The 60,948-nt window shown below is 38.0% G+C and overlaps 4 protein-coding genes across 9 annotated transcripts; 2 read left to right on the top strand and 2 right to left on the bottom strand.

Annotated features, from left to right (window-relative positions):
- The first annotated feature begins 233 nt into the window (after window positions 1-233).
- impdh1b (IMP (inosine 5'-monophosphate) dehydrogenase 1b) lies at window positions 234-12,621 on the top strand. Of its 6 annotated transcripts, none has more exons than XM_028043643.1 (17): window positions 234-386; window positions 2,226-2,324; window positions 2,513-2,590; window positions 5,699-5,747; window positions 7,085-7,186; window positions 7,276-7,350; window positions 7,563-7,568; window positions 7,769-7,975; window positions 8,055-8,142; window positions 8,214-8,413; window positions 9,008-9,098; window positions 9,246-9,341; window positions 9,489-9,632; window positions 9,718-9,862; window positions 9,945-10,088; window positions 10,172-10,255; window positions 10,752-12,621. In XM_028043643.1, exons 2-17 carry the CDS (start codon window positions 2,227-2,229, stop codon window positions 10,771-10,773), a joined length of 1,629 nt encoding a protein of 542 aa, XP_027899444.1. In that variant the 5' UTR covers window positions 234-386; window position 2,226; the 3' UTR covers window positions 10,774-12,621. The 6 variants fall into 6 exon arrangements, with proteins under 6 accessions (XP_027899444.1, XP_027899442.1, XP_027899446.1 ...); XM_028043641.1 differs by having other exon boundaries at window positions 2,510-2,590; XM_028043642.1 differs by lacking the exon at window positions 234-386 and adding an exon at window positions 450-550 and having other exon boundaries at window positions 2,510-2,590.
- Window positions 11,505-34,383, bottom strand: prrt4b (proline rich transmembrane protein 4b). Its single transcript, XM_028043638.1, has 4 exons — window positions 34,156-34,383; window positions 26,440-27,949; window positions 21,358-21,495; window positions 11,505-16,839 (listed from the first exon to the last, which is right to left on the bottom strand). The coding sequence occupies exons 2-4, from the start codon at window positions 27,857-27,859 to the stop codon at window positions 14,792-14,794; spliced, it is 3,606 nt and encodes a 1,201-aa protein (XP_027899439.1). The 5' UTR covers window positions 27,860-27,949; window positions 34,156-34,383; the 3' UTR covers window positions 11,505-14,791.
- Window positions 34,384-40,606: 6,223 nt separating this feature from the next.
- LOC114161242 (uncharacterized) lies at window positions 40,607-46,890 on the top strand. Its single transcript, XM_028044435.1, has 3 exons — window positions 40,607-40,818; window positions 42,245-42,849; window positions 44,825-46,890. The coding sequence occupies exons 1-3, from the start codon at window positions 40,793-40,795 to the stop codon at window positions 45,184-45,186; spliced, it is 993 nt and encodes a 330-aa protein (XP_027900236.1). The 5' UTR covers window positions 40,607-40,792; the 3' UTR covers window positions 45,187-46,890.
- Window positions 46,891-47,638: 748 nt separating this feature from the next.
- lepb (leptin b) lies at window positions 47,639-49,161 on the bottom strand. Its single transcript, XM_028044436.1, has 3 exons — window positions 48,718-49,161; window positions 48,363-48,531; window positions 47,639-48,225 (listed from the first exon to the last, which is right to left on the bottom strand). The coding sequence occupies exons 1-3, from the start codon at window positions 49,065-49,067 to the stop codon at window positions 47,911-47,913; spliced, it is 834 nt and encodes a 277-aa protein (XP_027900237.1). The 5' UTR covers window positions 49,068-49,161; the 3' UTR covers window positions 47,639-47,910.
- Window positions 49,162-60,948: the final 11,787 nt, after the last annotated feature.

The following is a 60,948-nucleotide window of genomic DNA, read 5'->3' as shown; positions in this document are numbered from 1 at the left end:
TAATGTTTCTTCCACTTCACAGTTATGCGTGCTGGTCTATCAAAAACAATCCCAGGAAACTGAATTGCTCGGCTGCAAAATGTGGAAAACCTTAAAGCAGCATTACCACTTTTGCAACTACTGGAAGTATGACCCCAAACCGGATTCTGCCTAGGCACCCAACCCCAAGGAGTTTTATCTCGGCCCTGATCGCAGGATCGATCGGGTTAACTGGCCTCATGGTGGAAGTAGGGAGGAGGGGATGTGACGCTGCTCTCAGTACATAACACCAACACTGTCTGCAGACGGCGACCAAGCAACCACTTCTCAGCCTCCTGCAGATATATATATTCACATCTTGGACTGAAAAAGGATCTTTGTTTTCATCTTGTTCATTTCTCTACGAGGTATTTTAGTAGTTCCGCCTTTACAGTCGCCTTCGTACGGTTTCGCGAGGGTCTCGCAGCTGGAAAGTTGTTCCCTATTTTTTTTTTTTTTGTCAACGTGGGCATCTGGTTTCTCAGGCAGCTGCTAGCTTACTCAAAGAAAGATGCTCGACTTTACTCTTGGGGTAAACTTAAACAGTTTAAGCCGCTTTATTGGCTGCTAAACGGCGTGCAAGCTTAAGTCGTAGACCTTAAATTCTCGGAAGAATCGACTGAACCCTAAGATAGGGCAACAAAACCTGCTAATGCTACATGCTAGCGGTCGCTCCCACATGTCTACAAACTGAGTAGTCTGGATGTAGTTCACAAGTTCGTCATTGTTAATGTGGAAATATAATGGGTTCAACAGCAAAACTGTCCGAAATGTTTTAATTTTATTTATGCAGCTTTATTTTTTTTTTTTAAATGATAAAAAAATATTGTTGACTCAGCGTTTAAATCTTTAACATTTATATGGGCGTTATAATGTTGCAAACTGGTGGTGATAATAATGTTTTTTACTATTTAACCTCTGAGAGTGACTAGCAGATATTAGACATTATAGCTCAAAGCTAATAATGTTAATCATTGAACTAGCTAACCTAGATGTAGCCACTGAAGTGTGTAAACAGGTGTTCACGCATCTTTTTCTACCAGCTAAATAGCTAATTTAATGCAACTTTTGTGGAAGTTTCTGTACATTTTGCTAACGGGACATTATTTTACAGTTTTATTTTCTTGAATACAGTCGAAATAAAGGAGACCTGTGAGTCCAGTGCCAAACTTGCGTTAGAGATATATTAAAAATAACAGAAGTCTTTCTTCTAGATATTCACCATTATTTATAGGGACATTCTACAGTATAAATAATATATGTGAACCTTATTACTAATTCGGCGTGATTAAAACGCTAAAATAGAACGAATAGTTGCGACATTTACCTACTGTATCTTCAATGCAAGTAGTTTGTTAGTGTTTTTCACTATACTTCCTTCATTACTCTTAAACATACCTTTCCAAAAGCTGCAGGAAAAGAGAAACACGTTTTTTCAGGTTTTTGTTTTGCTGGTATATAGTAATATATTGATTGCAGTTAGTTCCTCATAACTTTTTTCATCTGCATGGTAAAGACCAGTTAAAAGATAAACAAGATTAGAAAAATACCATAAGGTGGGCTGCATCCTGTTCCCAAAATGTAGAGATAAGCGGGGCCCCGTAATAGATTTCAAGGCCCATCAAAGATGGTCAAATAGAGATACTCCTTTGATGCACCTCAGTGTAAAAAACAAAGAATGATCTGAAGCATCGGATTTTTTGTTATGTTATCTACGGGTGTGGAGTGCTAGCAGCTAGTGTTTGCTGGCTGCCGATAATCTAATCTAGGTCACCAGGCCAGTGACACTTCAGTCAAGATACATATGATGGTGCAGAGGAGTGTTTGTGTGTGTAACGCAGCATTTAGTTTAGTATAATTTTGAGCTAAATTTAAGATGTATGTTTTTTTTTAATTCAAAAGGTCCCACTGTTTACCCACAGCGATGGATTTGTGCGTTACTTGGTCAGTGTTCAGGGTTTATGCCAAACATTGGATAATGTGAGGACTATTGCACTTTTTTTTTTTTTTTCTTTTATTTAGTGATGCAATATTTCAGATCTTGTGGTGACAGTGGATTACTTTTTGACTAAGCTTCTCTGTGATTTAAAATGTTTCATACAGAACACCGCATTTTGTACGGGTCCTGCAAAACATTCAATCCCTGTCGTCATGTGCATATTGTAAATTTTTTCCTGCGGTTGCGCTTCTGTGTGATCTTTTGGCAGCATGGCGGATTATTTAATCAGTGGTGGTACGGGCTACATCCCAGATGATGGACTGTCAGCACAGCAGCTCTTTTCAGTTGGCGACGGCCTTACATACAAGTAAGTATCCACGCATCACAGAATGCAAGTTTCTCTTTTCTTTCTTTTCTTCCCCACACATCTCTGTACATTCGTGAAACAGAATCAAAAGGTTTAAGATATATATTTTTTAAGCGCTCAATTAGGTTAGGTTAAGATAAGTGTGCACATCAGTGCTTTGTAATGGTCAACGCATTTTGAACCAGCAGATCTGACCAACAGTGTGTTGTCTCGGATGGCCATACGGCTGAAGAGCTATGCTCTAAAGGAGATGGGTTGACTTACAAGTGAGTAAACCAATCATCTTCAAACTATTAAAGAAACCCTCTGTCTATTGAGGATGTTTTTTTTTTTTTTAAATTTAAAGGGGGAAGCAAATTATTGCTCTTTAAAGAAAAACTATTTGCATTTATCCCAAAATTATGATGATTTTTATGCAATAAAGTGTCAGAAGCTTGCTTAAATGCTCAACTTGATCTTGGTTATGGGGGAAACAAAAAATTTGCTCCCGTCAGCATAACGCTTGTTATTGTTATTTACCTGAACAGATCAGTAAAGTGCTTGACCTCTCTTGTAAACACAGAATGCATGACTAACACTTTATGCTATTTCTTGCACACGTTGTGCTCCTTTAATTAAGCACCGTTGCCTCACCCTTTCTTGCTTCTCTCTTACCATGTTGGTGGCCCATGCTTTATGGATCAGCTAGCCATGGGTTGAAACTTAAATTCATAGTTGAAACCTATAAGTTTACATACACTGTATTAAGAGACGCATAATCTTTTTTTTTCGTTTTGTTTTTGTTCACCAGTGTTAAATCAGACAGGTTTAGGCAGTTAGGATTGCCAAAATTATTTTTAATTGCTAAATACCAGGGGAAAAAAAGTTGAGGTTTTTAATTTAGTTAATCAGGTGGATCAGTTTCTTTTCCGACAGAGAAACAAATAAGAGTTGAATTCAAATGGACTTAAAAACCTCGGAAAGACTTCGCTTAAAAAATGTGTTTTTAAAAATGTTTTTTTTTTAATTGTTTTTATTATCCTGGCACTAAACAACTAGATATAATTCTGCTTATCACGAGAACGATTCAGTATCACAGCAAGAGAGAAAGAAAAGTTATGTTTCTTTTCTGCAGTGTAGGTAAACCTCAGGTTTCATCTGTATAGAAATAGCTAAACATAAAGCCATCCATCTTTTTGTTTTGGAACAAAAAAATTCTGGACCTGAGATGCATGTGCAGCTTCTTTCCACTCACATAAATCCCCAACCATTTGATCAATTTTCAACTCTTACTCATGCTCTGGATCCCTTTACAGCTGTCCTCTAAAGCACTTTTAATTATTAGCTGAAAATCTCTGGCCTCGTTCTGTTTCTGCTTCGCTGCTGCTTAGCAATAAGACGACATTCCTGTTTCTGTAAAACATTTTACTTATAGCTGCCTGAATGGGCATCATGTAACTTAGTTAAAGGTTTCGTTGTCTTTTTGTTTTGTTTTGTTTTTTTTCTCTAAAAAGGATAATTGTAGCACTGGTTGAAATTCAGCATTTTTTTCTCTCTCGATACAAAATAGTAATAAAAAATGTGATGTGTAAAATCATTCGTTTTTTTGTTTTTTTTACTCGCAAAAAATCTAACAAGCAAGATCACACAGGAACTCATTGTTAGTGAAACTTCCTGTATCATTGTGCCATAAATACCACATGCAGAAATGACACTTCAGACGTCCGTCTATGCTTTCGGATATGTGCACCTGCATGTTAAATACTTCAGACTGATTAACATGGGTAAGCCCAGGTGTTATTCATGTAACAGGCAGAAACAAGAAGATAGACTACTTGTTTTAATGTCGAGAGATTAATCTGTGAAAAAGCGAAAGTGGCACCATGACGGGGATTAAATTACAGTGCTTAACAAGAATATTGTAATATATGTTTGATAGAAAGATGAAGATAGATTATAGTGCAGTATTGTCTGAAAACTGGATAGTTTGCGTTGTATTTAAAAGTAGAGCAGAGGTTCACTTTCCATCAGGACAACAACTCTCAAGGTGGAGATAGAAGAGAACCCATTACAGGCTCACTTTCCTTCCTCTTTACAGACTGCTTTGTCTATAACATGAAATTGCAATGAAATAAATGTAAATTTGAAGTTTGTTACATGAGAATGATTGGAAAAGGTCAATGGGTTTAAAAAAAATCCAAGGATAATACATGAATTAAAGCATCCACCATAATTCATGGTTGTACAAAAACATTCAGCCAGACAGTATTGTTTCAGAAACATGATTGCATGCAGAATACCATTCTTTGTCACAGTCAAGTAATGGGTGTCTATGCAGACCATTTATAGATTTGAAATGTAATTTGGTTTTAATTTGATACTGGATTTTAAGAATGCTCTTTAGATTTATTTAATTTGTTTTGATTGTTCCCATTCAAAAATGCGAGATCCCTTGAATGCTAAGGATGAGAGAAAGTGAGCAAAGTGACCTTTGTTTTTTTTATTTTTTTTTATCTTCAGACACTCCCACTTAGCATCCTGGATTTGTCTACATTTAACATTCAAATGAAAACCACAAATAGGCCACAGGCTTTGGTTTCCTTTTGGAATCAGAGCCTGTTTGCTTCTGACTCTTGAGTCGGTTCAGACTGTGATGCTGCTGAGGTCTGAGGCTTCAGCTAAATGCTAACAGATGTGGATCCTTCGTACTGTTGGCGGCTGGGACTCCTGCCTTTTAGTGTCCCATTCAGGGAAGTTATTTTTGACTCCTGGTCTCCACCCACACTGAAGCAAAATAGATTAAAAGTCATCCCTCATATTCCAGTCTCCTGCACTCTTCATGTAGTGCTCATCTTTCCTCAGTTTGGATCCATTCCCACTATGTACTCCTCATCTGACATTCATTTTAAAAATGCAAAGCTCCCATTTAGTCCTATGCCGCTCCATTCATCTACTGCATGGTCTAACACCCATCTGCAAAAACGACTAAATACACACAGACTGCCTGAAGGGGGGAGGGGGACACACTATTTCTGTCTAGCTTTTTCTCCTCAAAATTATTTCACTCTAGTTCCTGTAGTGTTTACTCAGCATGAAGAGGTCAACTCTAGCTTTTTAGTAGGTACATGGTGTACCCTGCTGTCCTTAGTGTCTGTTCTCAGCCATGTTTTTCTTCTGCAAAACACAAAGAGGCAACTCGTAACAATAAGATGTAATTCAAGTCCTCAGTTTGGTATAAAAACGGTTTATGTTGTTCTGTCGGCTCATATTAAGTGAAGTCTTAATCTGGAGCTCCTGGAGTTTCTATTAATTAATTATGTCTTGAGATTTCAATGATGATCCATTATTTTTCCATTTTTTTCTCTTTAATTTCTGATTTCTTCTTTGTCTTTCAGTGACTTCCTGATTTTGCCTGGCTTCATTGACTTTACCTCTGATGAAGTGGTGAGTACTATTTCAGCTTTTAGTGTTTTTTTTGTTTTTTTTCATGAGCTAGAACTTCCTACTTATCGCTTTACTCCCTCATGATGAAAACGTTTGGAAATTATCTCCTTAAATGAAAAGAAAGCAGAGCTACACGTAAAATCTTCCACTGTGCATCGCAGCCTTGTTTTCTATATCCAGTTATTTACAGAAGTCGTGGTATTTTCCACTTCTTACTGACACGAGAGCTGCTCTTTTTCTGACTTGCTGTTTTTACTTAGTGTGGTTAGACAGCGGCTGCACCCACACCCCTCATGTTTATGTTCACGTCTGGTCAGTGGCTCATCCGGCGCTCAACAGATGAGTTAATCTCTGGGCTCTACACGAAATGAAACCTCCCTCTTCTGCTCCATCCATTTCTAAGGGTTTTAGTTTAATTGATCTATAATCTCTCTGCGATTTCTCCAGAGCTGTTGTTTACAACTGAGCAGTTTAATGAGCTCAGTTTGACATTATTTAATAATAGATACATGGAAACATCCTATTTCGGTTGGCGGTCTGAGAGTCTGGTTTGAGCATTAACAAGTTAGCATTCATGCAAGTATGCTAGCTAGGAGTACCAAGTTATTTTAAAAAAGAAATCAATAAAAACAAAACCCTACAATGCTGTTTTTGTTGTACTGTTTTTAATACTTGACAAGTGTTGTCTGCTGCTGTTTTAAAGAAACAAGTTTAAAGAAATATTTCTGATCACAACAAACATGGAAAGCCATGACAGGAAATACTAGGCGTAACACCCACGAGTCATTAAGAACATATTGGTTTGATACTTGAAGTTCCATTTTGAAGATTAAATTTGTGAGGTTTTTGACTTCCCTCTCTGACACAAAGCTTCCCGTTGAGTAAAATCAGAATACGATATTATACTGTTTGCCTTCACTGTGAACTCCTGAGAAACACGGCGATCTGCCTCCATAGTTTACGTCTATGTGAGATAGAGAGCAAATCTGAGATGTGAGTTAGACTGATTTGCTGGTTTCCCATGCGAGGAATGCTGCTTCTGTTTTATTTTTTCGTTCACAAGTGTTTTTTTTTTAAAAAAAAGAATCCCAAAAGTGCTGATTCTTGTGGGAGTGGATGATAAGTGAAGGTAAATTCTGTTGTTTAGGGAAACATAATGATGAGCCAGAGCCCAATTTACTGGATTTGATGTTCAGCCATTTAAATCACAGAGTAACGCCAAACTGAGAGGCTTTGGGACTTTTCCTTTCACTTTAATCAGCATTGACTAAAAATGGTGACACAGTGTATTACTCCCCCTGCTGGATGAAGTGTGCAATCTGTTTTAACTTTTACAGGACCTGACATCAGCACTCACCAAGAAGATCACCCTGAAAACCCCTCTTATCTCGTCGCCCATGGACACCGTCTCAGAGTCAGCCATGGCAATTGCTATGGCGGTAAGGAAATGCAGACTTCGCTTTTATTTTTTTAATTTAAGCTTGCAACTTTTTAAAGCTAAATGTGGTTTTCCTTCCTAATTTGCTAGCTAATGGGAGGAATGGGATTCATTCATCACAACTGCACACCTGAATTCCAAGCCAATGAGGTCCGGAAGGTCAAGGTAAAGGAACAATTTCCGCTTCTATCATGTTAATTATAAATGATGGGTATTTTTTTTAGTCATGCATGTTGTGTTTTATTTTGACCCCAGAGGTTGTTGTGGTGTTTTTGTTTTGTCAAATCTTACCAAAATGGAATAAAGTACAAATGATTAATCTGAAGCTGCTCTCTCGACTTTTCCTAATTTTTTTCCCCATATCTTTTTTTATATAGCATATGGTAACTTTCACCTTCTGTGTGTGATGCATGTTTTTGTTATTGCTGTGTATGTTTTCCCTTTTTTTGTTGCGTGCGGTGTATTACAATTTCTTACTTGTGTGGAGTTGTTTTTGCTCCGTCTGCTGCTTTACTCACAAACAAAAGCGCACTTTGGCCACAAAATGATTCATGATTTCATTTACTTTTATGTTCCTTTCCAGAGGTTCGAACAGGGCTTTATCACAGACCCGGTCGTAATGAGTCTGCGTCACACGATCGGAGATGTGTTTGAGGCCAAAGTAAGACACGGTTTCTCTGGAATTCCCATCACGGAGACGGGAAAAATGGGCAGCAAGCTGGTTGGGATTGTCACCTCCAGAGACATCGACTTCCTCTCTGAGAAGGACCATGGCAAGCCTCTGGAGGAGGTGTGCTGCTTAACATTTCTGGGAGTTTTTCACACATTGATTTTGTTTTGTTACCGTAATCATACTTGCAATCTTCCAGGCTATGACGAAAAGAGAGGACTTGGTGGTAGCTCCAGCTGGCGTCACGCTCAAAGAAGCCAATGATATTTTACAGAGGAGCAAAAAAGGTAAACATTGGCGTGTTAAAGCAGAGCTTCTTGTGTTGCTTCCTAAGCTCATTTTGACACTCTCATTTCAGGCAAGCTTCCCATTGTGAATGATAATGACGAGCTGGTGGCCATTATCGCCAGGACAGATCTGAAGAAGAACAGAGACTACCCGCTAGCATCAAAAGATTCACGCAAACAGCTTCTCTGTGGTGCTGCCATTGGCACCCGGGAGGATGACAAATACAGACTGGACCTACTTGTGCAGGCTGGGGTTGATGTGGTTGTGCTGGTAGGTGTTATTTATATATATTTTATATATTATTTTCCCCGAGGTAAAGTAAGTGACGTGGTATTTTCGTGACACAGTTTATCTTTTAACAACAGCTAGGAATAACATATAGTGGAGGGGAACTTTTCCTCGATTCAGTAAACACGTAAAAAACAGTCTGATCCTGTTACGGTAAATCAAACGTTAGTGAATCACAATATATATCCACTTCCGCACCATTGATTCGTTCATGTTAAATTCTCTCGCTGCTGCTCTGTTCCCGTGTTCTACTGCGTGACTGATCGCCTTGAGCTTAAACTCTGCGTCGTAAGCGTCTCTTAATAGGAGCCATTTTGGGGTCTTTACACAAAACCCAGCGCGTTTCTTCTTCTACGGGGGAAAATGAAGTCGGCGGCTGCTTACCGTAGTTACGAGATCTGTTGTGGCTCAATATTGGTCCATATGTAAGGCGCACTCTCGGCTTTTGAGAAAATTGAAGGTTTTTAGGTGCGCCTTATAGTGAGGAAAATACAGTAATTTGTTCATATTTTATTCAGAACTTTCTGAAGTGTGGTATACTTTTACCTAAAACAAAAAATGTTTCTGTATTTCCAGGATTCTTCACAGGGCAACTCAGTGTATCAGATCAACATGATCAGCTACATTAAACAAAAGCATCCTGAATTACAAGTCGTGGGAGGAAACGGTGAGTTTGTTGCAATTGGAAATAGCTGAGTATCTGGGTTAAAAGTTAAAATCAAGCAACTGCTAACAGTTCTTGGAACTGTCTTTCTTACAAAATGTTGCAAGGGTAGAATTGCTGCTGTTTTATAAATTTTTTCTCCCCCCGCAGTGGTTACAGCAGCCCAGGCCAAGAATCTGATCGATGCCGGTGTGGATGCTCTGAGGGTTGGGATGGGTTGTGGCTCCATTTGCATCACGCAGGAAGGTACTTGACAATTGAGCACAAAGATGGCAATGCAGAAAAATTTGCAGTCTGCTCATCACTTGCAAAGCTATGGGACTGCAGGTCCACTACAGCAGACTGACTGCCCTGCATCAACTGTATTTATTTATTTTTCTTAATTCCTTTTAGTGATGGCGTGTGGGCGTCCTCAGGGAACCTCTGTGTATAAAGTAGCAGAGTACGCGAGACGTTTTGGCGTTCCAGTGATTGCGGATGGCGGTATTCAGACTGTGGGTCACGTGGTGAAGGCTCTGTCTCTGGGAGCATCGACTGGTGAGGCCCAAATGTTTACCATGAGAAACAGCCCCGTCCAATTTCTAGCTATTTCATGCCACCATGTGTGAAATCTCTTCAACAGTTATGATGGGCTCCCTGCTAGCTGCGACCACCGAGGCTCCTGGAGAGTACTTCTTCTCAGACGGCGTGCGACTGAAGAAATACCGGGGTATGGGATCTCTGGATGCGATGGAGAAAAGCACCAGCAGCCAGAAGCGCTACTTTAGGTGTGTGGGAGCTAAAAAGTCTTAAATACAAATGTTATATTTGGGTGAAGTGAGTCTTAAGCGGGTGATGTCTTCTCTTCAGTGAGGGTGACAAGGTGAAGGTCGCTCAGGGCGTGTCGGGCTCAGTCCAGGACAAAGGCTCCATCCATAAGTTTGTACCGTACCTCATAGCTGGAATCCAACATGGCTGCCAGGACATCGGAGCAAAGAGCCTGTCTGTCCTCCGGTGGGGTTTCTGTTTTATTTGGAGCACGCGTGTAATATTTATGTATGCTACATTAAAATAATTAGATTTATTTTTTTTCCTAGTTCTATGATGTACTCTGGGGAACTGAAGTTTGAGAAGCGAACTATGTCCGCACAGGTTGAGGGAGGCGTTCATGGACTACACTCGTAAGTAACTTAAAAAAAAGTATAATTCTAGTATAAAACAAAAATACTGAATTCTCTTCTTTAAAAGCATTTTTTGTAGCACAATTTTTAAACAAGTCACAAATCAAATGTAATTTCAGAAAAGAAATCAAAATATATTAAATATCTGGAATTAAGTTCTTTAGCTCTTCAACCTCTTGAAGGTTTCTATATCGAAGAGAGAATCCAAAGATCTGGAAATTTACACTCTATGGTGCATCAGCAATTGTATAAAATGAACCACAGTGACATAACATCAAATTGTTTGTTTAAGAGGCATATTTTTCTGAAACACAAATTCATCGCGCCAGAACTAGAGGCTTGATGAATTTGTAACATTCTTCCCTTGGCTATGATTCTGCTCACAGCAAGGCTTCAAATTGACATTTTATGCGAAGCACATTTCTAAAGTCTGGGTTTAAGCTGAATGACATCCTACAGACTAAATTCTGATCTTTTTGTTTCTTTGCCTCCACAGTTATGAGAAGCGACTTTACTAAATGGAACTTAAGGAAGAGTGAAGGAGATCCAATCTGACAGTGACCAAATGTTTTAAAAACTTCTGCCAAAATCCGCAACAACACCCTCTCTGCTTCCTCTGCGTTAAGCCCACTCGCTCACTTAGCACAAACGGCTGATTTGGGGTAGAGGACGGCATCGTAGCAAATGGAGAATCTTCAAACCTACACCGAGTCTCTGAACACCTCAGACTTTGCTCTTACGAAGTGGCGCATCAGGGTTATTGTTAGTCTTTTTGTTTGTTTGTTTGTTTGGTTCATGAGTGTGCAGCCCCACACCAGGTTCGTGTGCGTGAGGCTGATAGTCGTGAGAGAAACAGCAGTGTGAATTCCAGGTTGTGTGAGGTTACAGTAAAGGCGCGCTGTGTTGTATTTGTCCTGTCAGAAACAGCCGTGGCGCAGGTCAGCAGCATCTTTTTGTGGCTCGTTTTGGGTCCCGCGCCTACTAGCAAACGCGCCACCTGAACCTTAACCCATCCCCGTTCAACAACACACTGTAATGTGTGCAGAACACATGATGGCACGTCTCTCTTTGTGCACCGTGCCAGTCTGGAACGGCAAACCTTTCCGAGTAATAATTCTAGGTCATTGCAGATGTATGCTGCTCGTATTACAGTACGTTATTTACTTGGTGTATAGTGCGTTCTTACAATTGAGTCATTTGTCATCGTTGTTAATTGAATCGGAATAGAGGGCAGATCTGCAGTGGGGGCTTTTTTTTTTTTTCCTCTTTGGAAATTCAATCATTCTGAGCCAAATAAGCAGTGCCCCATCTCAGTGTTGTTGGTATATTTAACATGGAGGGCACCAAAAGCTAATGAACATAATTTATGTTTAGGATGTATAATGGGTCAATCATAAACACTCAAAGTGACTATTTCCTTGGTCGTAATCTGAATATGTTTTCAGAGAAAAACTCTTTATATTAAACCTGTAGAGTCCTGGCGACTTTGATTTCAGCTGGAAGGTTTTTGATAATGCATGTTTTTTTTCCACTGAGCCAAGCGTGGCTGTGTTTATATTCTGCTTAGATCGCAAACATACTGCCAAGTGTATCTACACTTCTTTTTATTTGAATTTTTTTAAACCTTAGTACCAAAACTGTTGCGGCAGTTAGCTCATTTATTTTTTTCCCGTCAGGCATGGATTGTTGCGTTTTTATCTGTTCACCAGAGGTATGCCTTGAAATAGAGATGGACACGTCGGCGCAGTGAATAGCGACACGTTCTTGCCACATTTTATTTGAGTATCTTTGTTCGTCGTTCGGTTGATGTTGGAGTTAGAAATTGTTCAAAGTGGATATCCTTGCCATACTTTTACTGGACTTTTTTTCTTTTCTTTTTTTTTCTCTCTAACCCTACGAAGTTTCTCCATCCCACACAAGGTGAACTAACAGTGCTTGCAGCTACAATGACTTTCAAGAAAAATGTACATGACTGACTGCAGAAAACAAATGCCTACAATAAGTTTGAAGAATCTGCTTATTTATTCCAGATTCCCTATTTAAAACAGGTCATTCAGCTGTCCAGAATGTCTTAATTGTGAAGTACTGAGTCCTGTTAGTCCATCCACAAAGCACAACTGACATTTTATTAATGTTTCTCTGTATAAATTTCAGTTTTCAGCGATTGTTGACACAGAGTGACACATTTTGCAACCAAAAACCTTCTCTCTCTTTTTTTGTAAACTGATGGGGAAATCTTCAGTTATTATCCATCAGGGGGTTTTGAAGAAGATCATTTTAGGATATGTTTACAGTAAAAACTCTCATAAGAGGAAAGTTGCTTTTGCTGTTTTTAATATGTTAAAATAAATAAATACAATACTGTGCATGAGCTGCTGTCTTTCTTTCTTTTCTTTTCAATGAGATTTATGTTTAATTTTAAGAAAAAGAAGACAAATATTTAACGCTTTATTTCAACTTAAATTAATATGCCAGTCAGAGGACTGTACAGTGCTGTGAAAAAGTACAGATCTCCTTTTTTTGTCACACAGAAATGTTTTGGTTAATCAAACGAAATATTTCTGACAGACAACCAGAGCAAACCGAACCCAGTAATCAAACTTTAATTTAGCAAAGGAAACCAGCTCTCAAAACCAATCTGTGTTAGAACATGAATAAGCTGTTAACACAATTCTTGATTCACTTTATATTATCCAGACCTCTTCCTGATTTCTGTCTGACGAAATGGGCATTTTGATCAATTTTACTGAACTAACATCAGCAGCCTGAGAGTTTTCAACCACCGAGGTCGACATGCGCAGAACTCCCTGAAGGGGCCCCATTTCTCAAACCCTCACCTAGTGCAAAAATAGTGAGAGCGGCATTTTCAACGTAAGTATACCTTTTAGTGTTAAAAAAAACCCCGACAGAAACTAACACGTGGTAAGTAGTGTTGACTTGACACATAAACTAATTTAGGCACACAGCAGGTTGGCATGACCTGCTTCAGTTGGGTAGTGAACTTCCTCAGGTAAAAGGCTAACATGATTAAAAACAGCTTACTTGGACAATAATCTTTATTTGACTCCATCAAATTTTAACTCTCAAAGTTACAAAGCTAAATTACAGGCAAATTTAGACAACGTACAGTGACTGGATGTTTTGTTCTTTAAAAGGTCTGTTTGAGCATCTAACTTTATTTGCTGTATTATGCTATAAATGTAGCTCTAAATAGTCATAACACAGACTTCAACAAATAGTACCCCTCTCTTTTTGAACTATGTTAATTCACTACCACTGTATAATTAAATAAAAATGTTAATGATACAACAAAGGCTTTTAAGATATTATCCTTGTAAATAAATATTTTTTTTTTACCTCTTTAGGATTGCTGCAAGTTACTTGCACTAACATTGAAGGACGGAACATTGGATCTTGAATTCCAGTGAACGGTAAGTTTGATATCCTCAATTGTAACTGATTATACTGTATAGTTTTAAAGTCTTTGTAGCATGCTGTGTTTTTTGTTTCTCATTTCAGTTCACTCATGACCCACTTCCAGCTCATTGCTGCACCATCTACAGCAAGGGGGAGTTGACTTCCAACTCTAGTGAAATACTGGACTTTGTATTTTCTGCTTCCCTTAACCAGAAGAAAAAACAGCAGCACCAATCTCTCCAAGTGATTAAACAGATATCTGTGAGTTCTGACAATTTCTTTTAAATTCTTAGCATACAGTATATGCTCCAAGCTCTTAATGGAACTTATTGCAACGAAGGTTTTCACAATTATAAGGTTTACCGTTCTAATACTTTTTCACACAGGGCCAGATTGGTTTGGAGAACCTTTTTTTTTTTTTTTTTAAATTATCTCATTTGAAAAGTGAATTTTATATTAATATTTTATCTTTACCTAACATCAAGATTTGTTTGATTATTTGAAACATTTATGTGTGGCAAAAAACAAGCAAATACTGATGAAATCTGTAAGGAGCTAACACACTCTTACAACACTGTATTGAAACAGATTCTAAATATACTCTCACATGCCAGCAGAGGGCACTGCTGCACCATGCCTCAGAGAAACATGTAGATATGAGATGTTTACATTTGGAAAAAAAACATCCAGACTAAGTATTTGTTATAATAACTAAACTTATGTAGGTTATTACAACAGTAGCAGGTAAGAGCTTATATTTGTCACAGTACAACCTATTGGAATGTTGGAATGCCATAAAAACATTTGTACAAATACCTCCTTATTATATCACCCCTTAATAAAAGTAACTCTTAATTTAACTACCATCACCTGCTTTTATAAGACATGTAAAATTTACAAACAGTCTCTTGGCTTTTGACAGTCTTGGCACTTAGACTCACAGGAACATTCACTAAATCCTCAAGAAGTCTTATCAAACCTCCTGAAACATTTTTGCAGCTATCGTGTTTAAGAAGTACATAAAGCTGACATGCACTATCAAATATCATTTCAAATTTCAATCATCTTGCTGCACAAAGCAGACACTCATTTCAGGTCCCTCTTAATAAGAGTCTGTTTTTATAAATCTATAGTCTCACTGCAGATGCTTAAGGAATCCATTTGTCTGCAAACTGTAATGAATTCCTGCTGCACAGATCGATCTGTCTCAGTTGACAGGTTCAGGCTTTCCTGTGAGGCAGCTCCCAGAGCTTGGTAGTGTCTTTGTGGGTTATGGGAGGCCACATTTGAGCCTTCCTGTGGAAGCTGCCTTGTATGTCTCTCTGAACTTGGGCAAAGAACAAGAGAGGAGCCATCAAGAGAGGCACGGTACAGAGAGCAGGACGAGGAACTGCTTCTCCAACGTTCAGCTGATGAATTGCTGGAGGATGAGCCTGTGGAGGGAGATGTTGGAGCCCCTTCTGTGGCTACGCCTTGAGACTGGCTGGCAGAAAACTGTAGCTGAGTGGCCATTTCAAGGCAGGATGAGGGTCGATAAAGACTGGAGTCGGTGGAGAGAGGATCACAGGGGCCATTGCTTGGAAGCGTCCAGTGGTTGTTTACAGATGTGTCACTGCAGCGAATAGGTCTAACAGGACTGAAGAGGCTCATGGGAAACAATGCTTCACTGAACAGTGCTTCGTCTATGCTACGGCGCAAGTTGATTGGTGAAGGGGGTCGCAGGTCTGCAGTGGAGTCGCTTGAAAATGAAGATCCACCTGAGGGCTCTCTGCCTCCCCCGTCCTCAGGTTTTTCTGAACCCAATAACCCTAAATCCAAGTCAAGATCTCGATATACTAAGGCCCGGTTGCTGTGGTAGAGGAGGTCCAAGCCATTCAGGCTGCTTCCAAGCCTCTCATCCATCAGAGTGTAAAGTGGAAGGCTTTCTGTCTCTCCAAGTCCAACAGTGTCAACAATAGCAAGCTTCTCCTGCTGGCTGAGTGTCCACTGGTAGGTCCCAGGCAGGATGGGGGACTTGGATGCTAGGAGTTCAGTCCAACAACTTCCAGCTGCTGGAAGCTGGTCGGAACAAAAAACTGGTTGAGCAACCACTAAAGCTAAGGTGAAACAGACCAAAAGTTCACACAGTCTACAGCTAAACTGGAAGGCCCACCAGGGCCAAGGGTAGAAGACCTCCTGCCCACCAATAACACCCATAGCATTAAGCATTGCATAAAACTGCAGTCCTGCACAAGCTAAAGTAAACAATGCTGAAAGACAAACGGTTATAGCTGCACGGTTCCAATCCCGACTCTCAGCAAATGGGCAGCGGTTGTAGCGTTCAGCTGGTGTTGGAGATGTGTTGTTTAGATGATAGATGTGTTTTGAGTCTGCCCGAACATAGATATAGAAAACAAAATAGGCAGCAGATAGAAATGTTGCGAGTGCCACAAAGGCTCCACGAGAGATCAGCGACAGAAAGAGGCACAAAGGGGGCGTTTGCCGGTAGAACTTCAAGAAAGTCACTGGACCAAATGCAGCAGCAAAGTGCAAGACAACTAGACAGGCCAGGAAACAGGGTCTCTGAAAGGCTGAATATGAGAGCTGCATTCTTGAGCGCATTGAGAGGAGAAGAAAAACCAAACCGAAAGCTGCAGTAAGACAGGGAAAAGGTGCTTCAAAGAGCATGAGCGATGCCTCTGTGGAGGATATGCGATCCTGGTGGCCATAGGCATCATAAAGAAGGGAGAAGGACCTGGTGCATGCAGCAGCTAGAAGGAACAGGCTGACTAGAGCAAAATAGCCACACCCAGATGGACATCTCAGTGGCAAGCAAAGCAGATTGAGTGCAGAGGTGAGTGTTAGCACTGCAAAGACTCCCCCTGCACCATAGACATGGGCCTCCCATGCCAGGCCCCAGGCCGCTATGGCACTGTTCCAGTCAGTGTATAAGGGCACCAACATGGGTGTAGCTGGGATTAGGAAGGCGTTGGTTGACTGGTTTGTGGCAGTGATATTTTGTGTGGGTTTCATTCTCAGGGAAGTAGTGGCATCCCAGGTGTAGGAGAGGTTGCAGATTCCAGAGCGTTCCTTATTGCAGTCTGGAAGTAAGGTGCTGTCACTGTTTGGTAGGTTAGATGTCCAGTCTTCAGTGTACAGAAGTAATGATGGAGATTCAGAGGGAATACCTGCAGTGACAGATGATGAGACAATTAAATTTACTTTGCATAACTGATAGTCTTAATAGCATTTTTATGACAGTCAAAAATCGGGAAGACAGAACAAGAAGATGAATTATTTACAACTCTGGAGAACTGGTCTAAATCTTCTTTCACAACATTTAGCTATTTGTAAGAACAAGAGTGGAAAACAATCTGCTTTGATCCACACTGCAAAAATAATGCTGCTTGTAATGTGCTAATCCTGGAAAAACCTGTAAGTTCACAACTTTAAACTGAGCTAGGCCCAGAAAAGTGTGTGTGTGTGTGTCACAACCACAGAACTACTTTTTCCTGCATTACATAAGCCATCTGGACTTTCCATGTAACTTACTTATGACCGTGTTCGTCATGTTTTGGCACTACAAAGAAACTCATTTAGCTTTGAGGATTTGGGAGTAACCATGTCTGTGTGAAATGTGCAAAAAAGCCGTGTTGTAGTATGCTAATGTGGTTTGAATGCAAACCAGTTCATACAGAAAGCATGTCTCTTTTTCAGACTCCACAACACAGAGCTTCTCATGTTTCTGCTTGTTCTTTTTTATAATAATAATCATTAAGTTGGCTGCTATGGCTGAGCTAGTGCAACCCATGGGGAGAAACAGCATCTGATTTGCACACACACAGACTCATTAGTGATCTTGCTGCTGGCTTATCAGAGACAATAACACCTTCATGAACAGTCGGGGACTATAATGGACCCCCCAATGACAGAAAACAGCAGCCAGAATAAACTGACAGCACAGTTAATCACACTGTGGGCAGCTTCAAAGAAGTGTGAAGCATTACCTTTTTGCAATTCTTTTCATGTTACAAGGATCTTCCTCACATTTTCTAATTTGTGTAAGTAGCTACATGAGTATAGAACTGAAAAAAACATTGGTTATATTCCATTTAGCAATACCTGGAGAATTCATCAAACCTTGTGGTGCCAGTTTAAAACTATAGATGTCCTGCCCCTGGCACCACAAAACCTCAAAATGTTTCCATATAAATTGAAGTTGTCTTAATTTTTTTCCAACTCCAGCTAAGTTTTTAGTCCGGTTTTACATTTTTTTTGGTCTCAGGTTCTTCACTTTTGTAAGTTAGGTTTTTGTGTTTTTCTCTTAGTTCAGTGCTGTTGTTTTAATTTTCTTTTGGCAAAACTAGGGGAAACACTCATCGGTGGATCTGATGCTACTAAGCTTTTTTCCCCATGTTTTTCAAGTTACATAGTTTTATTTTACAAGTATTAAATATGCAAGTAATTTTGCATGCTTTATATTATTTATTCTGATGGCTTTTCTGTCTTTTAGGTTATAGACTAAATGCATGACTGCTGCTAGTTCTGTTATGTTAACAATGTCTGGCTTTGGAGCTGCAGGTGAAGAAAGAAAGGATGAAAAACACCTTTTATTATTCTCTCCATAAGAGGAAAACACCCTTACCCTCTAATGCATTTTGCCTGTATCACACAATGCTCATGGGTGTTGTTCAAACAATATGTGGTCATCTTGAGGTATGTGGAGAAAGAGGACATTCAAGTAACAATATTAAATGACTCTATCTTGTCCTCCTAGACCTAGTTGCTTAATATGTTTTTAAAACCATTATTTTTCTCTCTTCCTGGCCTGGTGCTTGTCTTTATCATTTTTCTTGTTTGTTTTCTGACCTGAGTGTTGGATAACTGTCCCAGGCTTGGATGGAAATTTCAAGCTTATGGAAATATGACCCCACCGTGAGCCACTAGTGCTTCATTTCAGAGAGTCTGTTGTTTTGTCCTGAGTTTTGTCAATATCCAAACATAGTCATAGAAATATTCAGCTGGCTCTTTGAAATGCAACACGCTTCACACAGAAATCTGAGCTAGCCTGAAACGGAACATGGAAAGCACATATAAAGCTAATATTGTTTTGTTACCAAAATAAAAATAGTCACAGTGGACAAAAAATAAAACTACAATTAAAGGTATGCCATCAAAAATGTGCTTGTGGTTGCTTTTTTAAAATGGATATTATGCCTAGTACCCAGGGTTGCTAACTAGCTTTTCCTCTTGTTGCTAATTAGCAGAGTTGGGATTGAAAGGTCAGCAGTGAGAGGCAGAATCAGGCTACAGGATGTCTTGCTGAATGCTACAGAGACTCATGTTGAAAGTACATGCATGATCTCATATTACCATAAAACATAATGAATTTGGTGATTAAATGAAAACGTTAAGGCAAATTAAAAACCTGTGCTTGACATTTTATCAACATATTTGTCAAATACTCCAACAATATGTTAGTTCTGTGATTTTGCCATAGCATTTAGTAGTGGTACAGAAAATTTGGCTGAAGTGTAAAACAAACACTTCAGCCAAAACAGTAGGTATTTTAAATGTGGAGCCTGCTGATAAAGTAGGTGGGGTTAGGAACAGTGTTAGGTCAGTGACTTGTCTAGCCATTTGTTTACTTTTCAGGGCTTGGAAGCCAACGAGTTAGACTGAGTGGAAACAGGGATGGGCGATGAATTAGGCCCACGTTTTTCTTCTTTGCTCTTGTCAGCTGGCGTCACATTTGATCTGCCGGCTTGCTGTGTGGGTGCCTACGGTACATGGACAGATGGGAGCTTGACATTCCACTTCATGCTGCTTGGTTATCTGACACATTCCTGTGCTAACAAGTCTCTCGTGTTAAGCTAAGTTGACACATCAGAAGCAGACGGAAAAGTAACCATGATGGATACCAAGGGAAAGATTATAAATATTGTAGAAGACAAAAAGAAGATGCTTTCATGTAAGCTGTTGTATTTAGCACCCCCAGTTTCATTCATCCAACACATATTTGAATTAAAGAAAAAGGATAGTTTTCCAGTTTTTTTCCCTAAAAAAATAAACCTACCTCTGTGACCAAATTCACATGGTTTATTTCATATAAAACTAAACTGAGACTTTTTATTCAAATATTTGATGAAGACTAGTAATAGAAATGTGGAAAAATCATATTGTGCACATGGATATTCATTTTGTAATTTCTTCCATTGTCACTTTTAAAGACTGTAGTGTCTCACTTGAGGCACCTAACCTAAAGCTAAGGGAAAGTAATGCACACAAAGTGCTCTTTTTATTGTCAAAGGACTATAAAACCCATTTCCATCTTGTACTGGCTGCAAGTTTATTCTGCCTCATAAAACTAAAATCTCTGTGTAGTTGGAAGCTGTTTGTCTTTGTTTTCCATTAGGTTCACCTCTGGGAAAGCAATTAAATGGGAGCACTGAGGGAAGTTAGATTAAACATTATGAGGAGGAGGACAAGTTTACTTCAGGGTAATTATTGAACAACAGCAACTTCTTAAATCATTTATTATGCAGTGAAAAGAGACCTGCTGGCAAGAGTATGTGTAACAACAAATTTGGTTCATCAATCTCTTTGGGTATTTTTAGAAAATAAATAGATTCACAGACTTAGAATATTTGTCGGGTTTTTTTCCCCACTCACTTTTGACTTACTAGATTAAGTGGCACGTATCTCTTCATTATTAACGTGTGGAAAATTCGACAGGTCTATTTTTGAAAATCACATCACATCATCTGCTATTCTGGGTGAGGTAATGTAGGTTACATCTGCTGCTGTGATCTGGGCCAAAAGTGGATCCATTCAAAAATGTGTCTGAACAGAAATAAGTTTCATAATTATGTACATTTACAATCGACCCACACATAAAACAGGCTTCATGAGAATATTTTATCATTTGATATTATGTAAATATTTCATGGACCTACACTTTTACACTTCATCCTAGAAACAATAATGAGGATAATGTAACTAACTATCACTATGATTTAAATTGATACCTGAAATATTCCCTGAAAATACTTCTTCAATTTGCATAGATATAAAAATCATATTAAGAGTGAAAGATGGCATGAGGTTGAAGTACAAAGAGATGGTTTTTGTCTTTTATTTCTTGTTCATCTAAGGCTATTTTTTTATTTGCAGTGTGGGAATGTTTGTTTCTTTGAATTCTGTTCTAGCTGGAGTAACTATCCTTGTGTGTTACTAGTAGCAGTGATTCCGTTTGTCACCCAGTCACATCAGATTGTAGAAAGAAATATAGTTTATTTGAAAAAAAAAAATGGCAGCCTTTTATGTCATCAGTTGATAAAATAAGTGCTTATTATTTAAAAAAAAATAGCTGCTTGTCTTTGAACCAATTACTTTCGTTGTATCTGAGAACAGTTCTGGGGCGTATTTGTTCAGTGGGTGGGCATCGATCCCTATCTTTTCTGCTCTCTGGTGTCCTCTTAAACAGCCAGCTTGTGTGAGCAGCTTTCCTCTCCCATTGGAAGCAATTAATGGTTACAAGGAAATGATGCAGGGTACTCGTCACACATTTTCAGGTATAGAAGCATGCAGGATAGCTTAGCCTATATAAAAAAAGCAGCAAGCAGTCTTAATTGGTTGAAAATAAATGATTGACTAGGACTGCAATTTAAAAGAAGCTGTGATTTGTTGCTGGTGTGTTTTCTTACCTGTGTTGTGTTCCGTGGATGTTTTCTGTAGCTGAGCAGATGATGTGGAAGTGTCTGTCAAAGGTGTGTCAGCATCCCCGTCTGTAGTTGAAGTAACCACAGCTTCCTCCTCTTCCTTAGTCTCTTTGCCTGGTAGCTCTAGGAAGACACACGCAGTTTCACCTCATAATGATCTCAACGTAATTTAATTCACGAAGCACTGCATCTCTGGAGTAGAAAAGTAGATTAGTAGACCTGAAGCTTTCCAAAGGATAGCTTAACCATTTCTTCACTCTGCACACAGCATATCTAAGACTTAACTCTGTAGAAAATGGAACGACTACATTTCTCAACCCAGTTCTGTCAAGAATTGGTCAATCAACCACTTAGTTGCAGGCAGCCATCCATAGAACAGTAGACTGGGCCTTTTGTGGTCTAATTACATTGACATCCTTATGTGGATGGGTGTGTACATCCTGGCTTACTACAAATCTAGACTCTTTTCTAGTGTAACCAGAAGGGAAGAAATATTAGTTTTAGAAGATTTTTCATGACCTAAGAAAAATGTAAAAAATCCTTTCGTTGTATTAAGTATATCTTTGTAACTTTTTATATTTTCAGCGTTAAATACCAATCCTACCAGGTACGACTGTGTGAAAAGATTTTTAAACCACAGTTTGGTAACTCCCGCAAAGAAAATGAGGAAAATAATTATCACCTGTGTATGAAAATACAGACCAGAATATTCTGATATTGGTCAGTGGTACAATTCCGGTCAGAGGTTTACAAAAACATTAAGATCAACATAAATATCATTAATTTGGGAGATTTCATGATTTATTTAAAACATTCTAGGGTTCTGTGGGTAAACTTTCTATACAGCACACAAAATTAATGATTGTTAACAGGAGAACAAGTGGAGAATTGTTTTAAGTCAAGTGTTGTTCAGGGTTTTGTAAGGATGTAATGTTCAAACCTTAATTAGATGTTGTTGAAAAATGTTAAATATAATTCTTCCTGATGAAGATAAACCAAACAGTGGATTAGTTGTGCAGTTAGAAACACATATAGATAAGCTTTTAAAAATTGATGAGAGGGTTAGTGCTTTATGTCGACAACACAAGCAGCTCAGCGCAGTTTCTCAGTTCCGGTTACAGACAGGATCACATGTGCATGTGACAGGAGATTAAATTATGTATAATAAAATCTGCTGCAAATGGTTTAATGAGAATAAACATGTGCACAAGCTGACTTAATCCCGTAAGAACAGTCAGGGTTCGGGTTATTAGCTCATCATAGGCAACAGTTCTAATGATCGACTGCTTGTACAGAATGCTTAAATAGGAAAATAAAAACACAAGGGGTTGTAAGAAAAGCTGAAGAAGCTAAATTTCCTCTTTCATTGCTATTCAGGTCACTCTTTCATGTTAGTGCTGAATTATTACTTTAGTGACTAATGAGTTTGTGTATAATTTGCTTTTATCATGTCCTAAAGAGGTCAGATAGCTCAGTTTCCTTAACCATTTTCAAGTATATGAAAGGTTTTATATCTACGATAAGTGTTGGACTTTTCTTTGATGCGATGTCACTATAAATTCTTGCAATTCATTGTTTATGCCAGATTACAGAAATAGGTCATGAAATATCACAATACATTAGAAAATTTTAGCAAGCCTTTCTGTGAATTGCAAATCAGTTTTATCATAATCATTAACGTTACAAGAACTGAAACAAAGATTTCTGAGCCATCTGTACTGATTTTGGCTCAGCAGTTTTCATGTAATGTTTTAGAGCTCCCAATTATGTTCAACAGAAAGATGATGTTGCTCCTTATTTCATCATGACCAGGATAAGCCTGAGTGAGTTTTCTGAAAGAAAAACACTCGCGGGTTTCTTAAAAATACCCTGAGCTTGAATAGACAAAGAAAGCAGAGAATGGAGGGCAGCATAGAAGAAACCAGCAGTATGATCATCTAATCGAGAATAACAAAAATAAAGAGATGCCCTGCTTTCCCTGTTATATGTCAGTCTGACATGACTGTATAGATAAACACGCTAGAATGAATGAAGTATTTCTGTGTTATGATGTATGGATTTTTTCCCCTGCTAGGTTTAAGATAATTCAGATTTTATTGTTTTTTTTTTTTCATTGTCCTAATATCTGCTTCTTACACTGCTTATATGAAACAAAGTTTTTGATAAGCACAATTTCACATTTCCCCTTCACATTCCCAAGATTGGATAATTTTCTACTTTTAGGTATCAAACAATATCTAAAAAACAGGGCAATGATTTCTGGATTACAGCTCTTTATGACTATCCATTTAACTCATGTCAGTCATGATTGAGTTTTTATTTCAGTGCCTCCGGTGGCAGAAAAGAGCAATACCTTTGGAAAAATAAGCCTCAGTTTTTCTATTCCTGCCATTTAGGGTGGAATTAGCATGCTTGTTTTTATTTTACAACATTTGAAGGGTTGATGTTGTGCTGTAGCATTGAAATAAGAAGTAACTCCTATGATGAGCTCAGCAGGTGTTTATAAATTGCTTGTACCTTCTGGTCTGGAGGAGCTGAGTGAGAAAGACGTAGGAAAAGTTGCTCGACGAGACGGAAGCTCAGCTGGAGCCTGCAGCTTTCTGGGACTTTGTGGAAATAGGTGGCACGTTTTAGAAACTACTGATTCAGGGATTCCCCATACATGCATGAAAAAAATCAAAGATTAAAAAAATTTAAGTAACACTACATACAGGTATGTTTTTGATGAAGGAAAAATATTATAACTAAAGCTCAAAAAAGTCAGTTTTACATATTATCTAAGTGAGTATAAAATTTAGTGTCAAAATCTTAATCCCCAACTTCTGTTTCTTTTTTACTGTCTCCTAATTGCCCTTGTTTGCTTGTGTTGCATGGTGCCTTAATGGATTATCTGACACAAATGTGCAGCATTGCTGTTCGTTTTCATCCCTGACAGCCTTTTCAAGGGCAAGGTCACATAGCAAATGCTCTTCTAAAGCAGGAAAAACTACACGTTTTTGTGGAGAAGATGCTTAACATCTTCAGACATGAAATTACTCAAATTGCAAAAACTGGGTAGTTCTTATTTTAATCCCCATTAATCGTAAGGTACTGTGTGTACATTTATATGTATTTCTTTCTCACGCATTTTTGTTTTCTAACCCTCTCCAAGCATCAGTGACCCTAAAGCTGAATTTTATGTCCATGGACCAAAATGAAAGGGATTTGTGTTTGTAAAAAGATAAAATGACTTTAAAAATGAAATGGGGTGGGGAGGGAGGGATCTGTCTAAATGGCAAGAAGCCCGTTCACCATCCTAATGGCAACTGGCAAACAGACGGTCCCACAGGAGAGATGGTGGTTTCGCTGAGTGTGCATTCAGAATACTGATACATGAACACAGAAGCCCTCTCTGCCCAGCTGAAACCCCCTCTCTTTGCTGTTTGCCACAGTATAATGCACAGCTGAAAACAAGAGCAGACACAACAATCGCCACAGACAAAACATTCGGCAGATTCAGCACAGGGTGCAAGATCAGAATCTGGGATCACTGCATTCCAGCACAGCTGATAATAAAAGAAAGTTTCACTATGTACCTCATAATATGTCCTATTACTTGTAAATATGCAAACACTAAAAATCAGTTCCCAAAGCTGGAAACGATTTAAGCATTCATAATCAGCCTTGATGGATTCAGAAAATCTTAAACTTATACTTTAACAAACTATAGCTCAACATTAATGAAGTTGAAATTCAATCAGGGTGAGGATAAACATGTGGGGGATTTAGGAATGCCAAGCAGATTCACATTATTCCGAAAAGAAAATAGGATGATACAATGTAATAAATTACAGTGTAAAATTAATTTAAATGGCATGGTGCATTTAAAGAATATAATAAGAGACATGGGTTGGGTTGGCAGCATAAGACACTTGACGCTCATGAATCATGATTTCATCAAATGCATACCAAAGCCTCCCTAGCTTGGAATAATCGACTCGTGATTTTCTTGCCCAACCTTTGACCTAACATGATGAATGTGTCTGTACATGCAGGAGCATCTCCTTTTGAAATCTCATTAAGCATACAGACACCAGCCTCACACCAGTAATGGGGGATGGGCAGAAAAAAAGGTGTTACTGTTTCAATGTCAAACATGGGACTGCTGAAACATACTCTTCCACTAGATGGGTTTGTTCACCACCTTTTCCTTTCCCGATTGGTAAACTCTGCACATTAGATTGCCTTCTACTTATGGGTTATGCTTTTAAGAAACTTATCGATGGTTAAAGTTGTAGTATGAGGGATAAAGAGGCTTAGAAACAGGGTGTGATGGATTACAGCTGGAAGAAAATTAACATAGGATTTAGGGGAGATGATAAGTAAACAACACATCACCCAAAGTGTCTTTTGTGTCACCCACAGCATATTGCCCAATGAATTCCATTTCTTTATCCTTTAGGGATGCTTTGGAAATTTAATAAGACTGTGTAATTTAGTTTCTGTGTTTCTACAGCAGATATTTTTTTGTCCAATAGCCCTTATAGTGCCGGCAGCTATCTTAATAAGTACAATAGACCAATTATTTGACCACTAAACAACATGATATCATGTTAAAAACTAGTACTCATCTGTGTATCATTTTAAAGCTGATTACAAGGCTTGTATTTTTGTCCTTACATACAACTTCAGAAATCTGACCTTTGCAGACATTTCACATTCTGAGTAAAGGTATTCTGATTATATATTATAAAAATGTTATTCCTTTCTCTTTAAATTATGCAATAAAGCTTCATGATCAAGATTATTCATCTGTCAGATTGATTATTGATAGATTTGAGAATGAGAAGATAAATAGCATATTTTTACTAGACTGAAAAGAGTTTTGAGCATTAATTTGCTACACTTTCAATAGAATTTAGGTTTTATATAAATGTCAATCCTTGTAGCAGAAGTATCACTGAAAAAAGCAAAACTATCAGTAGCCTTTTGACAAACATCTATGGAACACTAAAGTCCTGCCTGCACATGATTGATCACATTTATTTAATCAATTCAGTCTCTGTGGATTTGCTTAAGTCTGCTTACCTTCTACAATTGGAAAGTTGGCCCTTTGGCTTTGAGTCGTGCTTGGTATGGATTCCACAGCTAAATTACGATCGATCCAGAGGGTGGTAGAGAATACTTGAGGCTGTTGTGCAGCATTCACCATACTCGTCTTAGAGAAGCCCAAGTTCAAATGGCTTTGTGTAGTCTGGATTTCTGCTTTCGTGGTCGCCACCACTAAATTTGAATCCTTCCTGAGGGTAGAAGAGAAAACTCCTGGCTCTTGTTTATCAATCATCATAGTGGTCTCAGAGAAGCCCAAGTCTAAGTAGTTTTGTATGTGGTATAGTTCTGATGTTGTCCTGACCACTTCTAAGTTATGATCCGTCTTGAGGGCAGCAGAAAATACTTCTGAATGTTGTTCGAAGTTCACCGTACTGGTCTCAGAGAAACTAAAGTCTAAAGGGTTCTGTGTGGGGTTAATGTCTGAGGTTGTGCCTTCTACCATGGTAGGACCTGTCTTTAGATAAGTCGAAGTAACCCCTGGCTGCTGCTCAGTGTTCACCAGACTAATCTCAGACAAGCCCAAGTTCCAGTTACTTTGTGTGGAGTGAATTTCTGATGTTTCTTTAACACTAACAGATAAATCTTCTTGTTCCCCAACAAAATTACTTTCTGAAATGGCTGGAAGAGTATCATGCCCCAGAAGGTGTGTGCTGGTTTGAATAGTCTCCACCAGTCCCGGGTTGGGTGTTGTGGTTTGGACTGTTTTCCATGTCAGGGCAGTGGGAACTGTAGTTTCTGGTGGGATTGTTGAAGAAATCCTTTCTGTATGAAAGATGGTCTCCCGGTAAACACTATTGGGGAGGGGATTTTCAGTGGCACCTGTGATAGAAGTTTCTGCTGATGTGGATCTCCATGGTGTTAGCATATGCGTTGTGTTTTGTTCAGGAGTGTTACTTCTGTGAGGACTGTTTGTGAACTGAGTATTTCTGATATGGCTGCTTGTGGGAGAAACAAAAGTCTCAGTGTTGCTCTGAGCAATGCTGCTGTATGGCAAATCTGATGTCCCAGTGGGAGGTGGCTCAGTTCTTATCTTTGTCACACTCATAAAGTGCCCTTGAGCCAATGTTGTGGTTTGTTGAGATTCCTCAGAATTGCTTCCTTCTCCTGATCCCGTGTGGTCTTGAAAGAGACCGATTAGTTCTGTTACCCCTTTGGTAGTTGTAGTTGAGACAGCATCTTCATTTTTGCCACCTGAGCTCCCAAAAATGCCAAATGTTGGTATGGAGGAAAACTTGGGCATGGATGGAAGCCACGAGTAAATGCTAGATTTCTCTTCAGGAGAATTTTTGCTTGATGGTGTCAGTTCCCCAGTGGCCTCTTCGTCGGCCAGAGCTCGGCTGTGAAGTAGCAAATAATACCAGAAGAAGAGAGCCATGGTCCAAAGGAATCGAAGCATGCTGTCGACTGCGAAGCAGTGATTGTCACATGTTGTTCTCTATTCTTCTGACCCCTGAGGCGGGTAGGGCTGGCTTCTCTACTAAATGGCCTAAAAGACAAGAACACACAGGACACTTGGTGACACACTTTTCTTCTGCAACATTTAGGTTGACTTGACTTGAAAGAGTTGGCATCAGTTCATTTGTCTTTTTCCGAGGAACACATTTGAAAGAAGAACTTTACTTAGTGGCCCACTTATTTAAGTGTTGAAAAGATCAAATTCATGACAACCAAATGTTGAAGTCAGATGGCAGCTAAGATTGTTATGTCACCAATTTTTAGTAATGCAAAGAATTTAAGTACATTAAGGAATTCAAAGTGCTTTACAATTAAATAAAAGAAGAAACATAAGGGAAAATGCATTCAAGCATAACATATGCAGGAAGAATGTACAATTGTGGTGATAAAAAAATATATCTTTGAACTACAAAGGAAGTTCCAGAAGAGACTGTATTTTAGACCTGATGACCAAAAACAATTAAGCTGGAGAATGTTCAGATTCATCCATGTCCATCCATTTATGCAGTGATATGTTCTCTAAGCTGAGCTGGAGTACTGAAGAACTGAAGTCTGGCTAGTCAGCTTAAGAACAGGGGGATCTCCGATTCTTTTGTAAAACATTACATGGTTTAAAGTCACCAGCGTGTTGCCTCAGTGAAAAAATTGGAGCACCAAAGGAATTTCCCCTGGGAGAACAACAACCTGTGTGCTTCAGCTGTACTTAACTTCCTCTGAACATAAGCAGGCTTTGGCCTTGTTGTCTTTAAATCTCAGATTTATTCGTTCTTTCAAACAAAGGTATTTGTGTGGGAGTGAAAAAAATAACTCATCAATATTCCCAGAAATCTGCAACGATTACGAAGCCCTCTTTCTCTTTGATGCTTTGTCTCTTTCTAAATAATGTTTTGCTCTTTCAACCTATTCTTTTTGATTCGCAACTTATTTTTGCAGATTCATGTCATGTTTCTTTAGTGTCTTAAGTAAATTATTTTCCTTTCCAAAGGCTCACAAATTTAATCATTTATGAGCCAAAAAAGTCTCAGTGGTCAGTAGACTACCTGTTTAACCACCCATTTCTCCCTGTATTTTTACCTCTACAGATGAACGACACCTTCTTAATAAAAGTCTGAACTCTGACTAACAGAGGATTAAACAGAGCTTCCCACACATACTCTACTTTTAGCACTTTGATTGAGCGGCGTGAAGATCAGTTTCCATAGGGGTAATGCTTATTTTTGGTAGTCGTTTGTTGGAGCTTGCAGTGACCAACCTGCACACTGTTTAGACACGCAGAAATGTGATTGTAGTTGAGATTGGACTTCAGTCTGTATGTTTGCACACTGTGTACTTATTTGCCCACTTGTACTGTTCTGTAGTTGGTGTAAACACCCACGCGTGCTCTTCCTTCTGGTTTCTTCAGAGATTTTGTCAACAGCTTCTAATACAAATAAACAGCTAAAGGGAATAGTGTCTTGAAGTAAGTTATCTTTTCTCTCCAGTTGCTCTGCCATAAAATATTTATCATTAAAACAGTAGAAGGTATGCATAATTTAGTTTGGCTAACATTCTCACATTTCACTAGTATCACTTTCATTCATCATCTTAAAGTGAAGGAAAGCTCAAAAAAGGTGAAAAACACTATGCAGGATAGATTTAACAAATGCTACTCAGGTTTTTTCCATTATGTTATGTTACCCAATGTACACGGAAAGACAGTACCTCCATTTATTTCTTTTTTGGGGGCAGTTTCTTTTCACCTCAGCAGGTTTGTCATCTTCCTGCATCTCTGGGATATCTGTACCTCATCAAGCCTTGTGATATTCTGAATTATTACCACTATATGACTTGTACATAGCAGTAGTAATTTGGGAGCAATATGGCAGTCATTTGCAACCTTAGTGTTTGCATCCTCAGCAGTATTGCCAATCTTTGGGTTATGTTTTGTTATATCCATACCAATTTTCTGAAACGTACTCCAGATTCCAAGTTTGATCTTAAATATTGAACAGGAGTGCATAGTGATGGAGTTTTGACTTTAAGTCAGAAGTTTGTGGATTATAATAATTTAGGAAAAGGAGAGTCAAATTGCACAAACAGACTTATTTGGGAAAACTGTATTTTACCACTTCATATTGATATTCAAAGTTTTGTTCAGTCTGTAATTTTCTTTTTAAAAAAAAGCATCTTTAGTCTCCTGGGCTGCTTATTCATTAATGAACAAGCATGCCAACTTGCTCAGGCATCAAACATCCTATTGAGAATATGAACACACCTTTAGTTATATAAGGACTCGATAACCCTTAGATGCATTCCTGTCACCCTGAAATACTTACAAAAGTCTACCATATAAAAGAAAAGCAGTGATACTAGAAGAAGAAACTATTCCATCTTGACCAAGCCAAAGCAATTGAGGTTATGAGTTAAAATATATTGCAGTGTCATCTAATAATGATGAATTGCTGAATTACCTGTCATAAATAATCAGTTTGATTGTCACTTCCATCATTTTGAGTAATGTACAAGCAAGTCCACATAGCTTCCTCACCATGTTATTACCATCCTTCTTTTTTTAGTAATCACCCACCACATCTGACTCATGCCTGGTTAAGTTGTGGTCGTAGATGGAACTAAAGTGTACCAAGTGTCAGTCAGGAAATTAACCACATACCTTCTGTTATTTTGTTTCCATTTCTCAGATGGAAGGATGAATCTGATGCTGTGCTGCATTCAATGAAGCAGAGGTGCACAGAGCAAACAATACAGGCAGCAGAACAGAGACAAAAACTCAAACCACCATATTATTATTCTATTGTACACTTATCAGTGCAAGAGAGAAGCTCAACACTGCAGCAGTCTCTGTCATGTGCATCTTTGTTTGCCAGAGTCTTTCTGCGTGTTTATCAGAATCCCTTTTTTGATTCACTTTCTGAGCACAAGCAGCCATCTTGATCATAATCTGCCCTCATCTTGCTGTAGTCTACTTCTGTATGGATGTTTGCTTTTCTTTTGTTTTACTGATCTGGTGTCAGAATGTTGCCTCTTTAAGTCTTTCAAATCTTTAAATCGTAATGCTGCAGTTGTAGTTGCCCTTATTTAAAGGGAAAAAACATGATCACATAGTTAAAATTAGGATGGAAAATGCTGTAAAACCTGAGGTGAAACAGAGAAACACTATCAGAAATAGAGCTGTTTGTCTTTGCTTACTGGCTAAAAAGTAGACTCTACAATCCGTGGAGCCACAAACTGAGATGATCTGACAGTTGCCCATGTCCTTACTTTTTAACAAACCTGCTCTTAGCTGGTTTGTGTATCAGTGACCCAGTCCAGTATAATGGAGTAATTCACCTTCCTGCAAATAGCTACTGCTGTGGGTGATAGTTGTCTTTTTTCCTGCATGTGTGGGTGTGCATATTTACAAGCAGTACTTTTTTCACTCTAGTATTATTTCCATGGTTATATGTAAGTGCTCTTGCATGTGGGCACACATGTTTTTTTCCCCTCATGGTCTTGCATGTTTTTTAAGTAAGGCTATTTAACGTCACGGTCTTCCATCTAGTGACCTTTTCCAGATGTCAGTTCTGCAAATATTCAATGTGACTGGGTGTTTTAAACCAACAGGGAGGCACTTCATGTCAAGTGAGGGAAGTTTTTTGTTTGAGTACTAAACATTTATTCCTAAGACAAAACAGTAGAAAATGTCTGTTGTGAGAAAAACACATATACCTAAAAAGTTTTCTGAAGTTCTCTTTAGTTTATCAAACCTAACATATGAAAGATATGATTGTAGATTTGCCCCACTCAATTTTAAACTAAGTGGTTAATGTTTTGTAAACAGCAGCAACACGATGCCCTATTTATTGCCCAGACATTACCATAAACATTGATTAGATCAGACATTCCAGATCCGTTTTGCACTTTAGAATGAATCATCGTGCTTCCCCCTGAGTAAAATCACTACTACTACTGAGTTATTTCCCCCCCACACTATGTTTAGAACAAGATTGAAGTGAACTAAAACATGACTTAGGTTCCCCAAGATTTTGAAACAGTTCTCTAAATGAACTTCAGCAGCTTTTTAAAAATGATAAATAGAAGCATTTGAAAATGTACGCAGTGTAAAGTCAAAATGTAAATATATACTCAAACAAATTCTTCCATTTTAGTAGACATACAAAGTAACATTCTCAGTTTGATAGTTTTATTGTTAACATTCTAAGCTCCAAGTTTAATCTTTTTCTGCTGCTTGTGTTTGAGCTAAGGTCATTTGCCCCTTTGCCAATTTCTACTCACCACTTCATTTTAAAACATTGCAAGTTTATTCCTCTCTACTGTCAGATTGAACCCAAGTCAGGTTTTCTTCAAGAGATTTTACCTCAGTTGACGTTTTTGTTGTGAACAGAACCACTTAAAATGTCATTAGCAATAAATTGACACTAAAATTTATTTTTATACAACTCCAGTTCTAAAAATGCCATGGTGGTTTCTTGAAACACCATTTTATGAAACAATTAACCATAATGATGTTTTGAGGGATGACCATGTGTGCATTAGGCAGTTATTTACACAGAAGTTGATGATTATTAACACGGGATGTGGTGGGGGAAGCAACCACAAACACAATAATCTTCCTGAGTGAAACACATGAATAGAATTTGTAAGGCACTGTAAACTGTTTTGGGACTAATTTCTCTTTAATTCTTAGTTCTTCATTTTTTTTCTTTATGTTTGCATATGCTGCCTTGAGGTTTTTGAGTCTGAAGTTGTTTTATGGTGACTAAAATAGGTAACATATGAACAGTCGCACTTTAAACTATATTATTTATTCTTAATAGAAGTGGTAATAGTAGCATGAACGGTACTATTAAAGTAATATTTAAGAATTTTGAATGAAGAAGATTGCAATAATATATTTAGAAATAATTCTGAAAACATTTTTGTTTGTTGCTGTGTGCAACCACTTACATTTTCACAAGACTGTAAAATGTAACATTTTGCAATGTATTTAACATTGCCCATGTTTATTATTACTCAACAAAGAATTGAATATGCAGCCTTTAGTTTGATCAAAACCCACGGGACTAATGGGAACTTGGGGCTCAAGTTCCCATTATTTAGAATTTTATCTTCCGCATCAGAGGTCCCATAATCAACTCATGAGTTGCAGCAGATCCACAGATTGAATTATGCAACCAGCTGCAGTCAATAGTCCCTGGACATTATCGACCCTAATGAAAGCTGCTATCTTGTCGAATAGTAAAAGGAAAAAAAAAAAAATAAGACACTGTTCTCTCTTAAAGATCTGCACCACAAGTTAGACTCTAACAGGTGACTTAACCACAGTTAGCTTTACCGCCCTGACTTCCTCTGTTTACAAACAAGATTTATTTCTTGCGTTTTCTTTGGCACGTGCTCTTGCAGCCCCAATTAGTACATACAAGGTACCATTTAGAGCGAGTCGCTAAGCATTTCTTATGAATTACTACATAATGTATTCTGACACTTTAAAATAAGCTTTTGAACACAGCTTGAGTGTGACATTTATTGATTTGGGTAGTCGCTTAGGTTAATCTAAGCTCTGATGAATGCACCGAAGCTGATTGCTTTAAAGGATGCTCTCTGGCACAGACGTTCCACTGGCTGCCTTTGCCATGGTGACAGCCGAAGTCAAAGACGTTGCGGTAATCTCACAGATTTGAGAACCATTTGGGTTTTTCTGCTGCGTTTGAAGAAGTGTAGATTTTGCTCTTGATTGCAAATGGGCAGTTTCTCATGCAGTTCATCTCAACCAGAATGTTTCCTGTTTCACTGACATCTAAACAGATGCACATGCTTGCAAATATTCCCTGTATGCTTCACTGAAAATGGGATGAGCAGTCATGGATACACCATAACCAGGGAATTACATGCTAATGAAATATGTTACCATGGTTTTCTTCCAAATGTCACACTGAGAGACACTGTCATTAACCTTGTATGACAGCTTATAGAAATGATTTCATCTTACCAATTTATCATTCTCTATTTATCAACACACTGACAATTTTCTTACATTTTTGAGGAAATACATTTAGTTTGTGTATGTCAGATTTTTTTTTACCTGCTGGGTTATTGCAGCTATGTTTGTTCTTCAGTATCTACAAGATTCAGTATGACTCAAACCCATACGTTCCGTATCCTTGAAGGCAAGCCTGCTAAATTAACCATCCAGGGTTAAACAGAGACATCTAAGAGCACAAGAGAATGTCAGCTGCTTACCTGCAGACATATGTAGTAAGATGGAGAATCCACTGCAAGCGGTGTTAGGAAGAGAGTGAGTGTGTTGCAGGCAAGACGGCTTTTTGCGAGCCTCTGTGGGTTTGTCTGTGTGGAATAGAGTTCCAGTCTCCCTCCCTCCCACTCGCTCTCTTTTCTCTCTCTCTCTCACTCTCCCCCTGTTGGTCTCTGTCGCTCTCACTCACTGCACGGCTCCCCGTTATAATGCCCACGGTCACACCTCACTGAGCAAATTGTTCATCACCAAAGATCATCCACCACCGTGGACACCGGGGCGCATGGTTAAAACAACGATGGCTTATGCAAGCAAGCAAGCTTTCTGAAAATGAAATGCAAAGCCTACACATTCATCCACACATATCCTCAACCTCAAAGCTGCTGACCTTTGCATGCAGTTGTTTTTTTTTTAAAGCATGACATTGAAATCAAACAGCACATGATATTGACTTCTCACAATATAAACAAGGTAGAGCTAGGTAGATGAAATAGCTTCACATATCAGAAATGGGGAAAAAAGGGCTATATTGCATGATGTTATTAAGCATTGAATGGGAGAATGACTTTCTTGCATTGTTTGATACTCCATTCCACTTCAGAATAACATCACAGAAATACATGAGGGAAAAGAACCATTGGAATTTGTAATTACTCTATTTCTGTATAACACATACATTGATTTAGCTCTAATTTTTGAAATTGGATCATTAAAAAATTTTTTTTATCTGAGTTTAAAAGAAATGTTCAAAGTCAATGACAACTCCAAGATTGTAATTGGATCACAATCTTTGCTTATTAAAAACTTTTCCTTTATTTACCCTGATGCACTAAAAATATTGATCTACAAGTAAACTTAGTAATTACGAGAAAATCATGATGACTATTTCAGGCAGATATTAGGTTGTAAACTGTACAGGTTAAAGATGATTGATGGAAAGATTAAATAACAAGGATCCATCCTTGTGGAATACCTGTATACGAAAATATTATTTTTAAATTGTTTATATATACAGTTTAATATGTTAAGGTCGGTATATTTCCTTTTCTTTTCTTTTTTTAACATACTTGAATCGTATTAATTTATAATAGTATTAATCTATAAAGGCCCACTTATTAGAAAGTATATATTATGTAAGGTCCAGTTCACCTTTGGCACAGTTTGAAGCATTGTGTTGAAATTTGAACAACAAACTTATTTCTGATGAGATCTGAAGCCTGCAGTCAAAGGGTGGTTCCTCTGCAAACTCTTTAGCAAAATAGTCCGAGCATCTCTGATCAAATGATCCCCAGGAATTTCAAATATAGAACAATCAGCAAAGTAAGGAAACATCATTGAGCAGAGGCTGAGGGCTCCCAGCAGTGCCGGAGCCCACTCCTCGGTCTCCCTGGGTCCCCCCAGCTGAGGGGAGATTGCCTTGATTACATCCTTCACCTTGACTCTCCTTTCTATTCTTACCACCTTTGTTTTAGTGCAGTCACATTGGAAACTCATTTCCCCTGGCTGAGCACTTTCTTCAAATGCATAGGATTGCCATATCAAATAATTGAATTTCTAGCACATTATTTTGACGTCTGAGAGTACGACAGCCCAGATACCGTTAACGGATTCTCTTTTTCTTGTGATATGTTCTGCCAAGCAGGTGGCAAGCATAAAATGACAGGAACCAGAACGATCCATGCTTTTCAAGGAAATGATATTCATTATTTAGAGATATTTTCCTAGATTTCAGCCTTTGCTCCACAGCAGAGAGTGATGTCACAGGTAAGGTTAAGCTTAGGGCAGACATAAATATTTAAGCTATGAACTGTGCCAGAGGACAGTGTTAATATAACAAGTACTGCAAGTGTTTCAGACTGCATTAATACACACACTCGCATTGCCTCTATTTGAGTTTCCTTGCGATTTGTGGCAACAAAAGGGCAGGCAATAGTAATTCTTTGAAAATGTTTACATTTTGACAAAACTGTTCGAACATGGTTAATGACTTAAAATAAAATCAATATTTCAATTGTACAACATGCCATTGTTTGTGTAGATTTATACATATAAAAAAGAGTAATACAAATGTAGAAACATGACGGTTATTAAAGTAAAAAATATTGGAGTTTTTTCTATAATTTGGCCACTCCTTGGAAATGATCATGAAAAATATAATCTACATTAGATAATTAAAAGAGCTGCACTGTGAAGCAACTGCCAACAATATGCTGGGTAAGAATCCTGGTTTTGGGGTCTTGCTGCATGGAGTTGCAGTGCATTTTGTAATTGCCCTCAGATACGAGTGTGTCTCTGTGTTGCACTGCAATGGGCAAGCACCCTGTCCAGGGCGTCTCACCGAATGGAGCTAGCACCAATCACCTATCACACACATTCCTTATCAATGTGACAAACTGTTCTGTACCTTACTGTGTGTTTCGTGCCTTCTCAAGTCTTTCTGGCGTCTTTAGGACAGAAAGCATTAATCGTGCTGCGTTTGTGTGACTGTCCTCTCTCCTTGAACATGCCGCTGGCTTCAGCTGACGGAAAGTCCAGGACAATGGGTGATTGTGAGGGTTAAAGGGAGTTCCTCAAAAAAAAGATGGAGACAACAATGGGCACTCACAATAGTGTATGGGCTCTGCCATGTATACAGACATTTGTGTAATTTTTTATATGAAAATAATCTTATCAAGATCTTACAATTGCCGAAAATAATTGTTCTCTATTCAGCTGGTACTTAACTTTATTGAAAGCATATTTTTGTGTCTATTTCTCCCACTACTTCTGCTATCATAACCTAAATACCTGTGAACTGTTTCCCCCCAATAAAAGCAAAACTTTTATGTGTAAAAACACAAAAATATTGTAAATGAGGTTTTAAATTGTTTTGTATCATTGTTTTGGGTTGAAAAGATAACAACCACACTTCTCCCTCTGATGAACAGTCTCACACATTAGCTCCAAAAGCAACATGTCTTTAATTGTGTTTTGAATGTAAACTCTATCCTACGAAAAGGAGGAGAAATTGTTTTAGAGAGCAGGATTCAAGATGTAAAAAGTTGACGAAATACTGCGAACACCTGGAAATAAATTCTGAAAAGATTCTGCCAATATTCAGTTTCTTTTTTAGATGTAAATTCACCTAGATTCTTCTAACAAAAACCTCCAATGCATGATGAAGAACTTCCATACGGATTTAACATGTCATAGTTCTATCTGGATCATATAACATCATAATGTTGCATTGTCAGTTTTTATTTACAGAATGATATGCTCTACATATAACATATCATATCCTAACAGATGATATGCAAAGGCCTGACACTAATAAAACAGCCTTGGAAAAACAAAAGTTAAATTCAGTTGGATATGTAAGTATGTATCTTGAAAGATGCAGAGACAATAAATTTGCCTAGAATGAATGCAAGCATAAATATTAGTCGATTGTCTTCTTCAGTCCCCTTAGCTAGAGTTCACTTGTGTGTTACCTAAACTCAGTAGAAGTAAAGACTGTCCAATGAAGGGCTGAGAGGTTAGAAAGAAAAGCTGCGTCATGAAGACCAAAACACATGGCAGAAAAATCAGGGATATAGATGTGGACAAGTTTAAAGACCTTTAAACTCAAATTTGCAGGCACTGCATCCAGTCTAATTGAGCTTGAACTATTTTACAAAGAACATACCCATTATCCAAAATATCCTTTACTTTGTGTTGGTTCATCACACATAGTTCTTCCCAAACTTGTGACTAAATGGGACAAAGTTGTAAAAATTCTCCTACTTACTGACTGGGTTTGGCGTACACGTCTGGTGTTAAATGCTTCAGGCTCAGTAGTATCCAGAGGTTTTTTTTTTCTGATTTATTATATTTTGTTACACCCTTCAAGCACAAAACACCATGAAGTGTGTTAATATTTCCAGTTGGGTCTGGTTATATTTTCCAAACTGCCCTTTGTATTTCCTCATTGTAACCTCAAAATCATAATTGCTAAGTAGAAAGTTATTTAGATATTGCAATGCTTTGACAGCTTAGATGCGGTTCGCTGTGTTGATTTCATTGTGCAGATGAATCGTCTGAAGAAAATGTGATGCTGGGTGAAAGTATGATTGAGTGAGAAGAGCAAAAAGGAAAAGACTGAGAAAAAGCAGGAAGCTGCAGTGGAATTTCCACACCCTTATGTGGGTGGACCCTGCTTGCACTAAAGAACGGAGTAGGCACATTTCCCCCTCTGTTCCCTCATTTTCTTCTATGCGTTCCCCTCCCTCCCTACTTTCTCTCTTTGCTTGGATAAAAGAGGCCATGTTGAAACAATACAAAAAGGAAAGGCTATGGGGTGATGTGGCAGCAAATGGAGAGGTGGTCCTCACAGCCTTTATTTAGAAGGGGAGATTTGAGGGGGTTTGCAGGACTATGTATAGAAAATTGGCAGGGATAGGGGTGAAGGGCTGTTTAAAATAATGATGTAAGATGGGAATCAGGGGCGTAAAGCAGAGGGAGGGGCTGCTGGTGTTAAACGTACTACAGAAACATGGCCTGGGAAGGGCAAGAGTAATGTTTTTGTGGAACCTAAATATTTTTCTGGCTGGCTGAGCCTAAAAGTAGTCATGTTGCGTCATAGAAAAACCCAACTTTTCCTTTTCCTCAAATAAAATCTAATTAGCAATAGTGTTTTGACATGCTCACTCTTCATGTAATCAAATACATTTGAATGTATCACAAGGATATAATGAAGATTTCATCCGACAATTTCATGTGGAAGAATAATTTCCGCTTAAACCTAATAACTGGTTGAACTGCCATTTGTAGCAACAAAATCCATCAATAACAGGCTTTTTAGATCCCTGTGAATTAATCTTATCCAACTTTTCTTTGCGAGTTGTTTTAATTCTACACTGCGACGAGTTAAAGGTCTTTTATTTGACAGCATTGCAATCAGATTTACATCCAGAACTTTTATATAATTTTTTGCTCAGCCAGCGGTGGATGTTCTGATGTATTTGAAATATTGTCACGCTACATAACCCAAGATAACTTAAGCTTAATGTTACAAACTGAAGGAGGGACTTACTCCTTTGAGGTTTTCTGGTGGAAACTACAATTCAGGATTTCATTGGAGTACATTTTTCTGAAATCCTGTGATTGTTTATGTACAATGTTAAGAAATTGTCTTTGTAACTCTTTCCAGAGCTGAATGGTGTCAATGTTGCTTTTTTTTTTTTTGTTGATATTTTATTTTTGTTATTAAACACACTGTAATTAAAGAAAAAATTAATTCCAGATTGTTCTCCATGACCTTGGATCAGTTTCAGGGCCAATCAAACCCGCAGCCCGTCTGATTTTCAACAAACAAGCCCAACAGTAACATTGGTTAGACTGATAAAAATGCTTAGTATGAGCTGGAGAAATTATTCTACACTAGTTTAAAATTGTAAATGGCAAAAAGCTTGGAGTTACTTTCTGAGCAGTCCAGATAGGGCATGCATCGTTTTATGTCCTACCAACCTTTCAAAAAGCAATATTTGTGATTGTCTGCACCAGTTTCATAAAACATCCATGTTTTGTGACCATTAAATATGATCTTTGACCTATTTTAGAAATGCATCATATAATGTGGTGTGCTTTAATCTGTAAAATGACAAGGTAGTCTGACCTCTATTGACCAATATGTACATGAAAATGTGACACTTAAAACTATATAGTGCACAACAACTTGTATAAAAAAAGAAATTCCATATACCACACATAACATTATGATCACTAACAGATTGAGATAATTGGTGGGATATGTTGGGAATCAAGTGATCATTTTGTCCTCAGAGTTTATGAGTAACAAGCAGGAAACTAGGCAAGCATAAGGGTTTGAGTGAATTTTATGTGAACAAAGTGTTATGTTCCAGAAGGGTAATGCGTTTTATCTGAAAATAGTTTTCAAGTTTGCATCTTTATTTTTGTTTAATTTTTTTTTTTTAAAGAAAAATGCACTTATGCTTTTCAGTTTCTAACTTCATTTTTTTTTTTTTTAAAAAAAAATCTGCAACGTTTTATGTTTTAAAATACAAATTACATATATTCTCTGGTTGTCCTGTTGTGTTTTACAAAGATAAACAAGGTAACATGGCACCATCTTGTGGCGCTTACAAAGTACTGCAGTACTGTTTAGTAGGTCAGGATAAACTCTCAGTATGACCTTGTAATGTTTCCTTATTTAGCTTGCTGAGGTCATCAGTGTGAGTTTGTGGCGTTTACACTTTGCGGCCTTGAGTTATCAGTTATAAAGTCTGAAACTGTTTCTGCTGAAAGCTACATTTTCATGAATGTTCATCATATTTAAAATCAGTGAATGCATCAGTTTAGATTCGTGCCTTTGCGTTATGTTCACCTTGCAATGTAGATTCTATTTTGTTCTGGTGGCGGGAGCGAGCATCGCAAGAAAATCGCGCGTGCACGGTATATTGCAAGCTTGCTTCACTCAGCTGCTGCAAGTGTGAGAGCGCGTGGAACCGTCACGGGCGCGCGAGCGTCATATAAATCCACGGCTATCCGTTGCCACGGCGAGTTGGCAGTACGTCGTATCTGAGCAAGGCGTGCAAAGTAATTTTCCAGACCGCCAAGCGGACAAGGACGCGTTTTCCATCTCTCAGCATGGGGAACCTTGCACTCCCCACCAGGTAAAACATGAACCGAGTCGTTGCTATGATATGATTCAGGAAAATGAGGACAGGTTGCTAATGTATCATTTTGAGACGCGGTGGGAATGTATTAACATGTTCGCATCTAGCCTTACATTTAGCTTCATTTGTAAAGGAGGAGGGCTTTCACACGCTGCGCTTCCTTTCCCTTTGTTGGCGTTTGGTTGTCAAGTCTTTATAGGAATTCAAGGATCTGCAATAGGCCGATATGTGAAACGCACTCTTGGTCTATTTTTAGAAGATTACTGTAATTAAAATCTCAAGAATGGGGAGAAATCAAAAGCTGACATGGAGCTCTATACGTTTAGGCTACAGAAGGAAACAGACAAACAAACAAAAAAAAGGATTAGTTTCTATGGCTACACCAAACCTAGAAGCTCTGAATGCTGAAATGTTGAGATAGTTTGGAAAAAAAGAAAATTCCGTTAAGATTTAAACGTGGTAATTAAATAACGTTTTTTTGGCTAAATGTAAATGAGAAGAAATTGCAAATATTTTCTAGACATACAAATAAAAAAAAAAGGTTGAATTTGGGAGGTTATGCTGATTTGCTAATTGTGGGGAGCCAAAATCAACACTGTTTGGGCAAGGAGCCTTTTATTGCATCACTTAATTATTTAACAGCAGTCTGATTTCTTTTTTAGTCTTGCTTAACAACTGTAATACACATTAGGTAATCACATCTTATGAGTTGTTCACATTGTTCTGCTTAAATAACCCGTTATGCCATTAGTATACTTGTGATTTGACTTTGCAAGTATTGGGTCATGTTATTTATAGTAGTAGTAGTGATAGAAATTAGTAGTAATAATAACAATTATACTAATAGCTGTAATAGTAAAAACAAAAATGAACAAAACATGTTAGTGAGATTATGTCGATTGCTATTTTGTTACAAGTTATTGTATTTTGGATCCAAAATCTTTTACAGAGTGAAAAAGTTTTCCACATCTTTCATGGTAAAACACCTCTGTGGAATGTTATTTTAATGCTTGTTTTATTAATCTGTTTTATAATAAAGCCTAAATAGATATGATGTTCCAAAATGTTTTTTTTTTATTATCTTTTAACATATCTTTAAGAGAAGTCTAATTTCAGTGTTGTTTTTTTCCTGTGTCAAAGGAAAAAAAATATTACAGCATTTGGCACCAAAGTAGTGTTGTAAGGTAACAGAATTTGAGATATTGTTTACATCAGTCAAAACCTCCGTTACTAAATAGTTTGATATTTTAGCAATTCGTGGCTCACTTCAAGTCTAAACTACTATTCTTTCATTTTTGAGTTTATCTTGAACATGCATAGCTCAAAGAAAAAACCAAACAGATTAAGATGTTGCAAGTCTATTCTCCCTTCCTGGACTGCAAGAATGATTTATTATGAAATCTGACTGACCTTCTTTTTTCAGTCTTTTCAGGACTGATGCAACCACGTCTGAACCAGACAACTCAGGGAAGTTTGTAGCCAGGAGAATCTGCAATGGTATCATTTATTACTACACTCCAATGACAGCAGCTGAGCACCAGACAGTAACCCTTGCCAAAGACTCTCAGGCCACATCAACTCTGTTCCCCGTCTCCTCTCCAGTGTCTTTAGAAACGCCTTCCCACACAGCTGATTCCTCCCCGATACAGTCAGATGCTGCTTCCAATTCTCGTCCTCTTCTCCTATTCTTCTCCTGGCTCTGTGCCCAACCTGGGGCCGTAGCAAAGTACAGGGAGCTCTACCTTGACCGTGATATGGATGTTCTCCTGATCCAGAGCAGCATAATGCACTTCCTGTGGCCTCGATGGGGCCTCAACTACGGGTTGGAGATTTTGAATATTTTAGAGGAGCCTCCTTTCACAGGAAGGCTCATACTGGTGCATGCTTCTTCCATTGGTGGCTATACTTTCACGCAGCTGCTCACCCACATTGCTCAGCAACCAACACAACACGCTCCTCTGGCACATAGAGTTATAGGGCATATTTATGACAGTCTAGTGGTCGGCTCTCTGGATCACATGGCAACAGGTGAGTGAGAGTGATGCACCACCATTGTACTGGAGCTCAGATTACTTTTGTGTTGTGTGTCAGAACTTTCTATAATTAATTAACTGTTGACCTACTGCCCCACTTTGTCTGAAGTACAGGATCTCCAAGATTTTTATTTTTTCCTATTTTAGGACAATAGTCATTTTAGTAAATTAATCTTTATTTTTTGAGTGCTAATTTAGTCCAAAGTAAATATTCCAATACTTCAACATATGAGATTTAGCTCTCTAATTGTTACTTTATTTACTTAGGTAATGATTTTAAGACTAATAATTAAAATAAAACTGCGTGAAATTTCTGTTTTAACTCTAATTGACTGTAAGTGATGCCTTCTGTGACTGTATGCAAATTAGAAGCGGTGCCTTGCAAAAGTATATATACTTCTTGAACTTTTCACTACGTTCATAACTACAAACAACCACAAACTCAGATGTAATTTATCACAATTGTCTGTGATAGACTAACAGAAAGTAGTCTATAATTGAAAAGTGTATTCCGTTATTGACTTTTATTAGCCTCTAGATCAGTGGTTCTTAACCTTTTTTGAGGTACCGAACCCATCAGTTTCAAATGCGCATTCACCGAACCTTTCTTTAGTGATAAATTTTTTTTTTTTTTTTTTGTCCAAATTCAAGACATTTGAACTCACAGCAAGTTACAGTGTTACTTCATTCTGGCCCCCAAAATATTTTGGCCCCATAAAAGAATTTCAGCCCCCAAAATATTATTTTTTACTATTTTACTAATTTAAAAATAAATTTGGATTTTTTCAAAGAGTGACAAATTTAATTTAAACTTAATTTTTTTTATTTTAAATTTAATTTGTTTTTTGTCATTTTGAATCCACAAAATACTTTTTGGGGGCCAGAATAAAGTGTTGCACAAACTACATACTTGCAAATCAGTGTGACTTCTGCTGTTGTCTTTGGGAAACCAGTTCAGAGAGGCGTGGCTTCACCTGGGCAAGTGCATCTTAAGAGCAAAGTCTGTTCATTTTCTTCTTTTTTTTGCTCGACATATTTAGTATGGATTAAAATATTAAGAAAGAAACCACGCGACGTACAACTACGACAGCTGCTGATACTGCGCGCACTAAATTCCCCGCAGCCCTGATTGGCCGAGCAATGTAACATGATCCTCTGCAGCAAGCGATGGCCAAGCGGGGCATCATCACGACTTTACACAAGTGTGTGTTTACCTCCGCGGCAGAGGCTCCGCCGAACCCCTGAGACCGACTCATCGAACCCCTGTGGTTCGATTGAACCCAGGTTAAGAACCACTGCTCTAGATCAACACTGACCTGGTTCCCCATCTCTACACCATGATGCTGCCATCACCAAATTTTACAGTGGGGTTGGTCTGTTTAGTGTGATGTGCAGAGTTAGTTTTCCACTAAGTTTTCTTATGATGTTTTATAGACCTGCCCTGCTTTAAACGTCTCTGCCATTTCATTCCTGACCTGCCTGCTGTGTCTCTTGGTCTTCATGTTGTTTGTTTACATCAAACAGCATGAAGACAGCAAATAGTCTTGTTTGTGAAAACCACATCTATTTGGTCTTTACGCAACAGTTGGAAGTTATACTAAGAGTAAATTTCACCCAGGATACAATTTAGAAGTATCAGATTAAAAGAGCCTGAGAATGTGTCCATACAACACTTTAATTTTCATTTAAAAATGTTTTCAAACAAGGGATACAATTTATTTCCATTTAAGCACTATGCGTTACTCTGATGAATAAATAAAATACATTGCAGCTTGTGACTGTAGCTTGACATTATTTTTAAAAAGTTCAACACGATCAGAACTTTTGCAGGGCACTGATTATTTATCCTGTCATGTGCTGTTTTTGTGTATAAACAGCACAACTAGAAGTGGTGTACTGTCCAGTTAGTGCATGCCTTTGCAGGAACAATGCAACATTACATTTATATTATTCATTTAATTGTTTTTCAGGGCTTGGGAAGACCTTGGTGCCACGTTTAGAGGGATTCATCAAAACCACCGCCATGCTCTACTTCAGGCTCTTCAAGTCGTACACTGCAGACTTGTACGAGAACAGCATCCAGGTTTTCTACAACAACCCGGTTACTTCTCCAGCCCTCTTCTTCTTTAGCGAAAACGATGCAATGTGCAGCACTGCTGTCCTGGAAAAGCTGATGGACTCCTGGAGGCGGAGGGGACTTTCTGTGGACGGCAGGAAGTGGAAGAAGTCAACACATGCCGCCCACCTGCGATGCCACCCAGAAGAGTACGTTTCCACCTTGCAGCAGTTTTTGAACTCCCTGTCAGTTCCTTCTCATAAGTCTAACATTTAAACTGTGTGGCAAGTTGTAAGTTTCAAATATTTTCACTTATTTCCACAACATGCACTGCTAGTTCAAAGAGAATGCACTTTTAACTATTTTCATATTATACCTCTGATTTTCTTTAAAAATGTAACTGTAAAATATTTTCTTCACCTTTAAGCCATCTTTACTTTTGTCATTGTAATTGAGGTTACATTTGAAGTATTTATGAATGTACTGTAACACTTGTTTGTCTTGCACAGTAACTATTTTATTTGTTGATAAAAATCCATACTGCACAAATTAAAAAAGAGTTTGGAAACTATATGTGAGCTTCACATGTGCAAATATTTATTTTTTTCATTATTTCAGACAGAAAATAGCCATGCATCTTCACTTTCCTTTATGACCGTTTAGGTTACTGTGGTGAACAGATTTCATTATTTTAAACCTGTCGGTATCACCAGGAAGTAATCTGAATTAATCCAAGAGGTAGAGGAGGGTTGGCTGGAGGCCATTGGTGCAACCAATGACGGGACACTAAAGGGGTTTTGTTCCAGTTTACTGAAGTGAGTCCATTTGGGCGGAGCTTATATCAACCAGTGATAAAATAGGTCAGAAATGCAGTGACCAGATGTTCAGAATATCTGTCCATTAGGATGAATGTAGAGATTATGGTCTTTTGTTCAATGTCAAATGCTTCACTGAGCACAGATTCATAAAATGCACTTCTTTTTTGAGTGAAGAGAAAAGCACACAAAGCACTTTTACACTGAAAAAAAGTGTCGCAGTTAATTGCATCTGAAGATTATACATTTTACTTTTTAGTTGCTTTGGTTTTTTAGGCTCATTTTGAAGCATTTAAAACATGTTTGCAAGTTTATAAGACCCTCGGATTCTGCAGACGACGTCACAATGTCCTAACGCCCCACTCAGCAGTGGCGTGCTTCTTGTTTGAGCATTCTAGTTGTTGCTAATAAATGATCTTTTTAAAAAATTTTAACTCATTCAAATATTTTTTTCCTCTCTCATTATTAACATCGTAGCCCAAATCTCTAGCGACGTCTGGAAGCATGTTTATGATTTAACCAGCACTCAGCATGATATCATTTATCTTTACCTGTTGTTCTACTACTGACCGGTTTATGTTTCTGTACTACATTAATAAGTAAAGGTCAGTTTTGAGGAACAAGCCAGATGCTACAGTCGCCTCTGCTGGACATGAAGCCACATGTTGGATTTAGCATCAGATAGTGGATGCACTTAGTGATGTGACTGACCTACTTTTGGTAAGAGAGACTCAGTGAACAGCTATATCTCAACTTCAAAGAGGTTATTTATTCCTATGGAAAACCTTTTGATGTTTAGCCTCTTTACTGGCAGGAGGTCACCAGTGTCTGAAAAATAGTTTTTAATTGCTCCAGACAACAAATATAAACTTTTATTCTCTCATTTAAAAAATATAAACAAAAATATGTCATAGTTCAGGAAAATGTTAGGATATCCTGCCCCCTAGTGTTAGTTTAAGAAAGTCTCCCCACTGTTGACATTTAGCTGTAAGACGCTTATTAGAGTTTATTGCATATACAGCATTTTTTACATATTATTTCAGCTAGGTTTAAGTCCCTGCTTTGACTGGAAACAGGATTTGAAATGTCCTTTTTACACAGCTTGTCCTTGGACAAGCCTGTCCAAGCCCTGTGACTGTCCTGTCACAGGGCCCAGTTCGGCTAATAAAAATAAAAATGCTTTTTTTTCCAGACGTTCTCACATTTTACAGTTTGAAATTCTTTTTCTGCTAGGCTGTATTTGGTTTATGTAAATTGTAAGTAATTTATTTTTCAATTCATCAGCGCAAAGAACATTATTCCAGAAGTTGATTTTTATTGTTCACATTCTCTCTGGCAAACTTCATTCTGGTCTTCGTGCCATCGAGAGGTTAAGATGCATGGAGCCCTTGAATATGACAGCAGTGTAAATGCCAATGTCTCTGTGATCAACATGGTTACTCATGGAATGCATGGTAATTTACCGTGACTTTACTTTCATCAGTCACAGGTTATTTATTCAGCTTTCGATGTTTTAAGTGTCTATGATAATTGTTAGAAATCTCTGTACTGTAATGAAATCAAATAGACAATAAAGTCATGCTGCAAAAGCCTCATAAAAGGAAGACCATGTTGACGACTGCTGTTTAATAATGCATTTGATTACTTGTCTATCACCTAACATTGATAAAACACTGGGTTGTGTGGTGGAAATGAAATGTCTCACCTTAGTGAGGCACTGTAAAGTAGCCATGCTATTTAAAACAAATCTAAAATCACCACAAAAATAACTACATTAAAAAGCATGAACTTTTCACTTTAAATAAAGTGCCACTTTTCACACATGTGTTTTTCACTTTTGCTCACAACAGCTTTTGCCATCACTTTCAGTAATTATCCCATTTGTAATAACAAAACAATAATTCACAATCAAATCATACTCATAGATAAATACTTTATTCAGTGTAATAATTTAAGCTATTATATGTTTTAAACAACAAATGTGCTTTCATGTAAACATTTTCTTCAAATAAAATATATTTTTAGTTTAACTATTAAATAGTCAACAGTTTGTAAAAAACAAAACATCTATTCATAGAAAATATAAAAACTATATCAAATTAAAAAAAAAACATTGTTTAGACATCACGTCACAATGATATTGACATCATTGCAGCATATTGCATTTGAAATCCATGTGCACTTGTCAGCAAACCTTAAGTTTCTCCTTATTTGAAGGAAGGTTCTCCAGGTAGTGCTGCACCTTTGCCAGTGTCACATAGTGCTGGCTGTCAGGGAACAAAAGCTCCCTGTGCTCCGCACTCGGTTTGTCCTGGATGGGGCAGTCCAACATTAAGGCAAGAGAGCGCACCCTTGAGTCCAGGCTGGAAACGTCAGCTTGAATCTGACTCAGGAGATTTGTGAAGGGGCTTTGCAGCTCGTCATCTAAATGTCCAAGGTAGAGGCTGATATCAGTTAATCCATTCATGGGTGGAGTGGAGACCTCTAACTGTAGGGGCGTCTGCCACAGAGGAGAATAGAAAAATATATGAGCAAATGTTAGTTACGATGCTTTTGGTTGCTACTTCTAATGGGGTAAAGTAACCTTGCTCATAGAAACCCATTTAAAACTTCTATTGCTTGAAGAACTATTCATACCTTATTCTTTAGTTTGTCTATGTGGACCAGAGTTATCTGAGCAATGTTAACTATGTTGTGTATGTTGTTTCTGATGGAGTCGGTCTTTGTTGGAAGACTTGAGCACTCAGGAGCTGCCATTAGAGAGATGAACAACAGGGCCAGAGGGATGCACATCTTGAAAAATGAACTGGAAAAAATCATGCAAAGACGTTACAAACAATAGATTAATTAATCTCCAAAGAAATGTTTTTACCTTCTTACATTTTAGCATTTAATTTTCATTGTTCTGTTTTTTGAGTGCAATTTAAATCTAAGTTAAATAGAAAGCGTTTAAAATTAAAAACAGTCCCTTTGGTCACATCATATTTCTTACCTTTGTTTTTCAACTTCTGGTTCCCCTCCAGTGGCAATGAATGAAAGAGATAGCACATCCCTTTTACAGATCTTATTTAAATAGTCAGCTTCCATCACAAATCCTGTCTGGTCTTGGATGAGTCTTTTCCCCTCCTGTCTCTTCCCCCTTTGGCTCAAACCTGAGTGTGACCCTGCTAGGTTATCATGAATTCCACACTCAAAACTTGGAGCTCGACGTTTTTTTTGGCATTGAAGCACTGACTCAGTTTTTTGGAGCCCACACACATCCTGTGTTTGGTTTCTTATGTCACAGTAACTTACTGGAAAATGTGCAGATAGGGTAGGGTAGGATATGATCATGTGACGCATCAGTTGTGGTAAAGGTGATAACGGGCAAGGTGAAATTGTACACAACCCTGTTAAAATGTACGGAAGAGGATTAGGGCCACCAAAAAAAAAAAAAAAAAAAAAAAAAGAATTCTGAGATTAAAGTCAGAAATCTGACTTTAAACTCAGAATTCTGACTTTCTGACTTTAATCTCAGATTTCTGACTTTAATCTCAGATTTCTGACTTTAATCTCAGATTTCTGACTTTAATCTCAGATTTCTGACTTTAATCTCAGATTTCTGACTTTAAACTCAGAATTCTGACTTTAAAGTCAGAATTATTTTTTTAAAATCTTTCCAGTGGCCCTAATCCTCTTCTGTAAAAATGCCTGTTTTTTGTGATGTAAAAAATTAGACCCCAACATATAATTTTACCACTTGTAATTTGACATACAGGTGAAGCAAGATATTTAAAAACATCTGAAATGAGACACAACATGAAAAGGGGCAGCTGCGTAATTGCGAACACCTGTTAACTAACTAGTTAAAACACCTTGTTTCATTTTAGTATTCACAGGCTCACATAACTCATCAATTATAGAAAAAACTTATGAGTGAAAAGTAAAATCCACCTGTTTGATTAGGGTTTTCCAAAGATTTGCTCATCAAAGCCGTTGTTTGCAGGGTGGTTGCAGAAGAGCAAAAGCATCTCGTTGTGCTACTGTATCAGTTAGAAGACTGGAACAAAAACTCTAAAGCAATATTACATACGGCATATTGTGAAATGCATTTGCTCACTTCTCCAAATCATTGAATCCAGGTATTTCAATCACTTTCATGATGACAGATGTATAAAATTCAACACCACAGCATGCAAACTATTTCTACAATGCATTGGACTCCACCTGTGCAATTAATCCTTTAGTGAAATGTCTTTGCTGCTGCATGTTCTACTGTTGACTGTTGAGGACGTTGAAATGCAGAGTGGCTAGAGGTTGGATACTTTCTGAAGAGTTAGTAGCTACAGATCTCCAAATTTCACATGGCTTTAACATTAGCTCAAGAACATAGAGTTAGAGAGTTGGAGCCTTACTTCATCAAGCCCAGTCAAACCATTGAACTTACTGGTTTACTTGAGGGAACAGATATGAAGAACTCACGATTTGGAATGCTAAGAAGCTCCTATCAAAGAGGACTGAGATAAAAGATTGTTCAACCAGTTAGTTTGTTTTGTGTATATATTGAACTGGGTAAATGTTACATTATGTATAAAAAAAATTGAAATGAATTGTCAAAGTCTGTATTTTTTTATTTTTGGAAAGACGTGACTACACTGCAGCATTGCATTAGAAAGTAGAGTATTTCAGATTGTGTTATATGGAATAAGTAAATAGTATTGTGGGAACAGTTGGCTCAGTGAGTGGAGTAGTGGTAACCTTGCAGTTGGAAGGTGCTGATTATTCATTTCAAAACCCTGCAGACATTATTGGTTGCAATAATTGTCATATTTTAAAGAGAACTGCTTCAATTATAAAAGCACACCACAAAAGCAAAAGTGAAACTAGATTGAAAATGTGCTGTCAGTTGTTCTTGTTTTTCCTAAGAAATATATCTGCTTGGCAACATTTGGATGCATTCCCAACAACATGAGCCTCTTTTTCCAACTAAACGAGATATTTGTTGTTAAGCTGATATTGGTAAGACTTTAAACAGCAACCTGAAATCTAAGACAGGTAAGCTTTTTGCAAGACCTGTTACAACAAGGTTAGAACATTGTGGTCATTGATCTTTTCCACATTTTCAAAGTCAGAATAATTATTTTATCATATTCTAAATTCATTTTTAATTTAGAAAAACATTTGCTCTTTGAATCCTCCATGTGAAAAGAGAAATGTCAATAAGTTCACAACTGTTTTCATGAGGGGAAAAAAAAACAAAAAAACATCAGACCTCCCAGAAAACACCTCTTACACAATAACTTATTTTTATCTGATGTAACAGGCACAAGGAAATACTCAATATGGAAAAATGGAAACTGGGAGGGGATATTTATTGGAAGGCAGGATTTAATCAATTCCAGTAAGACGACATGGCAGAGGGCCATTTCACACTGACCCCTCTTTCCCCTTTCTCAGAAAATCACTGTGGTTGGATAAGAGTAACTGGATATGAATCCACAAAAGGATATAATCCCCACTCATATCTGGCTTGGAAAATTTGCATCTTCCAAATCTTTAATGTCACAGTCATTCTTATTTCAGTTATATAAAGTCTGTCAGTACTACAGTAAATGCTAAATAATGAGGCCAAGCCATGATTTTCCCATCACTGTTGAGGTAGTAGTGTTTTGGGGGTTAAGTGGAGTGCCAATCCTCTTCTTCTTCTTCCATTTTGCATTTATGCTTTTCTCTCCATCTTTTGAATGTCTTTAATACTGCTTCTGGATCATTCCACTTGTTACACATAACTAAATTTATGAAAGCGGTACTTTGTTGTCATCTGCTTTGCCTTTCAACACTCGTCAATACTTGTTTTCCTTTATCACTGGAGTGTCAGGTATCTGATTTCTTGTCTGGAGCAGTGGGTTGACTCAGTGGGATGGACAACAATGAGTTTGCATTCACATTGGGTAAGATTGCACAACTTTGCCATCAGGAGATAATGTAGTTTACCAAATACAGTATATATATATATATATATATATATATATATATATATACTGTATATATATTTTCATGATACAAGACTAACATTCTGAACTCATGTGCCACAGTATTTAACATTCTGGTAATGACAAAGGGCTTTCTGTTATTGAATATTTTGTCCAAACCTTTTATCGTAGCTGAATTACTGTTCAGAATCTGCATTGTTTATTAATTTACCAGTGCAAATACTAAGACAAAGGCCCCAACTATCAATATTCCAATTAAGACAGTGCCACCAAGAAAACAGTTACATGGATAAGCAAACACAGATTAATATTTGTAATAATCATTTTTAACAGATTGGTTAAGTGAGAATAAATCCAGTGTTAGAAGCAGAAATGATTACAAATAGTTTATTTAGCTACAAACCTCATTGAAATACATTCCTTCATGTAATATGTCTTGGTCAAATGGCTTAGTGGCAAACTAAATCAGTTTTAACCATGTGAGACTCAAAAGTGCTGCATAAATGAAGAAAATTAGGAAATGTTAACACCATATCTTTCAATAAGACATCAGCATAAAACAAGTCCTCATTTTCTTTTCAGGGCAGAACTTAGAAGGGAGCCAGTTTTGAGATGCTAATCACACATGTTTTGCTTGATGTTACAAATTCATTTCAAGTTTTTTAGGCATGTTCCACATGAAAACAACATACATTTTTTTTTTTATTGTTTCCAATAACCTCTCCTAAAACACAGTCATTAAAAAAATCTTAATCTGCATGAAACCATCATGCAGATCACGCAGTAGCAACCATCATGTTACTGTAGCTGTACCTAGAGTGTTTTGAATTATTGAAAATTTGAAATATAAATAAAGCAACTGTTAAAGCTTTTGCACTAAACAGCAACAAGGTCATTTCTGTCATATAATTGAATCAAACAAAATAAAACACAAATTTCAATAAAATGACATCATTAAGGTAAACGTGAGTAAACCAGCTCTAGAGCTGGCAATCTCGTATTTCATTCAGATGCAGCACCAACATTATAGCTTTGCAACAAAATACATCGCAGTGAGGAAACAATAATGAATATTTTGATAAACAGACCTTTATGATATGTTTCTAGGTGGCATTTCTAACATTTAGCAGACACCATTGCAGTTGTTCTGGTTTTCTGCTTGTATTTGTAACGTAAGCATAGCTTTTTCATGGTTGCAGTACCAAATAAATCCTCTGGAGGGCTATATTCACTCAGAGATTGACGGAGGTTTTTCTTGCAAAAGTGTCTCTGCGCTCCACAGCATCTTTCCCCCCCCCCCATTTCTTATGATTTTTTTTTTTTTTTTCTTTCACCGTTTAGAATATCTCACTGCTTTAACCGAAAGCCTTGAGGTATCTGGGAAATTTACTTTGGATTTCTGCGCATATCAAGCAAGTCTGAGGTGTTACCTGCAGTCTGTGTTCTCACTTGTAATTAGATTAATTCTCAGCTACGTCTATTTCTTTGTCTATTTCTTCTTTATTAGTAACACGCTCAAAATCCTTTGGAAAATAGAAAGGCTTTATTGTGGCAACTATTTGAAATAAGAAGCCATTGATAAAGAAAAAAAGGTACTCAGCAAAACTAGGAGACAAAATAAGTAGAGAGAAACCTCTTTCTTTTGCCCGTGGTTACAAAATCAATTTACTCTGTTACAAGAGGAAGAAGAGCAAAAGTGCATCCACACCCCACGTTTCTATCTGATGACATGGATGAGTCATTGCCCTATTTCCTGGGGCGATGTATGACACACAAATAGAGGGTGTGCGTTTAAACTGGGAATATCCAGCTCCAGTTAGAAGAACTTGTTTGGCTACTGGTAGCTGCAGGCACCCAGACATGACGTAAGAAAATATTCCACCTGCACCTGGTCTGTTCTGTCTCATTCAGAAAGAGGTTGCTGCGTATTGTATTTTTCTGTGAGGGAAGTTGGGATTTTCTCTTTTTAACGTAAGGTGTGTAATCTTGTAAGGTGTGTGAAGATTTCTCCTAATGGCGCTTGATTTAACAGAATGGCTCAAACAGAAAAGAGTCAAATTATGCAAACATATAAAAAGAGAAAGCATTGCCATGACGAGGGCCAGCTGATCTATGTAATATAACCCATTTTCTGTTCCTAATTGTGTTTCCTGTAAAAGAATACTGTTGCTGCTTGTGTGCAGTGTTTATACAGAGCATGTTAATGCTCTGTGAGCAGTGACGTCACAAAGTCTTTGTCAAAGCACAAAAAGTGCCTGTGGTTTTGATGTACATAAACTCCACTGTCAAGGCTCATGGCTTTGGATAAATAATCGCATTAATGTAACACATAGTACATCAAAGGCTTCAAGCAACGCGTCCATTTTCCCTCTGCTTTTTCATTCACTGCGTGCATCCTGTTTGTGGGCTTTCAAAAGGGGGGCTTCTCTTAATATTTTGCCATGGATTTGAGGTTGTAGTGTGTATTTTAGAGAGAGAAAGAAGTCACTGTTTACAGTGACTTTCTGATCTGAAGCAAATAGCCTGGATACTAAAAATGTGCACCACATGCATTTAAATTGATTTAAATGCATTAAATCAATTTTAATGTAATCTCTAAATCAGGGGTGGCCAATCCTGATCCTCGAGATCCGGTGTCCTGCAACTCTTAGATGTCTCCCTGGTCCAACACGCTTGAATCCAACAGCTGAATCACCTACTAAGTGCAGTCAAGTTGTCCAGAGTCCTGCTAAGGACCTCATTATTTGACTCAGGTGTGTTGAAGTAGAGACACATCGAAAAGTTCCAGGAGACCGGCCCTCGAGGCCTGGAGTTGCCCACCATTGCTCTAAATGGACAGTGTTTCAAATATTTGCTAGTTTGAAGCTAGCTGCCTTCTAGATCTTAATATCTACTTGGATTCTTTTCAGTGAAATTTCTCTCATGCTAGTTTCTCTAGATTACAGGTGTCAAACTCCAGTCCTCGAGGACCAGTGCCCTGCAACTTTTAGATGTGCCTCTGCTGCACCACACCTGAATAGAATAATTACGTCATTAGCAAGGCTCTGGAGAACTTATCCATACAAGGAGGAGGTAATTAAGCCATTTCAATCCAGTAATTTGTACCTGTGGCACAAATTACAGACATATCTAAAAACTGCAGGACAGCGGCCTTTGAGGACTGGAGTTTGAGACCTCTGCTCTAGATAGTGAATCTTCAGCCGTATTTTAATTACACATTTCAGATTTACCATATTATGCTTAATATATTATATTATTTACCACATCATATGCTTATCAAAAGCCACACCCTCTTTTGTCAAGTCTGTTTTTAGAATCAACAGCTTCCTCACAGCAAAAGAATCTGAGATGGAGTGAGATAAGTGATGATTCATCAGCGAGGGAGAAGGACGTCTGTTTCAGATGCCAGTATCCACTGCAGATACTTTTTGGGGTAAGGGCTTCCTGGCTACTGGCTTTGGAACAGCAAGCCCAGACCGCAAAAAGACCCACAAAGGACAAATGTTTGAGATTTCTATTCTGTTTTCCAGAGGCAGTGTCCTTAGAATCTGGTGGGAAGAAGAGACACTTTGAATACATTTGCAGCGACTTATAAGACAGGTGGACTCAAGCAATCAAGACTCACTTATCCTTCATGTATCAGTAAGCACATTCAGGTAATGCATGTACTTTGCACAAAAGAGGCATAACTTCTCAGGTCAGGTCAAGTTTGAAAAGGAAGACCAAACTTTATGGTCATATCCCTCAAAGCTTCTTGCCGCTGCTTTCTCAGACTAAACATAATACATAAAACAGACTTTTATATATATTTTTAGATACATTTGATATCTTCTGGAGAGGGTCTCTGATTTCCTATTGAATAACACAGAATGAACTTGTTTTGTTAATATATGATTTAAGAAATGAACTAAAATCAAATGTTCTTTATTGACGTGTACACATAAAAACACAGTTTATGTCTAAAAGCTGTTAACTATTCCACTTTTTCAGATTTCAAATAGAGGGTGAGTGGATCAAATGTTCTGATGTGAGACTTTGTTTATGGAGACATCTTCTATTTTGTGCTGCTCTACATAAGTCAGCATCTTGACTTATGTGACATTGTTGTTTTATTTTTGTGTGCAGTCACCAAACAGAACACAATTTTGCTATTTTTTAAATGTGTCCAATAGATTCTGTGCTGCTGTGGAAGAAGACCGAGATTCGTTTCGAAAGCTGAGATCACACTGAAGCACTACAAAACTGTATCAATGTCCTCCACAGCAGCACACATTCTCTTTTTTCATTTTTCATTAATAAAATAGATGAAAACAGACGCTGCCAACCTACAACAGGAAGACTACAATTGAACAAAACCAAAATTTGCATAAAACGTTAAATGAGATCCACACACCCTCTACCTGTTTGAGACTTTGGTGTCGTCCATGCAGTCAAACAACCATTTTGTTTTCCGTTGAATCTTTAGCCACCATGACACGAGCAACATCTTTGAATTGTGTGTTTTTTTCTAAAGATGATGACGCCAGCAGCATGTAGCTCTTGCTGACAAATAAATTGTGTGGAAAGCTTGCATCTCTACATTCAAGATCTTCACTGTAAAGAAAGACCAATAGAAAGAATTTGAACACTGGACTGGCGAGTCTTGTGGCAGTTTTATTAAAGCTAATGCGACATGTTTTATTCTGCTAATTGTTAACAATCTGAGGTGAACTGCATTTACTGATTCAGCAACTGCTTTGCTTATTCTAGCAAAAATTGCAGAGACAGATAAAGATTTGCTCTAAACTCCCCCGATTGGCTTTAAAACGCAACTATTTTTAAAAGCGGTAAATTAAATTAAGGGTTTAAAGAGGAATGCATTTGTACAAACAAACAAAATAAACACACACATAACTCGCACATCTCATCACTTTATAGCAGAATTTTCCAAATTTACTAAGGGTATTTTTAAGAATGAAAGTCAAACTTCGGCTTCACAACAACCATCACAACACAAGCAAACCAAAAAAAAAAACTTCCAACATACCTGAACATGTAGCTACAAATCAAATAAATCCCCAATATAGCTACTGTTAACACCTTTTTATGAAAATATTTAGGTGTAACCCCACATCCTGAAATACATCGGCTGGTTTTTGCTACTAATGGAAAAATCACACTGGTTTACACTTTGTCACATCTTTAAAAATGTCAAATTAAACATTTAATCTATGCAATATGTTATAAATGCCACTTTTATACTATTAACATGCTCTGTTATATTTTTGATTGAATTAAATGTCATAAAATTTTACCCTTATTGTCCCTTTTGTTGCTATAAGTTATATACCTCACTTTTCTTTTCTTTTATCATTTTAATGACTTTCGAAACACGGCGTGAAAGAAAACTCCTTATTTCAATCATTTTGTCTGAAAAAGGTCTGAATTACTTGGATTAATTCAAGGTATTTGTCCGGAATAAGAAAATAAAGGCCTTTACTGAGAAGGCCAATACTTTGAATATGCATAACTGGTTTATGAAGATTGGTTTAAAAGAGGTCTGATCACGAAGGTGGTGTGTATTGAGGATGTACACTTGAGGATGCATTTGGAGGGGCCTTTGGATTTTGGATGGACGTGGACCAGCAGACTGGACCATTTGCTCTCACACGCTTATCACACCACATTCATATACAGGAGGGAAAACAAAGAGTCACAAAATTGTCTCATATTAATTTTTTAAATTATTACAATCATTCTGTCATCCTCATTATTGCTACTATTGATTCTTACAACCAGTGCATCTAAGCGCTCAGTTTTAGGTACACCCTTACATCAAACAATGATTAGCAAATAAAAGGGAGAGTACTCTCCATGGTCCAAAAATACTCTGAGCTGTCCAAGGTGCTGAAACCAGCTCCGTCTGCGGGGTAAACGCCCTGCACTTAGATCCCAGTTTATATAACAAAGTACAAATCCATAAAATAAGGTGTATGCAGTCAAACTGGTGGAAAAAAAAAGAAAACCCACCAAAAATGTTAAAATACATACATAAATAAAACCCATACGCGTTCAATCGTTCCTGTTCGGGGCTTTAAGGCGCTATAGGCCACGATTGGATTGCTTTCCCACAAATTGACACTTGTTGCCAAAACGCGTTGATATCCGCAAAGTGGGCAAGTTTGTGCGTGCAGTCGGTGTAATGTGAGCCTTTCTGTGGTTAAAGAAGTAACGCAACTTCAAACGCGCACGACTGCACCCCCTCCTCCCCCCATTGCCATCATAATCACATACACACACACGCACACACACACACATAAAGAGAGAGACGGAGAAACAGAGAGAGACGCATGAAAAGTAGCCTTTTGGTAAATGACGATCACCAATCTCAGTTTCTCCCTGAAATAATCCTGAATCTTTGATGATTCTTTGGGGGGGGTTTTCTGACTGAGGCGATGCAACACATTAGATGACTGGCATCTCAATTAGACGGCAGAGCGGAGTGTTCCTTTCTGTTTCACAAATTACAGTGCAGTTGCATATAGCCTATAGCGGAGATGTTTCTCCCCTCGGAGTGATGCTGTAAACACAGCCGTTATATATCGACGGACGCGGAGTTGGTGTTGCTTTCCGAGCAGCAAGGTTGTGGACTAGATAGAGCACGTCTACAGATGCGCGTTAATCACGAAGAATTGCAATCAACTCGCTGGAAGTCAACACTTTTGCTCTAATCTGTTTTTTTTTTCTTCCTTTCTTCTCTCTCTCTCTCTCTCTCTCTCTTCTTCTTCTTCTTCTTCTTCACATCAACACGTCTCTCTGGTGGCCACTCACGCTCTAACGTTAAAACTCGGGGATACGTTTCTCAATGGTATACGGTGAGCTGTTCATGAGAACGGAAAACAGAACGGCGGCTTGTTGTTTTTACTCACTTCAGCGACAAGCAAATCATGTAGTAATAATAATAATAATAATAATAATAATAATAATAATAAAGAATAGACTCACACAGTCGTCACCGATGCGAGGCAGCGTGCATCGTCCCCCTCAGCCCCCATTTCCCCCTCCAATAATCCCTGAGAATTTGGACGGCACCCATTGATATGCAGCAGTAGGGTCCCCTCAGCACCACCAACCACCCCTCCACCTCCACCCTCTCACCCGCCCTCAATCATTTATCTTCCCAAACGTCAGTTGCATCGGCTCCCATTCATTTCGCTCCGTATTTGTTCACTTTCTTCATCTGTGCGTTTTTCCAGTCCTAATCTGTTTATATGGTCCCGCTTCTCCCCCGTCTCTGGAAAATGCTGCAAAAACCTCTAATGGAAGCCACTCAATTCCTCCAGTCTGCTTCTTGCTGGTGACCTGCATTGACGTCATTGCGTCATTAGGTTTCCCCTGGAAACACGGGAGAGCCAAAAATAGAAACACATTAATTCAAACCCCAGGCTGGGGTAAGGAGGTTTGGGGTAAGGGGGTAGATGAGGGCTGGATTTGGCCACTATTTATTTCTATCAATCTTTAATCTGACCCTCTCATCCCCGCGGGAAACACACACGCACATTTACTGGGTCCTTACTCGCTCGTTTTCCCTCAGTAGTTTTCTATTCTTAAACAAAGACATACATTTCTAGTTTTGGTATTTTAGAATCACCAGTGGATATTCAAAAACGGTTTTAGTTGTACAAACTGCGTCAAATGATTAATCCCAAATAGGGTTTTAGATTGTTTTATTAGATAATAACGCCATTTGTTCTGTTATTCATTCGTTTGGGAGGGTTGAGTAAATTGCACAAACATCAGATTTGGACACAAATCCATAATTGTGATAACATTTGGATAAATACATTGTGAAGACTTTTGGGGAACTGTGTCCATTCTTCTATGCATTGCCCAAATTCAAACTTAAAAACTGAAATAAATATATTTTAAGGCTTGCATTGTTTTTATGGTTGTTGTCCTACTGGAAGGTAAATCCTGACTCAAGTATTTTGGACCCTATGATAGGTTTTCTTCAAAGTGATCCTGTATTTTATTTCATTTCATTTCAAATCCATTCAATTCAAAACTACTTTGTCAATCCCAAATGGAAATTGAAAGTTGTTGTAACTCATTTTAACCAAGGTTCTTCAAAGAGTTGTCGATGCTGATGGGTGAGGGCAGGAAGGATCTCCTATAGCAGTCTGCATTACAGGAAGTCTTAGGAGGCCTCTGACTGAAGACACTTTGGTTGTAAAGCAGTCTCGGAAAGAAATGTAGAGTTGACGTTCAATTTATGAAGAATCCTTGATTGAACCACAATCTCCAGAGGTTCCACATATAGAATAGAATAGAATAGAAGTACTTTATTCATCCCAGCAGAGAAATTACTTCGCAATTACAGCATAGAGACAAGACAAGACAAAAGACAAGACACAATAACAACGTCCGGGTGTTGAGTCTGGAGTTTGGCTGCGGTAGAGCTGATGACGTCACAGGCCACCGCTGCATCAGCCGATGGGGGAATGCAAACAGCGATCAAAATGTAGTCCCCAGAACAGAACCATCTTTCTTTATCAGGTTGTTTAGCCTTTTTAAGTCCCTGGCTCTGTGCTGCTACCTCCCAACAGATGAAGATTTTAACCTAGGTATCCCTTTTTCCAGTTAAACTTCCTCTTTATGGGTTCCTTGGACAAAAGGCACACATATAGTCCTTTCAACAAGTTCTGAGATTTTGATGTGCAGATTCCACGGCTCCACTCCAACACAATCTTAGATGAACTCTACCTCACAAAGGAAGCTAATTTCAGTCACCTTTATCTAGTATCTAATTCTTTCAGCCATGATCCATCAGGACCAATGGTGAGGGGCATAACATGGTGAGTCCTGTAAATTTAGAGCTTTGCTTTTAGGCTGAGTGGTTTCTTCAGCACAACTTTACTGTCTCTGTAGTGAACCTAATTTGTCTACCCATACATCTCTAAGCTCTCACCAGCTTGCTTGGCTGTGCTGAAGAAAGCACTCCTACTACATGATGATGCCACCTGTGATAGGATGGTGTGTTCAGGGAATAATAGGCCATATTTACACCAAATCCATTCATTTGTGGAATTGACTAAAAACCTATCCTTCACAATATGGAGGGACTGTTCAAGACTATGGTTGTAATATCTCTAAATGTGGAGCAGCACAAGACACATGCATACCTTTTTGAGTCATGTCTATTTTCTCAGCCATTTTGGTCTCTTGAAAGAGCCTTTGCGTCTTGTCTTGGGGATTTTTGAATCAAGCTGATA

The sequence above is a fragment of the Xiphophorus couchianus genome, chromosome 17 (assembly GCF_001444195.1).
Source record: "Xiphophorus couchianus chromosome 17, X_couchianus-1.0, whole genome shotgun sequence".
Classification (NCBI taxonomy): domain Eukaryota; kingdom Metazoa; phylum Chordata; class Actinopteri; order Cyprinodontiformes; family Poeciliidae; genus Xiphophorus; species Xiphophorus couchianus.
This window is presented reverse-complemented; position numbering and strand designations above follow the sequence as displayed.

Excerpts from the sequence above, each read along its gene's own strand:
- impdh1b (XM_028043641.1), top strand. The coding sequence starts at position 2,227 with ATGGCGGATTATTTAATCAGTGGTGGTACGGGCTACATCCCAGATGAT. Across the intron at positions 7,187-7,275 it reads CCATGGCAATTGCTATGGCG|CTAATGGGAGGAATGGGATT; the intron begins GTAAGGAAATGC and ends CTAATTTGCTAG. Across the intron at positions 10,256-10,751 it reads GGCGTTCATGGACTACACTC|TTATGAGAAGCGACTTTACT; the intron begins GTAAGTAACTTA and ends TTGCCTCCACAG.
- prrt4b (XM_028043638.1), bottom strand. The coding sequence starts at position 27,859 with ATGCTTCGATTCCTTTGGACCATGGCTCTCTTCTTCTGGTATTATTTG. Across the intron at positions 21,496-26,439 it reads CAACTTTCCAATTGTAGAAG|AGCTACCAGGCAAAGAGACT; the intron begins GTAAGCAGACTT and ends GTGTCTTCCTAG. Across the intron at positions 16,840-21,357 it reads ATCCACGGAACACAACACAG|GTATTCCCTCTGAATCTCCA; the intron begins GTAAGAAAACAC and ends CTGTCACTGCAG.
- LOC114161242 (XM_028044435.1), top strand. The coding sequence starts at position 40,793 with ATGGGGAACCTTGCACTCCCCACCAG. Across the intron at positions 40,819-42,244 it reads AACCTTGCACTCCCCACCAG|TCTTTTCAGGACTGATGCAA; the intron begins GTAAAACATGAA and ends TTCTTTTTTCAG. Across the intron at positions 42,850-44,824 it reads TCTGGATCACATGGCAACAG|GGCTTGGGAAGACCTTGGTG; the intron begins GTGAGTGAGAGT and ends ATTGTTTTTCAG.
- lepb (XM_028044436.1), bottom strand. The coding sequence starts at position 49,067 with ATGCGTCACATGATCATATCCTACCCTACCCTATCTGCACATTTTCCA. Across the intron at positions 48,532-48,717 it reads CCAGAAGTTGAAAAACAAAG|TTCATTTTTCAAGATGTGCA; the intron begins GTAAGAAATATG and ends GATTTTTTCCAG. Across the intron at positions 48,226-48,362 it reads TAGACAAACTAAAGAATAAG|ACGCCCCTACAGTTAGAGGT; the intron begins GTATGAATAGTT and ends CCTCTGTGGCAG.